At 41.2% G+C, this 60,948-nt stretch overlaps 1 protein-coding gene across 1 annotated transcript; it reads left to right on the forward strand.

Annotated features, from left to right (window-relative positions):
• Positions 1-8,694: 8,694 nt before the first annotated feature.
• Positions 8,695-56,694, forward strand: PAQR8 (progestin and adipoQ receptor family member 8). Its single transcript, XM_063097628.1, has 2 exons — positions 8,695-8,752; positions 53,570-56,694. The coding sequence occupies exon 2, from the start codon at positions 53,620-53,622 to the stop codon at positions 54,682-54,684; it is 1,065 nt and encodes a 354-aa protein (XP_062953698.1). The 5' UTR covers positions 8,695-8,752; positions 53,570-53,619; the 3' UTR covers positions 54,685-56,694.
• Positions 56,695-60,948: the final 4,254 nt, after the last annotated feature.

Consider the following 60,948-nt stretch of genomic DNA (forward strand, 5'->3'; position numbering starts at 1 on the left):
AAAGAGAAGAGATGACTCTCCTGCCCTTGCTGATACAACAAGGTGCTGACCACATGGCAAGAGCTGATACTAAACCTCAGTGCTAGTTAGAGGAACTGGTGGGGTGAGTGGATTAGAGAAAAAGAGCTGTTGCTGGATATCTATTCTTCTGAGGATTTTATATGAGTCAGAACATGCCAGTGGAACACAAAGTGAAGGACTGTGTTTACTTTCTTTTATATTCTGTGTGTGTGGTTAAGTGACTAAGAGTAAAACTATTTGCTTACGTACTGTACCATCTCTTCCTTCCATGCTGAGGGGTGTGAGCAGGGTGGCACTCATATGTGCCCTACACACTAGCCATGGTCTTTCCCTGCAAGTGTTATTTGGTATGCACCTCTGTGTTTGCACCTGCTGTTGCCTCAGCCTGAAATGCTTTCCTCCCTTCTTGTCTCTTATTAGACTCATCCTTCATGACACCCCTTGGAGATTTGGCTGACACTCCCAACACTAAAAACCTTGCTGACTAGAGAGCTAGGTACCCCTCCTGTTTTCCCATAACATTCAGGGTATCTCTACTACAGCCCTTGTAACACTGTGTTGTATTGTAACTATTTGTTTAAATATCTCCTCTCCACTAGAAGGGGCCTGGGGGGGGGGGGGGGGCTGTGAGGACTGCATCATGTTCTTCTCCTTATCCTCAGGTCTTAGCAAAGTGCTCTTAGCATCTTGGTGGTTTTCAATAAATATTTTCTGAAGAGATGAAAGAATCAATAACAGAATATTGCATACTGAATAATAGCCATGTGTCCCTTTGTCTCCAGACTAAATCTTATTTAGTGTCTTCATGGCATCTTACTAAGGTGCTTCTCTTCTGACCTAAACAATTTGCTGACCTCCTTGTCAGAAATATAGAGGGATCGGGGCTAACTGAATTTGTCTAAAGAGGAAGAGAGGGAGATTTAAAGCAGACAGGCCCCATTCTGCTGCAAAGTTTGCTAGACTCAATCTCAATAAAATTAGATCAGCTGGCACAATTCACTTAATAGAGGGGACAAGGGATGTCTAATGTGCCATTAAAGAGGAGCGTGGGTGGAAGGGAGACTGCCCAGATCCGAAGGAGCCAGATGTGCCCATTAGTGGCTGTGAGGAGAGGGGGAACATTGCCTATTACACTCAGTGTTCTCTCCAAGAACCTCAGGTCCCTGGAAGTCTGGGCACGCTGAGTCTGACCTTGCTGCCACCCACTCCCCCTGTACCACCAATGGTGGAGTGACTCTGACAGTTTATGGTTGCCTTTAGCAGGTTACCTCTTTCAACTTCTAATTTAAAAAGAATAAAGATTCTTATTTGTTGCTGTTATGAGCTCAGAAGCACAGGGTGTTCACAAAGTACCCCACATATCACCATCGCAATTGCTATAATTAACTTTGTTATATTTTTGCCCCATAAATAATCTACAATTAATTACAGCCCACTAGATTATACTTAGGTACAAAGCAATGAACAACAGCCATTCATTTATGTATTTATTTTATTAAGAATATTTTGAAAAATATTGAAAATTATAAAAAAGAAAATTAAGTTCTGCTAGAAATATCATTATAAACGTACAGCTTTCTTTTTCTTTTCTTTTCTTTCTTTGTTGCAATGCATATAGTACATTTTTTTTTGAAAATTGGATTACACTACACTATAACCTGCTCTGTTTTACTAAACTGTAGAACTGCAGAATGCATATTTCTCTGTGCCATGCAGATTTATGTGCGTTTTGGAAGACTGTACAGTATTCCATCTCATGCATGGACCCTAGTTAATTAGTCCTCAGTCATTATATCTTGTTGCAAGGACTACTTGCTTGTAAGCTTCCTCCTGGAACTTCCCTTTGGCACTGCCAGGATTTTAAGGCTCTGGTCAAACCCTCCAGGCTGTTAGTTGATTCTTGGAGAGTCTCAGGAACATTTGTGGAGAAAGACCTAATAAAATCGGGTCTCCACACCCAGACTGGCTTCCAGGATCTGCAAGAATGTTCTTAGAGCTGTAGGATCCCAGGCTGGTGGGAGAGTAATCAGAGACATTTAACTTAATTTGCAGGAAAAATGGAGGAGAATTTTACCCGAGTTTGAATTATCCCAGACGCTCCTTCAGTAGAGGCCAAATTCTTGCAACTCAGTTTATTTCAGTTTAATTCAATTTAACACTTTTAAAAATTGAGTGGTCTATTACTGTAGCACATCATGCTAGGGGTCCAGAATTACCCCTGCTCATTCTTTTTCCTTCCCTTTCCCACTCTCTCAGATGCCTCCCCATAACTGCTTTTTTCTTATCCTCATTGTTTCCACCCCTGGGGCATATTCTCTTCTTTTCTAGATCATTCTAGCATCCTCTAAGGATTCTGGAGTAAATAATCATGAACTCTTGGGCCAAGTGAATTCCAAATTCACATTATTTGATTAATACATTCAACAGGTATTTTTGAACACATACTATGTGCTATGTCATAAGAGTATGACAATGAATATCATGTACACAAACTTCACTCTGTAGCAGCTTGCAGTCTAGTGGAGGAGCCAAAGAAGTAAAAAGAGAGTAACAAAATGATGGATAAGTACTGCACAAGAGGTCAGCTCAAGATATTATGTCTCATTAGACTGAAGGTGACCCTTGACCAAACCCACGAGTTTTTAAACCTGGCCCAAGATCCAGGTTCCTGAGGAATTTAAATATAAACTGGAGAAGACCCAATTTATCTGCCCCATCCTAAGGTCTGGGCTGGATTATAGCCCAGGTCTCATCTATCCGAGAAGCCTTCCAGATTACCAAATGGACAGGCCAGTTCTGGCCCCCGTGCTTACCCCTCCACAGTGAAAACAGACTCAGTAAACATGAGCTATATTAAACTGGTCAATTGTTGCATTGATTTTTTTTTTTTTTTTTTTAGATCATTAAAACTCTGAAACCAAGCCAGAATCAAACATAATTAATGCAATTTTTACTCATCTTGTCCAAGATTGCCATTTTCATCTTTCCATCCTATTTAAAGAACCGAGAGCCAAGATAAGTCTCTCTGAGACAGGCTTCAGCTAAAGATCTATGGGCAAAACACTGTCACTTCAAGGGACAACAGAGGATGGTCTCTGCCTATGCTCATCAGCCCAACTTAGATAATAGATGATAGACTGAAATGAGCTCTAGAGAGTTGTGCACTTCCAGGCAGCTATCAACATACCACAGGGGTGTGGCAAAGTTCAAAGTTTCAGGCCTCAGTTTCCATCCTGGGTGAGTTCACAGTGGTTCCACTTCTTTAGTCCTAAATTTGAGAATTTTCCCTCCAAAATCTTTTTTAGAACACAGTCCAGATTGAATTGGAGTTGGGGAGAGTGAAAAACATTTACATCTCAAAACTCTTGGCATCAGTGTGAAGTTCAATTTTTCTGATTTTCTGGATGCTCCGGGATTGCCTACCTCCCTCCCTCCCCAGAGATATGACTAAGAGTCAGGAGCAAAGTGAATGGAAGTAACAAAATTGTTAGGACCTTTGAAGAGGAGGGCAACTAGGATCATTTAGCCTGAGGCTTTTTGGTTGCAAATTTCTGCTAAAGAATAAGGAAAGGCCTCCTATTTTAATATTCGCATTTTTATTTGCCATTAAATTAGTATGATCCAATTATACACTGTATTAATAATAAATTTAGGTTTTGTTTAGGAACAAGTGTTAAAATTAACATATAATCTTATCAATAATTTTTAGTTTCCTGGTTGGTCATTTTATCCTTCATCCTTACAGTTTGCCATCTGAAACTCTTCAACCAGGAACAAGTTACATCAGAGAGTGGGAGATCAGATGAAAGGCCTCACAACTTCAAATGTGCCCAGACTTACTGAGGGCCTAGGAGCAATTTCTGCATCTTCTCTCTGGTTAACATGCCTTAATTGATTTGCTCCCTGTATTGTTCATTAATTGTTGATTATTAAGAAATAAAGGGAAGGGGAAGGAGTGAACAACTCCAGATGAAAATCAAATCAGCTTTCATAAGCCCCTACCATGAAATGAAATAAAATTGACACACAATACAAGAAAGCTATTATTCTTTTTATTTTTAATCTGATTCAACCACAGTTCTTTAGCATCCTGTATGTGAAATCGGTATAACTACTATCATGGTTGCTTTCCCCAGTTGACCAGCTAGCAGGGGGTCTTAATAGAAAAGCTAAGTATGAATGGCTATCTGATGATGGAATGTCAAAGAATGGATAGATTTGACTTTAGGGTTAAAAATAAGATATTTAAGTTTCCCCAAATTTCTCCCATGCAGTCCATTGGGATAGTATATTTTTTCTTCAGGTAGAAAGTACTGGAACAACGATTCTATAAGTAACCACTTAAATCAAGCCATTGCCTTTTTACCCACACTTATTAAGCCCTTATTAGAGGGTGGGCACAATACTAAGTGTGTTATTTCATTTAATTCTAGCAATAACTAGACGAAGTGGGTACAATTATTATTTCCATGTTACAAATAAGGATCCTGAAGCACAGAAAGGTTAAGATACTTAGCAAAGCCTCTAAGTGGTGGTACTGGGTCTCAGACTCAGGATAGCCTGACTTCCAAGCCCACACTTTTAACCATGATGTAAAGTGCCTCTCCTTTCCTCTGCCAAGATAGTGAAGAAATTAATGGATCTCAGTCCTTCCACAAGTTGTAAAAAGAAAATAATAACTAGAGCTTTTAAACAACTCTATTTATTATATGAGTTTTCACAAGTAGGTCTTGCAGTAGGTTTTCTTTTAATATAGGCTATTATAAACCAATACACAGTCTTCCCTCGGCATCCTCAGGGTATTGGTTCCAGGATACCAAAATTCATGTATGCTCAAGTTCCTGGTATAAACTGGCATATTTGCATATAACATGCACATCCTCCCATATACTTTATCTCTAGATTACTTATAACACCTAATACAATATAAATGTTATGTAAGTAGTTGTTATACTGTATTTTATATTTGCATTATTTTGCATTGTTGTATTTTTATTTTGTTTGTTTATTTATTTATTTTGGCACCTGGCCAGTCCAGGGATCTGAACTCTTGACCTTGATGTTATCAGCACCACACTCTAACCAACTGAGCTAACCAGTCAGCCCTATTTTTTATTTTTTGTGTATTTTCTATCTGAGATTGGTTGATTTACAAGGATGCAGAACCTGAGGATACCAAGTACTGACTGTAGGAGTATGTACCAGGTTGTTCCAGAAAAATGGTTTAACTACATCACGTTTCCATTTCTCCATGTTACAGTAAAGCTAACAATTCCTACCCCTTTCCTACTTCACATAAATGTATGAAGTTTAGTAAAAGCTCATGTACTTTGAGCTTATTGGAAAAGTGATGTTATGTAAATACAAAGCAGAAGTTTTATAAGAAGTGTCAGTGTGGTAGGTATACAACATAAAATAGACCAAATTATTTCCTTACACATTGGGACAAAAATAGCTCCTTAATCTTACATACCTATTTTTTAATCGTTTTGCATATTGCCTGTGCCTGTGACTTTCAAGGGTAATCTGAAAAGGAAATGGTTTCTGATAGACTGTTGATAAGATGAGCAATTTAGTATTCTCCTTATTGAGGAAATACTGCAATTTCCAAGTCTTGCCTGTTTCCCACTTTTGAAAAACCTCAGGTCAAAATTTTGTTGCCAGATGGAAGTGTTACATGGACAAAAGTTATCTGTGAATTTCTTTATACCAAAGGCCATACTGACTGTCCCTTCTTAAGGATCCAACAGACTTTTATTATGCTTCAAAAATAGCAAGGTCACTCTAGGACGTTTTTCCCCCCAATGTTACCAAAACTGCCCAAACTGAAGTAGGCCATCACCTCACAGTAGAAAATGGAAGAAGCTAGTGTAAGACCAGAGTAGTTTTAAAGGGTTTTGAAGAATGAGAAAGCACCATTCTTATCCAGTAGCTCTGGATGGTGTCACTGATAAGCAAGATCTCCTCAAGCACAGGTAACAGTTACATTTACACTTTATATGCATGTTCACATACATCCTTTAGATAAAGGGTGGGAGAAAAGAACATTTACCACTGAGAAGGGATTAGAGGACTTGTTAGTTTCCTGTTAAGACTTCTCCACACTCCACAGAAAGGAACTCTCAGGGAGAAAAAAGCTGCAAGAATAATCAGCAACGCGTTTCACAGTCTCTCCAGCTCTCAGCAGACAGTTCAGTTCAACTGGATTGAGCCTGTGGGTGGGCCTTCGGATTTGCTGACCTGCAATCTTGTTTCTAGAGTGGCCCAGAGCAGAAGAACAGGGAGTTTTCACTTCCTCTCAATCAGCTCTATTGTACAATTGTGATCTCTGGCTAAAAGATGAATGCCTTTAATATTGAGCCGTTAATATTGGCGGCTCAATTTTTTGAGGATGCAGGAGAGTTCCCTGACACCTTTGGGATGAAGCAGAGATGGTGGGGGGCGAGGCAGAGGGCTGCGAAAGTTTTCAGAATCAAGATGGAGTCACTTGTGTTAAAAACAAAAACAAAATAACACTGATAAATAGAACTGGGGAAAAGCCTTGAAGGTGGTGTAGAAAAAAATATAACTTTAACATGCTTAATTTGCTTCTGTATTTAATGCTTGCTAAAGATGGGAAAACATAACTAACACCATTTTAAGTAAGGCAGGCCCAGACACATTAAATTCCAGGAAGGGAGTAAAACACCACCTGGTTCCAGGAACTGACTGACCAGTTCTTTATCTAAAAGCCACCTGGAAGATAAATGATTGGGAAGTGCACTGTTCCTTATCAGGGTACCAGCTCGCTAAAGCCCACCAATAAATCCAAAGGTCACCTCTGATAACCTGTAAACAGTAAACAACTCATCCTATTGTGAAAGTCTGTCTAAAAAACTATAAAAAGCTCTTGTGTTTAAGGCTCGTGGTCGCTTTTGTCTTGAATGCTGAGTGACCGCAGCATGCTGGAAATAAACTCCTCTTGCTTGATTGCATCGGTCTCTGTCTCATGGTCTCTGTGAGGTGAGCCATCCTGACGTGTGGGGTTTGTGCACGGTGCACAGATCTTACAGTGGGAGTTCTCATGCACTTATGCCTGATACCAAGATCTGCCACAAAGGATCCTGCAAAGCTACATCTTGTATAGAGGCCATTGCAACCTTAATAAAAAATGTTTCTGCAAGGACATCTGCCCAGCAACTGCCTATCCAAACTCAGACTGGCGTCACTTTTGTTATTGATCCCTGTAGCCAAGAGCAATAATCCCAAAACAGTTATGTAATTCTCCATCATTTTTGCTTTAAAATCCTTCGTCTTCCTTTACCTCCCCTGATACCATAGTTTACTATGGCATGTCTATTCCTACTGCAATGTTCCATTGCCAGTTAAATTTATTATTCTTTTAGACAGCCTCTCTCTGTAATTTAGTTTGACAGGGCAAAGCTGCCAAAAGACTACTGTGACATTTTCACTAGTGTCTATGTGCGCTGGACTGTGATTCTGGGGGCAGAGCAGTGGCCCTGAAGACAGGCTCCTGAGCTTTCTCCTGATACTCTATCTGCTTCAAAGATGCCAGGTGACTGCTTCATTTATGGAATTGACATAACCCCTGTAGAAAACGTACTTTGCTTTGCTTCGTGATGTTTTGCTGAGGATAAATAAAATAATGGATTATAAAATGTTGTGAAAAATAAAAGCATTGTACACATGTGAGATATTGTTAGACGTGTCACTGCCACAGGGTGGAATAAGGGAAGAGTGCTGGGAATCAACAGACCAGAATTAGGCCTGAGTGTCTCAGAAAAATAATAAGAGGTAAACAAATCTCTTTACAGAAACATTGCTTCAGGCCATCTCCCCAGGATCTGATCGCTTTCTCTTTTCTCCAGATGACGAAGACAACTTATTAATAGCAAAGCCAATTTGATTTGTTAATTGATGGTCCTACTTCTTAAGTGTATTTTTCTTAAGGTAAAATAAAGAGCATTGTGGGGGCGAAGAATGACCAACCCGTCTTGCCCCTCCCCACCCCCACAATATGTGGGCTAGGACCTACTACTGTGCTGTGGGTTGAGGATATACGGGTAGAAGTGGGTTCCTTGGCATGACCGTGTAAGATGTGTGTTTGTGCGACACAAAGTCATGGGAGAGGTGAGTCTTGTACCTCCTATGAGTGAATCTCAAGGGTATGAAGAGGTGTGTGTGTGCAAGGGCCTTCGTGGTATTTTATAACATGATTTATTGCATGGGCTTGATCTTGAATATTCACATGAGGGTGGTGAGAGAAAGAAGGCCAGGATTTGAATCAGTCTTGAGATCGCAGATGAAGTTTGTTGTTTTTCCCCCTCCCGAGGGACTTGGGAAATGGCCTCCAGGAACGGGTTCTTGTAAAGAATTCGAGAGCGGTTAACGCGTCTCTTTCTCCCAGCTCCTCTGGTGAAAGGGGGTCGCGAGGGTCTGCGCCCCGGTGGAAGGAAGCAGCGTCAGGCAACTTCCTCGGCAGCGGCGGCGGCCGCCGCTCGGGCGGTTACCGGGTGTGTGCGCTTCTGCGCATCCCGCCCTCGGCCGGGAAGGGGCGGAGCCGGGCGTCACCCGCCCCCGGCGGTCCCCTCCTCCCGGCCGCTCCCCAGTGTCCAGCCCGCCGGGTCACAGCGGCCCGAGGCCAGCTCTTAGCCGGGAGCCCGAGCCGGGAGTGCGGTGCGGGCTGGGCCGGGCTGGGCTGCGCGCACGGGCTCGGCCGCCGCCCCTGCCGGTGAGTCCCGCCGCGGGAGGCGCGGAGCGGGTCGGGCTGGGGACCTGGACCACGATGTTGGGGAGCCCCGGGCCCGACCTCCGGAGCGGGGGATGGCAGGATCGCGACTTTGGCGAGCCCCAGAACCCGAGCCCGGAGGGGCTGGAGGAGTCCAGAACCACAGTGTTGGGGAACCCGAGCCCGGGAGCTGGAGGTCAGGGCCACGATGTTGGGAGTCTCAGAACCCGAGCTGGAAGGCGGACGGCGAGTCAGGACCGTAGCGTTGGGGAGCCCCGGAGCCCTAAAGGGCTAGGGGAGTGTCAGGATTACAATACTGGGGAGCCCCGGAGCCTGAGCCTGGAAAGCTGGGGAGGGGTGCAGTACCGCGATGTTGGGGAGACTGAGGCCGGAGGGCGGGAGACTCAGGATCGCAATGTGGGGAGCCCGAGAGGGCAGAACGAGGGGCGCCCGGTCCGCATTCTTGGGACGCCCTCCACAGGGCGAAGGGAACGGAACCCTGCAGGGGAGTGCGAAGGAGAGGAAGCCCGGGGCGGGAGGGGGAGCCCGAAGGAGGGGAGCCCCGGAAAGAGTGGGTGGAACGAGGCATGTGGCTTCTCTCGGGAAGGACGGAGAGGTCTTCTCTGAGAGGGTGGACGCCAGGAGCGGAGTTGTGCTGAGAATGTGGGGGTGAGGGGAGGTGTGTTGGAGGGAAAGGAACGCCGCGGCGAGGGTCGGAGAAGGATGGTAGAGTAGGGACACAGGGAAAGTGTCAGCCATGTAGACGCATCCCCCTTGGTGGAATGGGGTCGTGGACACCTCTAGAGAGCATTCACTCAATAGAGCAAGACCGGGCATACCCAGGCCGGGATGGGTGGGAACCCCACACTCAGTGGGCTCGAGGAGTATTGGGAACCTGGGGGCGGGGGGGGACACTTGGCTGACCCGGTGCGGGGACCTGGAGGTAGCTAACCAAAGCTTCCAGTGCAGCTGTGGGCGCTCCAGGCACCATAGAAAAGCGGGAGGTCCGCGGGCCCGGGCGGGCTCTTTGTCTTGCCGTAAGTTGTATCCCATATTTCTGAGCTGGGTTAAAAGTGATTTTTCCCAGGGACTCGATGAGAGGAGGCTGGGGTAAAAAGAATAGTTACGGAGTGAAATTTCTAAATGTACAAGTAATATCTCGTATGTTAGGCATCGCTCAGATAATAAAGGTGTATATTATTTGTAGATCCACATGTAGTATTTGCATCTGACCTCTGTTGTTTTTGAGTAAAAACTGGAGGAAAATCAGCAACACATACACTCACAAAAACGCCCATAAATGCAGTGCATTCCACAGTCGAGTAAATTCGAGGAGTACTGTACAGTTTGGGATTGTTTGTCATTGAAGGCTCCCTTGCTGAAGTTAACAGGAAGTTATCTGCATGGAAGGTGGAGTGCACTTGACTGCCCTGTTGAGATCATCCAAGCCTGTACACACACCTGAGCTGCTGCATCCTTGACCGGGTCAACTGGAAGGGAGCCAGATGGCTTAGGACCTCAGTGGATGGGTATCAAGGGCGTATCTAAAAACAAATGACCAGGGCATGGTCTGATTTTTTTTGTTTGTTTTATTTTCCTGTTGTTCATTAACAACAATTAGTTAAATAATGTTGACTATCATATATTATCCTGTATTGTTAAGTATGGTAATTAGCTTAATTATTTGGTGTAACAGCTAAATCAGGAAAACACAGGGCCTGGGAATCTTATTAAGTGAATTTTTCCATTGGAACATACCTCGGCTTTGGGGAGGAAGGGGAGGCCTGTATGCACACACTGAGATTTGAGCTTCCTGGAAGGACCAAGGATTATTTCGGTGTTTTGTTTGTTTGGGGGCAGCGGACTGATAGGGAGATGCGCACCACTGACCTTGGTGTTAATAACACCGTGCACTAACCGAGTTAACCGACTGCCCCCACGTACTATTTTGGCATACTAGCATTTGTTGGGTCTGTTTTTTTCTTCATGAAAAAGAAATCTCTTCAAGAACTATGCGAGTTAACGGGAAAGCGATTTATTCATTTTACAAGTATCTTTTCAGTACGGGCTTTTGTTTTGTTTTGTTTTCCCATTAAGCGGGTGTATATACCTTATCAAATGGTCAGAACCTTGCACCGAGATCTGCGTTATCATTATTATTATTGCAGAAGCATATTTATTCACTTGGACATCAAGCTAGCTGATGCTTCTGATTCTTTATCCAAATTTTAAAGTAAATATGGCAGTATTTATGCATTCGGATGAGTATTTCTCCCCTTCAGAAGCCTCCTCTTGGCAAGCTGTGTACTAATTCTAGTGATGCTGTCAGTGCTGAGAATAATTTTGTAGCTCCTGCTTTGGAGTTGCCTTCAGAGTTTGCAACACATTTACTGAATTGCCTCAGTGATGGCAAAACTTACTCAGTTGGGAAAGAGCCAAACACTGCATGGCACCAACTTGGGTTTCTGAGGTGGGGAATCAAAATTGTAATACTAAATATGCCCATTAAAGTAATGAAAATTCTCCTGAAGGACTGGCAGTTCTACAAGGGGCATCCAGTAAAGGTATGGTGTATGTGTTTAGAACTGAAAGGTAATTACTTTGAAGTACAATCCTCGTTTTGTTGTTTATGCTCTGGTATGTGGATACAATAATTAGTCCTATCATTTTATTGTTATATCTATGGCATATTGGACTGGAGAAAATAAGCCTTTCTTTTTCCCTTCCTGATACTCTTTACTAGGTAGTTTTCATCACTGGATTTTTACAGAAAGCAAAACAAACAAAAAGATGAAGGTTTGTTTTCTCACAAAATAAAAAAAGGTACTCAGAAAGCCATTTACCCCATATGTAGGCAATACCTGGTGCTTGACTTTAATGTGAAAAGATCTACAGAAGCAAGGGGAGGAGAATGATTTCTGAAAATCCATTTCAACTTTGGGATTCCATGGCACATAGTGGGAAAAATTAACTGAACATATCCCCTTCTCAATTCCCAATTTGTTTCAGGTTTTGTAGCATAAAGCTTCCTATAGCCATGGCTTGAATCTCGATTTAGCTGTGGTCTTTGGCAAGTTGTTTCACCTCTTCAGCCTCGGTTTCTTATCTTAAAATGAAGATACTAATGGGTATGTACTTCATGAGGCTGTGATGGAGATTAAATAAGATTTATGCACATAGAACAGAGTTCAGTGCCCAACACATATTGAGTGCTGGGTAGAGTTTAGCTATTTCTATGGATAGTTTCATGTTAAAATTACTTTGAAGTCACATGGAAATTTATCATTTCCCAGGTAATGATATTTCATTCTTCTGGGCTTTGCAACTGAACATGTGAATGAGACATTTTGTTTTTTACCCTCCTGGCCTCTTTAGGGTTTTTAAAGGGTGACCTTAAAAGCAATCACAATTAGTTATTATATTTTGAATTTAGATTTTTAAATGAACATTCCTGTTATAATTTTTTATTAGGTATAACAGTTCAGTGTGGTAGTGAAAATCTGGGGGGAAAAAGAGCTTAAAAGCCTCTCCTATACATTTTTTTCGTTGATTCAATGAAAATATTATTCTAATGAAATAGCTACAGTTCTCTTGGCATGTATTGAAAGGGATGATTCTGGTAAGCATTCCTTTCAGTTCAAACTTGAGTTTTGCTCTGCTTTGTTTTGTAAACCATTGGGGAGAATGAGTAGCCTGGCACTAAGTCCTCAGCTGTTCTGTAAATGTCAACATTATTTTTTTTCAAATTTATTAATGTTATTTAACATATATATAAATTAGGGAGATGGGAAAATAACTTTGTCTTAATTTTAATCGAGGTTGTTATGAAATAGATAATATTTCATGAAATGTTCAACATTTAGTGTGAGTTCTCTGTGTTTTAGACAAGCAAGTTCTAGAAACAGAGAGGTACAAGACACAGGCTTTGCCCTCCAGAAGTTCACGTAATGTGCTCACTTATAATTAGGCATTAGCAAAATTTCTTCTCGTAATGGCTTACGGGGCTAAGGAATAATATGGATTTCACTACATGTTCTTTTCCCTCAGTTTCTTGGAGAAGGCTAAACAGGTGGACCACTCAATAGTGTTCATATTTTTGAGGTGGATTAACTCTTTCACGATTACATACCACTGTGCCCTCAGATGCCATGAAAGGAGATAATGGATAGGAAAGTACTTTGTGAATTGTAAGGTAATATATAACTGCAGGATGGGGGCTATTATTGTTGTACCATACCTTTTCTGGAGTGTTGTGTTTTTTCTCTTGCACTGTCTCTTTTTTGAGTAGTGATTTATGTACTCGTAAAGAACCAAGAAACAATATACCGTCATCCCTTGGTATCCATGGGGGATTGGGTCCAGGACCTCTCATGGATACCAGCATTCATGGATGCTTATGTCCCTGATATAAAGGGAGAAAGAGTCAGGCCAGGAAGCCCCCTCCGACTGAGCTTATCTCCCACACTTCAAAGGCTCTTCTCAGGTCCCTTTCTACACAAGGTCAAAGCTTCCTGTGCTGTGTGAGGGGGCAAGGTCTGGCAGTTTCTGTTTGGTTTTCCTTAGCCCCTCCTATTGGAGGAAAGAATTCTTGCAGGGGTCCCTTCGCTTTTAACAAAATACCCCTAATCCTCTCTAGTTTTTGCTCTGTGTGGGTTTTCCCGGCCATCTGAGTGGGGAAAGCCCAGGCTCCACTTTGATCTGCATTCCTTTCTGTGTCTTCCTCACACACACTGTAGCCATATGAGTAGAGTAATCAACTCAGTAACAAGGCAGAGCTTCAGCAGGGGGAGGGGGAAGGTGGGGAAAATTCTGGGCACAGAGAATGTGTAGCAGACAGGGATGTAAATAACACTGGCTTTTTAGCTACAAGCTAGAAACCATCAGTACTGTGGTTCTCAGTCCTGACTGTACAATAGAATCACCTGGCCTGTCTAAGAATACTGATGCCCCAGCCTCTCCCATTGATTTGGTGGGTAAGGCCTGGGTATCTGATTTTTTAAATGCTCCTCAGATGATTCTGCTGCACAGTAAGTTGAAGGTCAAGGACCACTGCTTTGTGAAATTAATGACCTGCATTAAAATCAGAAAGAAAATGAAGAAAACTGAATTAAAAATACAACTCATGCAGCACTTAACAAAAGGTATGTTCTGAGAAATGCATCATTAGGCAATTTCATAATGTGTAAATATCATAGAGTGCACTTACAAAAACCTAGATGATATAGCCTACTGCGCACGTCCAGATCCATTATAATCTTATGGGACCACAGTGGAATATAAGGTCTGTTTTTAACTCAAACATCATTATGCAGCACATGACTATATCAAAGTATTGTTTTGTTAAGTTTTTATTTTATTGATGAGTATATGCTGCCTTGTGATATAAAATATGTTTCTTCTAATGAGTTGTGGTCGAAAAAGTTTGAAAAACATTGTTTTAGAACCTTAGAGGTGTTTAATATTGGTGAATTTATCTCATTCATTATTTCTTTCTTTTTTTTTTTTAAACATCATTCATTGCTTCTGTATGTACATTTGCTGGACAGTTTTCAAAGTGCTTTTATATACCTTGTCAAATATGACTTTTGCTCAACATAGAAAGCATTGGATGGACTTAATGATTCTGCTGATTTAGAACAGCAAAATGAAGAAAGGCATTTATAATTTTGTTGGTTTAGAAATAAATATTTTAAAAGCATGAAATAAGTTATAATCAAGTTCTGAGATACAGTATATTGCTTAAGTCAGACAAAATCCACTCACACCTTCTGATAGAACTTTTTCATTTAGACTTTTTTTTTTAGATTAATAAACTTTTCAAATTTTACCAATAAGAAAAAAATATATAACTTTTGCTACTGTGCTATGAGGCTAGAGAGCAGATATCAGCATACTGATTTTTTTTTTTACAGATGAAGAGTTTACAACTTAGAGTTGGAGAGGGTAAGAAATTTGTCAAAGTCACAATAAGAAAATGGCAAAAACAGGGACTCAAACCTAGGGTTTCTGATTTCTACTACAGGGCTCTGTACATTGTACCTCTCTGCCTCTTCCGATTTAGCAGATCCTGTGAGAAGAAAGAGAACTGCAAGTGGGGCATAAGTCTGACTTTTCAGCATTGTAAAAATAATAACTATTGACTGAGCACTTACTACTATCAGGAAATGTATTTACATTACTTCATTTAATTCTCAGAACAGGCCTGTGTGATGGATACTGTTATTAGTCCCGTTCCACAGATGAGGAAACTGAGATACAGAGAGGTTGTGACTTGCCCAAGGAGCAGAGCTGGGCTCTGTCGGCAAGTCCAAATTCTTTATTTGTGCTCTCTATTGCCCCAGTACTAGTTGCATGGCATTTCTCTAGTTTCTAGACTTCTGTCTCTAGGGTCAGTTTAAGTGTAAATGGCCCTAGTACCTGTAGCTTTCATTCAGCTTTTATTGTGTGTGTGGCTGGAACCTTCTGTCCCCCAGTGATTGAGGGAGGAAAGTCCTCTGCTGCCCAGACCTACTTTATGGAACCTTGTCCAGGTTGTTTGTCATACCTAATACCACAAATTGCTGAGATTTGTAATGTGGCTTGGGTAGTTCTGACTAAGAAGGAACCTGAACACTAACCTTTATGGAGTGAGATCTTGATGGACTTCCCAGTGGTCTGGGACCCAAAGCGTATGTTGTTCGTTTGTTCGTTCATTCATTCATTCATTTATTCATTCATTCATCAAATATTAAGGGCCTACCAGATGCCAGGGTCTATGTTAAAGACTGGGGATAGAATGATGAGCAAAAATGCAATCACTGCCTTTATGCAGGTTACAGTTTGCAAGTAAGTTTTAGAGATGACACTTGGCTTTAAATATGGATGGAGAAAGTAATTATCATGGCTTTCTAATGCCTGTGCACAGGACAAAATTACCATGCCCAAAGCAAGGCTCAGGCCACATGTAAATAGGAGGATACTAGTTAATTACCTACTCAAAAGCTTAGAATGGAGAAATTAGACTTCATATTCTTTCATATGACTAAAAAATGACACTTTCCCAAAGGTGGGAGACCTGCTATCTGCACTAAGTCAACTGAGTTGGATGATCAGGTTGAGATAAGCCTTTAGCTCAAGGAAGATTTTTCTTTTCTGCATGTCCAGGAGGGTACAAACTTCTGAGCCATCTAGGTAGCTAATAAACTATCCCTATTTTCCTATATGAGGAAGAGTCAATATCATATTAAAGCAATATTTGTTGAATGAGTGAACTAATAATAGTTATGATGAATGTTAATATACAATGGAAGCTGTTTCAAGATTTTGAGAAGAGGACACCTTGAGAAGAGTACACCTACAGAAGAACCAAGAATAGCTCACCTCCCTCTCCAGGCTGACCTGGTTCCTAACTTTAATCAACCAGTTCTTTGGGATATGAGAATTTGAGGGAGACCAGAGCTAGGGTTACTAATTTAAGAGTTTTTTATTGGTCTTGAGACACAGATAGCAGTAGGGGTGGTGACATTTATCCTTCTAGAGTGATGTAGTCCAAGACTAAAAAGAGCAAAAAAGAAGAGAAAAAAAAAATCTCTATTTTCAAAGAATAGAGAATTTGGTGTTTTTCATCAATATCTTAAACCTATGTATTTCCCTTATCCTTAACTCTTGCTCTTTTGAGTCCAAAAGAATATCCAGGAGGTTCAAGATATGTCTACAATCAGGTAGCTGGAAGAGGGCCACACTTAACCCAACCAGCTGAAGATGAAAATAAAATACACATACTCTGCTGAATATTGCCAATAGACCATAGTTTTGTGAGAAATGAAACTTTTTGTTGATGAAAGATATCTTCTCATGTTCTTTTTAGACTCATTCTAAAGAGAATTGGTAAAGCTGTATAAAATGTGGAAGAAAGGGGAGGATAATGTAAAGTCAATGATGAAGCGTAATGGCTCTATTTTTTGGGTTTTTGGGTTTTTTTTGGCTGGTGGCCAGTACAGGGATCCAAATGTAATAGCTCTTGAATTAGAAAATGTATATTCTCTGTGGTGAATTAATTTCAGAAACCCCATCTAAGTTTTTCTATTCCTGCACTTAAGTAAGGTAAAGGCATTGATATTATTCCCTTGAGTTACTAGGAAACCTAGCATTTGGAGAAGCGGAATTAGTTTCATGAATGGGCTAATACTAAATTGGCTGCAGTACAAAAATGTCACCCAGACAGGTTCAAGAATGTCACTAAAACTGGGTGGCATTTCAGAAAGGTAGAAACTGATTCACCAAATCTTGGTTTGGTGTGTAGGTTCAAGTCAATTCACAAAGTGCGATAGGTGTTTCTTGGATTACATGGTGAGGAGATTAGTCTCTTTCTGCTCCCCTATTTCTGCCATGTGAGACCCCAGGGTCACTGTTGCCACCACCAAGACCTTTACCAAATGTGTTCTCTGGCCTTTGGACTCCCCAGCCTCTGAAACTGTAAGGAATAAATTTCATTTTCTTTACAAATCACCAAGTTCCAGGTATTTTGTTATAAGCAACAGAAACTGCTCATACAGAAAACTGGTACCAGAGAAGTAGAGTGATGCTTATAACAAATACCTGAAAATGAGGAAACAGGTTTAGAATGGGATGTTGAGGAGAGGCTGGAAGAATTTGGAGGAAAAGGCTAGAAAAAGCCGAGATGCTGGTGAAAGTTTAGAAGACAAGAAAATCAGGGAGAGTTTAGAATGTTTTATAGACTGGTTAAATTATGGTGAGCAGAATGCTGATAGAAATATGGACAGTAAAGGCCATTCTAGAAGATCTCAGATGTAAAGGAGAAGGGACTTATTGGAAACTGGGGCAAAGATCACCCTTGCTATGAACTGGCAAGGAACTTGGCTGCATTCTGTTCATGCCCAAAAGTTTTTTGGAAGGTGGACTTAAAAAAGGTGTTGACCCAGGGTATGTGGCGGGTGAAATTTCTAAGCAGCAGAACATTCAGTAAGCTGCATACCAGAATATAAAAAGAAAGCAGAGCATAAAGATTTGGAAAATTGGCATCCTGTCTGTGTGGCAGAGAAACAGAGAGCATTTTCAGGAAAAAAAAATCAATGGTACAACAAAAGGGACTGGTTGCTAAAGACATTAGTTTCAGAGATGTTGGAGGCTGAGTTTTCCATTACAGGCTCAGAGGCCTAGGGAGACAGAATGGTTTGGTGAACAGGCATGAGGCAGCCTCCATGGGCTGGCTGTCCAGAGCCACCTAGGGACACTGCTTCTAGCACCAGCACCTGCACCCCAGCTGCTTTGGCTGCTCCACGTGTGGCTAAATTGGCCCCAGATGTGGCTGGACCTGCAGCTTTGAAAAATACATGCCAGAATCCTTGGTGGCATCCACGTGGTGTTAAGTTTCCAGACTCTCAGAATGCCAGAACTGTGGAGGCTAGGGAGCCTCCACCTCAATTTCAAAGGATGTATGGAAAAGCCCAGGGGCCCAGGAAGAGATCTGTCACAGGGGCAGATTCACCACATAGAGTTTTCTCTAGTGCAATGCCGAGAGGAAATGTGGGGTTGGAGTTGCAGCAGAAAAACCCCATCAGCGGCATGCCTATTGGAACCATGAAAGTGGGACTGCCACAGAGACCCCAAATTGTAGAGCTACCAGCGTGCAATGCCATCCTGCAAGAGCTAAAAGCATCACCTGAGACTAGGAAAGTCATAGAAGCGGAGCTGCCCAAGGACATGGGGACCCAAACCCCGCACCAGTGTGCAGAGGACACCCAACCACAGAGTCACGGTACATTATTAGCCGGCTTTAAGATGTGATGCCTGCCCTGCTGGGTTTTGGACTTACTTAGGACTGGTTACCCCTTTCTTTTGGCCTATTTCTCCCTTTTTGAATGGGAATATGTACCCTATGTTTTTCCCACCATTGTATCTTGGAAGATAACTTATTTTGACTTCACAGATGCGATTTTGAACTTTGGACTTTTAAGTTGAAACAAGTTAAGATTTTGGGGATGGAATGAATATATTTGTATGTGAAAAGGACATGAGTTTTGGGGAGCCAGGGACAGAATGCCTTGGACTGTGTGTACCCCAAAACTTGACCCCCACTGTGACACTGTTAAGAATGTGAGAAATCCTATTATGATAATTGAAAGTTGGGGCATAGAAGAGGTGATTAGATTATAGGACTATGCCATAGTGAATAGATTAAAAATAGTGGTCATGGGTGTGTTTTGGAGGTTTTTAAAAGTAGAGTAAATGAAGAGATTAGTCTCTCTGCTCCACCACTTTCTGCCATGTGAGAACCCTGCATGGCTGTAAAACCACCACCAAAGAAGATTCACCAAATGTGTTCCCTGGACTTTGGACTTCCTAGCCTCCGAAACTGTAAGCAATAAATTTCACCTTCTTATAAATCACCCAGTTCAAATATTCCTGTTATGAGCAACAGAAATGGACTAATACACATAGCTTTTTCCCCCTTTGTTTAAAACATCCTTAATGATGATTTGTTATGACTTCTATCCCCAGAAGTATTGCCACCTTCTGAGATGCTGCTATGTGTTCACAGGGTCTCTAACAATTTTTTGTCTCATCTGGGATGTTACTATTTTATTTTACTTTATTTATTTATTTTGTAAGTGTTTCTTTTATTTTCTTTTATTTTTTTATTTTTATTATTATTATTTTTTTAATTTTTAATTTTTTATTTATTATTAATTTTTTTTATTAAGTTTTATTTTGTTGATATACATTGTGGCTGATTATTGCTCCCCATCACCAAAACCTCCCTCCCTTCTCCCCCCCCCAACAATGTCCTTTCTGTTTGCTTGTCTATCAACTTCAAGTAGTTGTGGTTGTTATATCTTCTTCCCCCCACCACCGGTTTGTGTGTGTGTGTGTGTGTGTGTGTGTGTGTGTGTGTGTGTGTGTGTGTGTGTGTGTGTGTGTGTGTGTGTGTGTGTGAATTTATATATTAATTTTTAGCTCCCACCAATAAGTGAGAACATGTGGTATTTCTCTTTCTGTGCCTGACTTGTTTCACTTAATATAATTCTCTCAAGGTCCATCCATGTTGTTGCAAATGGCAGTATTTCATTCGTTTTTATAGCTGAGTAGTATTCCATTGTGTAGATGTACCACGTTTTCCGTATCCACTCATCTGATGATGGACATTTGGGCTGGTTCCAACTCTTGGCTATTGTAAAGAGTGCTGCGATGAACATTGGGGAACAGGTATACCTTCGACTTGATGATTTCCATTCCTCTGGGTATATTCCCAACAGTGGGATAGCTGGGTCATATGGTATATCTATCTGCAATTGTTTGAGGAACCTCCATACCATTTTCCATAGAGGCTGCGCCATTTTGCAGTCCCACCAACAATGTATGAGAGTTCCTTTTTCTCCGCAACCTCGCCAGCATTTATCGTTCAGAGTCTTTTGGATTTTAGCCATCCTAACTGGGGTTAGATGGTATCTCAATGTGGTTTTGATTTGCATTTCCCGGATGCTGAGTGATGTTGAGCATTTTTTCATATGTCTGTTGGCCATTTGTATATCTTCCTTAGAGAAATGCCTACTTAGCTCTTTTGCCCAGTTTTTAATTGGGTTGCTTGTTTTTTTCTTGTAAAGTTGTGTGAGTTCCTTGTATATTCTGGATATTAATCCTTTGTCAGATGTATATTTTGCAAATATTTTCTCCCACTCTGTTGGTTGTCTTTTAACTCTGTTAATTGTTTCTTTTGCTGTGCCGAAGCTCTTTAGTTTGATATAATCCCATTTGTTTATTTTTCCTTTGGTTGCCCGTGCTTTTGGGGTCGTATTCATGAAGTCTGTGTCCAGTCCTATTTCCTGAAGTGTTTCTCCTATGTTTTCTTTAAGAAGTTTTATTGTTTCAGGGTGTATATTTAATTCTTTAATCCATTTTGAGTTGACTTTAGTGCATGGTGAAAGGTATGGGTCTAGTTTCATTCTCCTGCATATTGATATCCAGTTCTCCCAGCACCATTTGCTGAAGAGGCAGTCTCTTCCCCAATGTATAGGCTTGGTGCCTTTTTCAAAAATCAGATGGCTGTAGGTGTGTGGGTTGATTTCTGGATTCTCTATTCTATTCCATTGATCAGTGTGTCTGTCTTTATGCCAGTAGCATACTGTTTTGGTTAATATAGCTTTGTAGTATAGTTTAAAGTCAGGTAGTGTTATGCCTCCAGCTTTATTTTTTTTGCTCAGCGTTGCTTTGGCTATGCATGGTCTTTTGTTATTCCATATAAATGTCTGGATAGTTCTTTCCATTTCTGAGAAAAATGTCTTTGGAATTTTGATGGGGATTGCATTGAATTTGTATATCACTTTGGGTAGTATGGACATTTTCACTATGTTGATTCTTCCAATCCAAGAGCATGGGATATCTTTCTATCTTCTATCCTCTCTAATTTCTCTCAGCAGTGGTTTAGTTCTCATTATAGAGATTTTTCACATCCTTGGTTAACTCAATTCCTAAGTGTTTTATTTTTTCGGTGGCTATTGTAAATGGGCAGGCTTTCTTGATTTCTCTTTCTGCATCTTCACTATTGGAGAATAGAAATGCTACTGATTTTTGTGTGTTGATTTTGTATCATGCTACTGTGCTGAAATCATTTATCATCTCCAGGAGGTTTTTGTAGAGGCTTTAGGCTGTTCGATATATAGGATCACGTCATCTGCAAACAAGGACAGTTTGACTTCATCTTTTCCAATCTGGATGCCCTTTATTTCCTTCTCTTCTCTGATTGCTCTGGCTAGTACTTCCAACACATTGTTGAATAGGAGTGGTGAGAGTGGGCATCCTTGTCTAGTTCCTGTTCTTAAAGGAAAAGCTTTCAGCTTTTCCCCATTCAGGATGATATTGGCAGTGGGTTTGGCATATACAGCTTTAATTATGTTGAGATACTTTCCATCTATACCTAACTTATAGAGGGTCATTGTCATGAATGAGTGTTGAATTTTATCAGATGCTTTTTCAGCATCTATAGAGATGATCATATGGTCCTTGTGTTTGATTTTATTAATATGCTGTTTCACATTTATTGATTTGCATATGTTGAACCAACCTTGCATCCCTGGGATGAATCCCACTTGATCATGGTGAATAATTTTATGTATGTGTTGCTGTATTCTGTTTGCTAGTATTTTATTGAGGATTTTTGCATCTATATTCATCAAGGATATCGGCCTCTAGTTTTCTTTTTTGGTTATATCTTTACCTGGTTTTGGTATCAGGATGATGTTTGCTTCAAAGAATGAGTTTGGGAGATTTGTGTCTGTTTCAGTTTTTTGGAGTAGTTTGTACAGAATCGGTGTCATTTGCTCTTTCAATGTTTGGTAATATTCTGCTGTGAATCCATCTCGTCCTGGGCTTTTCTTTGTTGGGAGCCTTCTGGTAACAGCTTCAATCTCCTTTATTGTTATTGGTATGTTCAGATTTTCTACATCTTCATGGCTCAGTTTTGGGAGCTTGTGTGTGTCCAGAAATTTATCCCTTTCCTCCAGATTTTCAAATTTGTTGGCGTATAGTCGTTTATAGTAGTCTCAAATGATTCCTTGTATTTCAGATGAATCAGTTGAAATATCACCTTTTTCATTTCTAATTTTTGTTATTTGAATCTTCTCTCTTCTTTTTTTTATTAGCCATGCTAATGGTTTGTCAATTTTATTTATCTTTTCAAAAAACCAACTTTTTGATTCATTGATCTTTTGTATTGTTGTTTGGGTTTCAATTTCATTCAGTTCTGCTCTGATCTTAATGATTTCTTTCCATCTGCTAACTTCAGGTTTGGATTGTTCTTGTTTTTCTAGTTCTTTAAGGTGAAGTGTTAGGTTGTTCACTTGCCATCTTTCCATTCTTCTGAGGTGCGCATTTAATGCAATAAATTTCCCCCTTAATACTGCTTTTGCAGTATCCCACAGGTTTTGGTATGATTTATCATTATTTTCATTAGTTTCAATAAATTTTTTAATTTCCTGCTTGATTTCTTCTTGGACCCATATGTCATTAAGTAGAATGCTGTTTAATTTCCATGTGTTTGTATAGTTTCCAGAATTTCGTTTGTTATTGATTTCTAATTTTAATCCATTGTAGTCTGAGAAAATACATGGGATAATTCCAATTTTTTTGAATTTGTTGAGACTTGATTTGTGACCTGATATGTGATCTATCCTGGAGAATGATCCATGTGCTGATGAGAAGAATGAATATTCTGAGGTTGTTGGATGGAATGTTCTGTAGATATCTGCCAATTCCAATTGGTCTAGAGTATTGTCTAGATCTTGTGTTTCTCTGCTGATTCTTTGCCTAGATGATCTGTCCAATATTGACAGTGGGGTGTTTAGGTCCCCTGCTCTTATGGTATTAGTGTCTATTTCCTTCTTTAGGTCTAATAGAGTTTGTTTTATAAATCTGGCTGCTCCAACAGTGGGTGTGTACATATTTATGATTGTTATGTCTTCTTGATGGATCAGTCCTTTTATCATTACGTAGTGTCCCTCATTGTCTCTTTTTATGGTTTTTAGTTTAAAGTCTATTTTGTCAGGTATAAGAATAGCTACTACAGCTCGTTTTTCTTTTCTGTTTGCATGGTAAATCTTTTTCCATCCTTTCACTCTTAGTCTATGTGAGTCTTTATGGGTGAGGTGGGTCTCTTGTAGGCAGCATATAGTTGGGTCCTCCTTTTTGATCCAGTCAGCCAGTCTGTGTCTTTTGATTGGGGAATTTAAGCCTTTTACATTAAGAGTTGTTATTGAAAAGTGTTGATTTATTCCTAGCATTTTATTGATTATTATTTAGTTGTCTTAGGTGTCTTTAGTTCCTTGTTTTCTGATTTACTGTTTGGTTTCTGTGTTTGTTGGTTCCTTATGTTGTAGATAGCCTTTTTGTTTGTTTTCTTTTCATGAATGCCATTTTTATTATACTAGTGGGTTTTGATTTTTCTTGGGTTTTTATGGCAGTGGTAGTTATTTTTCAGGAACCAAACCCAGTACTCCCTTGAGAATTTCTTGTAAGGGTGGTCGTGTGGTGGTGAACTCCCGCAGTTCTTGTCTGTCTGAGAAATATACTATTTTCCCCTCATTTCAGAAGGATAGCCTTGCAGGTAGAGTATTCTTGGCTGACAATCTCTGTCTTTTAGTATTTTGAATATATCATCCCATTCCTTTCTTAGGGTTTGTGATGAAAAGTCTGATGTTAGCCTGATTGGGGCTCCCTTACAGGTGATTTGATGCTTCTCTCTTGCAGCTTTTAAGATTCTCACTTTGTCTTTGAGTTTTGCCAATTTGACTATAACATGTCTTGGAGAAGACCTTTTTGGGTTGAATACATTTGGAGATCATGGAGCTTCCTGGACCTGAAGATCTGTGATTTTTCCTATACCTGGGAAGTTTCTGCCACTATTTTGTTGAATATGTTTTCAGTGCAATCTCCTTTTTCCTCCCCTTCTGGAATACCCTTGATTTGGATATTTGAGTGCTTAAGGTTGTCTGATATCTCTTTCAGATTTTCTTCAATACCTTTGATTCTTTTTTTTCTTTTCTTTTCTTTTTTTTTTTTTGTCTGCTTGTGTTATTTCAAACAGCCCATCTTTAAGTTCAGAGGTTCTCTCTTCAACTTCCGCAAGCCTGCTGGTTAAACTCTCCATTGTGTTTTTTATTTCACTGAATAACTTCTTCAGCTCAGCAAGTTCTGCTACATTTTTTTCAGGACATTGAGTTCCTTGTACATTTCCTCTTTCAGGTTCTGTATACTTTTCCTCATTTCATCATGATGTCTAGCTGAGTTTTCTTGTATCTCATTCAGTTTCCTTAGAATTATCACTCGAAATTCCTTGTCAGTCATTTCAAGGGCTTTTTGTTATATAGGATCTAGAGCTTGAGAGTTATTATCCTTTGGTGGTGTACTTTCTTGGTTTTTCGTATTTCTGGTATCTTTTCTTTGATGTTTATTCAGTGTGGCAGGGGTTTCACAGTCCACAGGTTTGACACTATTGACTGACTAAGATGTTGCTGTGGTTGCCAATTTGGTAGGGCTACCTCAGTGACTGCTCAGTTGGCCACTAGTGCCTTATGTGTGTGGTTGCCTCGGGTCCTGGGTTTCCCCGGGGAACCACTTCTCTGCTCAGCTTGGACTCTGCCAGGCTGCTGGATCATGGGGCAGTACCGCAGGGTGTGTGGTCTCTGCTGAGCTTCCACCTCTTGTGCTGGACTTCTCCCTGTTCTGTGCGCTCTGGCCTGGGCTGCTGGTATGTGCCGAGGCACCGCAGAGCGTGTGGTCTCTGAAGAGCTTCCCCTTCCCTTGCAGGATGTCTCCCTGCTCTGTGTGCACTAGGCCGGGCTTGGGATCGGGCTGGGTGGCGGTGGTGAAGCCTACCTGCTGCTGGATCATGGGCGGCAGCCCCCCCACAGGGTGTGTGGACTCTACGGAGCTTCTCTCTCCCTTGCTGGACATCTCTGTGCTCCATACGCATTGGGCAGGGCTGCTGGATCACACGGCAGCGGTGTGGTCCCTGTGGAGTTCCCGCCTCCCCTGCCTGACGTCTCCCTGCTCCAAGCACACTAGACCAGGCTGGGAATGGAGCCGGGTGCCTGCGGTGAAGCCTACCTGATGGATCACGCAGTGGCGGCCCCACAGGGTGTGTGGTTTCTGCAGAGCCTCCTCCTCCCCTGCCAGACATCTCCCCACTCTGTGCGCACTGGGCTGGGCTGGGAATGGAGCTGGGTGGCGGCGGTAAAGCCTATCTGCTGGATCGTGCAATGGTGGCCCCACAGGGCATGTGGTCTCTGTGGGGATTCTGCCTCCCCCGCTGGACGTCTCCCTGTTCCATATGCACTTGATGTTATGTTTTTATAGTTTAAATCGGTTGATTTGTGGGAGAGAGTGACGCTAGGGACCTTGAGGCCGAGGGCTGGGCCGGGATGTTACTATTTTAGATCTTTGCAGCTGAAAGGTCATCAACAAAGAGGGGCACTTGGAAGAAAAACAGAGGAAAAGGAAATCTTGTAGATGTTGTTGGGGTATAAATGGAATGAGGCCAGAGCAGTAGAGGTGAGGTTCAAATAGGGAATCTGCATTCATCTATAGGGACTTTCTCACCACTTAATAAGTACCTAACACTGTGCTAGGTACTTTGAGGGATACAAGAGAAGTATAAAGCCTGTTTTGTGTGTGCGTAAGGACCTTATAATACATTTGGAGCATGCAGTTTTTTCCTAAGAAAGAGAAAGAAAGAGAAAGAAAACTTGAGACCATTTATTATTGTATGTTGGACTGTTAAGAAGTACTGGTCATAGGTGCAGTGCCACTCAGTGCAATACAGGATGAAGTCAATGTGAGCTCCTGTAGTTGGAGTGTAGTTCAGGAGAAACAACCTGAGGAATATCTTGAAATAGGTGTAACATTTAGAGAGGTGGACATTTCTGATGGGAGACATAGTGACAGCACAGGGGCAAAAATCAGAATGATGCATCATGTGTTGGAGCCTGAAGAAATAGTGTTGTTTTGCTTCATTTTTCTTCACATCACTTGGCACCACTTCACATGTTATATGTGTATTTGTTTACACTCTGTCTTCACTGAATCACAGTGGTCAGCTACGAAAGGAATACATCAAGTAGGATCTCAGATCTAGATTCCCTTTTGTATTGGGGTGTTTGGAGAAAGAAAAGGAAATTAAATCATTAAAAAATATGTTCAAGGGCTTGCTATGTGCTTGGTACAGTTCTAGGTGCTGGAGATACAGAGTTTAACAAGATCTCTGCCTTCATGTACCATGTATTCTCTTGGGAGGAGACAGACAATAAGCAAATAAATCAGAAAATAAATATATGATTTTAAGTAGTGAAAAATGCTGTGAAGAAAAATATGTCAGGATAATACATCAGGATAAGGGGAAAGAGAGTGCCAGTTTTAGGTAAGGGTAAGGATTAGGATAAGATAAGGATTTTCGATTAGCTCTAGGCTTCCCTAGAGTAGCTGAAGACCACTAAAGTCTTTGCTAATGGAGTTTCAGCTTTTTATCTACACTTGTCTCATCCATTAACCCACTCAGCAATGACATTCAGCAAACATTTCATGATAGTAATAACAGTAGTCCTGCTAGACTTTACTTGTACCACACTTTTTCTTCTTGCTTTTTACTTTTTATAATTTTTTTTTTAAATTTAAAAGATGCTGTCACAAGACATTTACGAATCACAGAAGAGAAGACGTATAGGTACCAGTGACAGTAACAGAGTCAGGATGCAAACCCAGGATGCTTGACTCCAGAGCCCGTCCTGTTAACTAACCACCATGCTATAAAGGTAGCCACTAGATCCCTCTCCTGTAGCTAATCTTTAACTACAGAATTGGATCCTGGGACTAGAAGAGCAAACTCCAGGGACATGACTATTAATCTCCACACATTCAACAACCTCACCACTGCTGCAAATTGGGTCTATTTTAGTGCACAGGGACAGAATGGCTATAAAAGGCCTGGAGTTGTCATCTCCAGGAATTAAAGAACCAGCCTGAAATATTAATGGATTCTATTGGGTCAGCAAAACTGACAAAGCAGTCAAACCATTATTGTGATAGCTTTTGAAATGTTGGAGAAATCCACAATGAAAAGGACTTAACAGAAATTATGACTGTCATTGGGCTGTGGCTGCCAAAGAAACTGAAAGGTTTCTTTTAAAATGGATTTTCCTTTGGTTTTCTTTCCTAGCAGAAGGAATCAGTCTTCCCACTGAGTCTTTTCAGTTTGTTTCTAGGATAGCTAATTGTGTTTGTCTCCAGAATCACATGCCTACCTCCTCTCCCTTGCCTTTTCTTAAGGTCTCTTGCCTGCTGTGTACTGCTTTTATTGCTAGAAATGTTCTCCTCACCTGGGAGCCAGTTGGCTGACAACACAGATTAGATGTTGATAGGCCAACTCTGCCTCTCCAGATATCTGACCTGGCTCCTGACATCCAAGCCTGTCTTAGAGGAGAGTGAGAGAGATTAGATAAACTGGCTGTGAAAGGACCATCTCTTTTGTCTTATATGCTTCTATTTGGTTCATCACAGTGTTAAGAACATAGCAGAAAGCAAGTAAATACTATTGATAATTAATCAGGAGAGCTTTGCTAGTTCAAATTTGTTGAGAAAATAGAATAATCAGGCCCCCTTGCCTGCCCATCCGGTTGGGGGTGGTGTGGCGCATTCTTTGTAAGTAAATTGTGTGTGTGGGTGGGGTTAGTGTGCATGTGCGGCGCCAACATCTTAGCTGGAATCTGCCTTGGACGTCTGCTCCGCGTGGCCATGCTCTCCAACCTAGGGCTCTAAGGACCTTTTGGCTGGTTACCTAGCTCATAGACCTGTGTGTGAGGGGTCTGGTGACCCAGCCTAGCATGTGAGGGGTCTGGTGACCCAGCCTGGCATGTGAGGGGTCTGGTGACCCAGCCTGGAGTGTGAAGGGTTTGTGACCCAGTCTGTGAACGGGCTTGAGGGGTCAGTAAGCTCCAGACCCAGCCCTAGCTCGACAGTTGGCCCAGTCAGCAGGATTATGGGCAGGTAAAAGAGCTCGACAAAGTTCAAGAAATTGAGTCTCCATTTTTCCTATCAAAACAAGCATCACACTGACTTTTCTCCTTAATACCTTCCTCTGTCATTAGGATCACCGACATTTGCTTGATTCTTAAACCTGTTTCATTTCCTTACCCGTTCCTGGTGCAATCCCATCACAGAAGCCATATAACTGCTGGAAAACTATGCAGTTCCTTCTTAACCTCTCACCAGTCAAGCACTAAAAGGTGGTTATTATCAGGTGCAGTTGAGGAAGAGCCTAGAAATTTCACCTTTGGCCCTCTATGGAACATGCCAGCGAGAACCTCAGTCAGTGCTTGCTGTGAACTGATTGAATTGTGTCCCCAAAGTTCATATATTAGAAGCTTAATTCCCACTGTAACTGTTGGGGGTGGGAAATCCCATTATGGTAATTAAAAGGTGTGGTCTTGAAGAGATGATTAGATTAGAGTATGATGCCACAGTGAATGCATTAATATTAGTGGTCAGGGGTGTGGTTCTGAGGGCTCTAAAAGAAGAGCACATGCGAGGTTAGACTCTCTCTGCTCTGCCATTTCCTGCCATGTGAGATTCCTGCATTGCTGTAAGGCCACCACCAAAGACCCTCTCCAGGTGTGTTCCCTGGACTTTGGACTTCCCAGCCTATGAAATTGTTAGCAATAAATTTCATTTTCTTATAAATTACCCAGTTCCAGATAATTTTGTTAAAAGCAACAGAAATGGACTAATACAGAAAATTGGTACCAGAGAAGCAGGGTGCTGCTTATAACAGATATTTGAAAATGTAGAAGCAGCTTTGGAACTGGGTGTTGAGGAGAGGCTGGAAGAATTTGGAGGAGCAGGCTAGGAAAAGCCTAGTTGCTGGTGGGAGTTTAGAAGACAAGAAAACCAGGGAAAGTTTGGAACTTCTTAGAAACTGGTTAAATTCTGGTGGTGAGAAGAATGCTGGTAGAAATATGGACAGTAAAGGCCATTCTGAGAAGATCTCAGATGTAAATGAGAAGGGACTTATTGGAAACTGGGGCAGAGATCACTCTTGGTATGAACTGGCAAGGAACTTGGCTGTATTCTGTTTACATCCAAAAGCTTTACGGAATGTGGAACGTCAAAGTGCTGACCCAGGGATTTTGGTGGAAGAAATTTCTAAGCAGCAAAGCATTAAGGAAGCTGCATGGCTACTTCTAACAGCCTATACTGAGTTAGGGCAACAAAGGCATGACATAAAGCCAGTATTTAAAAGGGAAGCAGAGCATAAAAATTTAGAAAATTTGTAGCCTGACCATGTGGAAGAGAAGCAGAGATTTTCAGGAGAAAAATACCATGGTGCATCAAAGGGACTGGTTGCTAAAGACATTAGCATGTTTATGAGGCAGCCAGGTGCTAATAGCCAAGACAATGGAAGAAAGGAGGTGAAGGCATTTCAGAGATGTTGGAGGCTGAGTTTTCCATTACAGGCCCAGAGGCCTAGGGAGACAGAATGGTCTTGGGGAACAGGCCTGAGGTGCCCTCCACAGGCTTGCTGCCCATGGCCACCTTAGATGCTGCTCCCCATACCAGCACCCCAGCTGCTTTGGCTGCTCCAGCCATGGCTAAATTGGCTCCAGGTGTAGCTGGACCTGCACCTTTGGAAAATACAACCTGGAAGCCTTTGGCTGTGTCCACATGATGTTAGGACTGCAGGCTCACGGAATGCCAGAACTGTGAAGTCTTGGGAGACTCCACACCAATTTCAAAGGATGTATGGAAAAGCCTGGGGGCCCAGGAAGAGATCTGTTGCAGGAGCAGATTCACCATAGACAGCTTTCACTAGAGCAATGCCAACGGGAAACGTGGGGTCGGAGTTGCAGCAGAGAAACCCCATCAGTGCCATACCTAGGGGAGCCATGAGAGCAGGACTGCCGTGGAGACCTCAGAATTGTGGAGCTACCAGAGTGGAACACCAGACTGGGAGAGCTGAAGTGTGGCCTGAGACCAGGCAAGCCTTAGGAACAGAGCTGCCTGAGGACTTGGGGTCCTAATCCCTACACCAACAGGCAGAGGACTCTGAACATGGAGTCAAGGTACCTGATACGCCAGCTTTGAGATTTAATGTCTGTCCTACTGTGTTTCAGACTTGTTTGGGACCTATTACATCCCTCTTTTGGCCTATTTCTCCCTTTTTGAATGGGGATATGTAGCCTGTTTGTCCCACCATTGTATCTTGGAAGTAGATAACTTGTTTTAATTTCACAGATGGGACTTTGGACTTTGGACTTTGGACCTTTGAGTTGAAACAAGTTAAGACTTTGAGGACAAAATGTATTTGCATGTATCTGAATGCATTTGCATGGGGAAAGGACATGAGTTTTGGTGGGTCAGGAGCAGAGTGCTGTAGATTGGATGCCCCCTAAACCTCACTGAAGCTTAAATCCCCACTGTAACTGTTGAGGGTGGAAAATCCTATTATGGTAATTGAAAAGCAGGGTCTTGAAGAGGTGATTAAATTGCAGGACTATGCCTTAGTGAGTGGGTTAATAATGGTGATCAGGGGCTGGTTTTGAGGGCTTTAAAAGGAGAGAGCATGAGGAGCTCTCTCTTTGCTCCACCAGTTTGCAATGTGATACCCTATGTCAATGAAGTCATCACCAAAGAAAGCTCTCACCAGATGTGTTCCCTGGACTTTGAACTCCCCAGCCTCTGAAACTGTATGCCATAAATTTCATTTTCTTACAAATTACCCAGTTCTGTGCATTTTATTATAAGCAACAGAAATGGACTGATACATTGCTCTTTTCAGGGAACATGTATTTTCTTAAAACATTTATTGTTGCAAATATTTTGAAATAGTTTTTTATTATTGATATGACACGTTTTTAAAAAGTCTAGTGGGAAAAACAGTGGACTGCAAGTCACTTAGTGACTCTACTATAGTAGAGTCAGCTCAGGGATGGCAAATATATGGCTCTGTGCCATGGCTCCCTCCTAAGCCTTACCTCCCTCAAGAGCCATGGCAGACATTGTAAATTGATCACAATACCTTTCCTTCCAAGCTCTGATTCAGGCCTGGAATGCTTCTCAATACATTACTCCAGGAAGCCATTACAAGCAATAGGGGTTGGCAAGAAGGGCAGAATCTATTGGCCATTTCCTCAGTATGTAGTCTAAAAGTCCTTCCCAAACTAAAATTCCATGAGCCCATGGTGAGATTAGGTTCCTAACAGCTAGGGATCCATTCTCCTCTTTCACCAAGAATCAGATCAGAGGGAGGGGAACTGTTACCCCCCCCCCCAAGGATGCCAAACTCTTTCTGGAAAGCAGATGACAAGAGAATATGTTTTAAACCTTGATGATACATGAGAATTTGGAGGTTGCAACTCTCCCTTTTGAACTCATAGAAGGTCCTGCAGTGGGTTTGTTGATTGATTGGTAAGACTAAATAAAGTCATTCTCTTTATGGGAGAAATGGAATGCTTAATGCAATGCTCAAGGGGAATAAAAGAAAATCGAAACCTAGAGTCTGTCCTTAAGGAGTTCCTAATCTGGTATAGCAATTGTACTAAGCTACACTTAGATTCAGTGTAGTTTAATGAGATGAGAAAGCAAGAAACTTAGAGCCTAGTTATAACTAACTCATTCCCAGGTGACTAATAATTCTCTTTACTTTTAAAGAAATTGAGAGGGTATTAAAATAGTACTTATGAAGCAACGGGACTTCCTTGACAGAAGGTGTTTCAAGTGTCCATGGCCATATTGTAGATAATGTATTGGGTGGTAGGAATATCCATAGTCACCAGAGATCATTACCAGCTGATAAGCTGTTACCAGCTGACAACACAGGCTGTTCCAGACCTGGCTGTCTCTAGGAAGATTAACAGGATGCCAGGCTGCCTTCTGGGTGGCTAAGATCAGGCTGTGTATGTATGGGTGTGGTTTTCTTTGATTGTTGTTTTAATCAACAGTACATTCTTTTGCAAGAAAAAAAAACAAAGCTCATTTGGAATGCTCTGATTTAACAGCAAGACTGGGCAGAAGTCTCAACTGGATATTAGAGGTTGGGGGAAGAAGGGGGAGGAAAAAAATACTCATATAGGTTAGACAAAGCATTAGACTGGCCAAGTTTTTTAAAGATTTTTTTTAAAACCAGGTAAGATTTAGTGCCCCCCCCCCCATTAATTGTATACGTTTATCTAGGGATGCTTATCTAAAAATCATACTTCAGCTGAAATCACTTCTGGCTTACTATTATTCTTTATTTTCTGCGTCTTTTTGAATGTTATATAAAAAGAGGCAAAAAAAAAAAAAAAATCATTGCTTGTTATTTGGGAATATTGAAGTAATTGGGTTCCCGGGAGGGATGAGTGGCAGGTGAGGCTGAAATAGCAAGTTGAAGAATGAAGGCAACTCTTCAGCAGATACTGCAATCCTTTGTTAAAGGGAGCACTAGGGTGATGGAAATGAAACTGCAAGTGCTGATCTTAAATTTTCTGATAACACTAAGTGCTTGTCTCTTCCCAGCCCATACGATCTGTGGACTTACCCAAATAGCTTCTCGCTGGTACTGTATCCTTTGTTTTCTAAAGGAATCTTGGGGTCTTAAAAATGTATCCTTTTGGCTTGAAAATGTATCTTATTTGAATGTTAATTTGGTGGTGAATGTATATAATATTGGGTTTTAGACACTGGATAAGCTTAAAACTCAAAAGCAAGACTTTCTAGACCTGCAATTATCTTAACGCTTATGATTGCTTTCACTTTTTTCAACTTTAATTCAGAAATCTCAAGTTGTTGGTCTTTTTTATTCTTCTCAGTTTACAGATGGTGCCAGAGTGATTGTGATTTATTTTTAAGTATGTGATTAATTTGATGAGAGTGGGGCTTGTGCTGTCTGACTTCCAGCCCACTGCCTACAATGTCAATACAACCTCAAAGAAGAAAAAGTTGTTCATTTTTTAATGGTGTTTATAATGGATGTACCTTGTTGATATTAGTGACTGTATCTACAATAGAGCTTTGATTAATCACAGTCTCAAACTATCTTTTACAACATATTCCACTTTGAAGAAACAACATCAAAATACAGGAAAATCAAGTGGTATTAGAACTTTTGTTTGCGAGCAACTTCCCAGCAAGGTCCTAAACTCATCTTAGACACAGTCCAAGCTTCCTGACCATTGCTACCTCCATTAGCCCAGCTGCATAATAGAAAGACATGAAGGCCCTGCATAGTTCCGAATTATCAAAATTATATTCACTTACACATTAAGGAAAGTGCACTAATATATTTTAGAATGATTTCCAACAAATGAGCTTGAAACAGAAAGCATTTCTTGAATAACATAAAAGTTCAAGGCATGGGCTCTGGAGCCAGACTACTGGGTACATATTCTGGCTTCACCACTTCCTGTCTAGGCATCTTTGAGCAAGGGAGTTAACCTATTTTCTCATCTATACAATAGATAAAAATAGTAAAACTTATTGAATAGAGTTGTGAGGAATAAATGAGTTAATACATGCAATGAACTTAGAACCATGCCTAGCATAGAGTAAGTGCTCAATATGTGAGAGTCATTATAATAATTATTACTGGCAACTGGATAGAGAGAAGTATGGGGTGATGAAGAGGGAAAATTATATCTCTGGTTTCTGGCTTGAGCACCTGGGTGCAGCCATTTACTGATATAGGAACAAGGAGCACAGGACAAAAGTAGATTTAGTGAGGGAAGCTTGATTGTGTTTTGGCAGTGTTCATTTTGAGGTATCTTTGTTACAGCTGATCAGAGATATCAAGTGGGCATTGGATATACCCTGTTCTTGATAATAACTAAGTTTTCTGTGTACTGCAGCCTCTTTCTTTGGTTTTCCTATGAACTTCTTGTGAGTTCTCCAAAAAACTAAATTCCGTATGCTTCAGAGTTTCCATCTGAATAATAATGAGCATAATAATAGCACATTGTAGACACTCAGCAAATATTTGTTAAAGGGATAAGGTGCTTGTTTGTATAAAGGTAATGTTCAATATAAATATTAACATATTATGATCAAGGCCACATTGAGATTTTGACATAGAAACAAGGAAAGGAAAGGCCAGTATATTTTCAGTGTGTCTTTCTTTTACCCATTTATTAATTCATTCTTACAATGAATATTTACTTAGCACTTAGTATATGCCAAGTATCATTCTAGGTACAGGGGATATAACAGTGAACAAAATAAATAAAGATCCCTCTGCTAATGGGGCTTATATTTTGGGCCAGCAGTGAGGCTAGGAAGAACAGAAAAGAAACATAAGAAATAAAAATGATATATTAACCTCACACCCATTAGGATGGCTGCTATCAAAACAAAAACATAATAACAAGCGTTGGTGAGGATATGGAGAAACTGGAACACTTGTACACTATTGGTGGTAACATAAAAGGGTGCAGCCACTGTGGAAAACAATGCGGTACCTCCCCCCAAAATTAAACATGGAATTACCATATCACCCAGCAATTCCACTTCTGGGCATATACTCAAAAGAATTGAAAGCAGTGTCTTGAAGAAATATGTATACACCATGTTCATAGCAGCATTATTCACAATAGCTAAAAGGTGCAACCCAAGCATCCATGAATGATGAATGGATAAAATGTGGTATATATATATATATATATATATATATATATGCAATGGAATATAATTCATCCTTAAAAGGGAAGGAGATTCTGACACATACCATTATATGGATGAACCTTGAGGATATGCTAAGTGAAATAAGTCATTCAAAAAAAAAGGACAAATATTGTATGACTGATTCCACTTATATAAGGTACCTAGGGTAGTTAAATTTATAGAAACAGAAAGTAGAATTGTGTTTATCAGGGGCTGGGGAGGTGGTGGGGAGTTATTATTTGATGGGTAGAGGGTTTAGTTTTGCAAGATGAAAAGAGTTCTAGAGATTGGTTGCACAAATAGTGTGAAAGTACTCAACGCTACTGTACACTTAACATGGTTAGTATGGTAAATTTTATGTTATGTGCATTTTGCCAAAATAAAAAAAAAAAGTATGAGAAAGAAAATAATATACTGTCACAGAAACAGTAGAGCAGAGTAGGGGGCTCTGGAATGCAAGGGAGGGTACAAATGCAGTATTAAATCAGTAGGGTGGTTGGGAAACCTCCTTGAAAAGGTGAGATTTGAGCAAGGACTGGAAGGAGTTGTTTGTCTGCTGGCAGGTGTTATAATCTGTGTCTAAATCCAGGGCCCACACGTGGTGTGGCAATGCCCAGGTAATGATACAGGTGCGTATCTGTAAAGTATATCTTGGTGGACAGCTGATGCAGAAACTGTGGATGTGGGCATTTCAACTGGATTGGAAAAACTATCCAAGCACTCAGGTAGCACTCGCACAGATTATAATCAGATGTCATCTGAGACTTGAGGTTATGTTACAGTAAAGATAAATCGTTTTTCTTTTACATGGCCCTTTTTAAAATCAAACTAACACAGAAGCAAAAACAAGGAGTTTGGTTTTTTAGTTACTCCTAAGTTTGCATGTAGCCTGAGGAGTCTTAGCTCCTTTGAAGCCAAGAAAACATTCATTTCCAATGAGTTTTAAACTCCTTCATAAGACTAGGATTTTCAAGGCTTCAGCTAACCTTCCTGTCAACTCATAACTAGAGGGGACAGGTCAAAAGTACTTATTTCAGTTATTCTCTACCAGAGAGATCATATGTTATGGAATGGTGAGCTGCTTATAAAAATCCTGTGACCCGGACAGGTTTTATTATCAATTTATGAAGCCGGTATAAACAGGTATCAACTTGCCATCATTTAAGCCAATGCTTTGTGCTCATAAAAAAATTGAAGGCAGTTTGCAGCATTTAATTGATTTTTCCACGTCATTTTTTAACCTCACTTTCCCAGGTCTAATAAAAAAGTATAATGAGTATGAATCTCTACTTTGCAATCAGGAAGCAGTCTCCCTCTCCTTCCCCATCCCCCAACCCCCACCGAAACTGGGGGGAAGATTAACATCTATGGATGGACAGGTGCCTTTGCCCCTCCACAATCTTGGCCCCCTGGCCAAGGATTCTGAAGCCACACAGCAGCCATTCAAAACACACATAGCTGTTTGTGACTCTATTGTCAGGCTAAAGTTGTAGAATAATTGCTACGGTCACAGGGACTAGGTGGGGGAAGGAGGAACTGATTCCCTCTATAAATCCTTTCTAAACTAATGGCAATAAGCATTGGTTAACTGAAAGAGTACAGCACCAATCTCGAAAATTGCCCCCCACACTCCAATTTTTAGTAACATTCTTATCCACCCAATGTTTGATTTATTTTAGTTCTAAAGGAAATTCTTATAAAATTATTGGCATAAATGTAGAATCTTGGGTGCTTCAACAAGGAAGAAAGGAGGAAGAATATTTTCCTTGATCTTCACACATAGGCAGCTGCCTATAGTTATTTAGCCCTAGCTGGTTATTGAGCTCAGATACGGTATCCCCTGTACCTCTAGTTTCTCCCAATGTAGAGTGTTGATGATAGAGAGAGGCTTCTCTTTACCCCTCTGCTGAAATAATAATACATAGGAATGTCGTAGCCATTACGTATATACTATTGCCATTAGATATATATCATTAGATGGTGATAACAGTACTTACTAGCAAAAGAAGGAAAGTTCAGTGGTTTCAACAGACATTCACTGAGAGTCCACTCTGGGCAAACATCCATGCTAGGCTCTAAGTGGGGAGGAGAGGGAATTTAATGCCATGCAACACAGTACTTGCACATAAGAAACTTATGGCCTGCTAGGGACATAGGAAAAGTACCCAGATAACTACAGGACATGGTTGTATGTGATGGTGTCACTTAACTGAAAGTTGCAGGAGAATGGATGGAGGAAGACATTGCTTTCACTGGATGAATTGGAAGATATAGAAGAATAGGCATCTGAGAGGTGCCTTCAAGGATGGATAAGTTTTCTGAGGTAGAGATAGGGATGCAGTGGCTTGAACTGTGTTCCCCCAATTTCACTCCCCGCTGTAACTGTTGAGGGTGGGAAGTCCTACTATGGTTACTGAAAGGCAGGGCCCCAAAGAGGTGATGAGACTATAGGACTACACCATACTGAATGGATTGATAATGGTGGTAAGGGGCGTGGTTCTGAGGGCTTTAAAAGACAAGCACATGACAGTCTCTCTCCCTCTGCTCTGCCGTTTCAAAATGTGATACCCAAAATCGCTGTGTCACCACCAGGACAGAGCTCTCACCAGATGTGTTGCCTGGACTTTGGACTTCCCAGCCTCCAAAATTGTAAGCAATAAATTTTGTTTTCTTATAAATCACCCAATTCCAGGTATTTTGTTATTGTTATAAGCAACAGAACTGGACTACAAGGGAGAAGGTCATACCAGGTAAAGAGAACAGTCTGGGCAAAGACCTGAAGAGAAATCCCCTTCTAGTCATATACCTGAGAAGACACAGATAAGACAACACTACAGCCTTGTTTGTCATGGTAAATAACAAGAAACAACTTCTGTGTCCATCCACAGGAGGAGGGACAAATAAATTGTGGTATATTCACACAATGGAAAATACTCAGCAGAGAGAAGGAAATGACTAGAGAATCATATAGCAATCAATGTGGGAATAACTCAAAATGTATATTAAAGAAAGAAGGCTGCAGAATGTTAGGTACAAAATTTGTATAAAGGTTAAACATTATATATTGCTATGGATCTATAATTTCATGATGTTTTTATTATATCATTACATGTTAGTAGTAACTTTATATCTCCATAATGTTTTCATGTGTAGCTGGGACAGGATACGCATCTGCAGGGGAAGTGAAAAGAAGGAACAGGTTTTAGATATGCTGTGATTTAAAAAAAAAAAAAAGGATTTGATGACTGGGGCTTAAAGGAAGGAAGAGGTAAAGGAGAAAAATTTCACTCTTGATTTCAGGGCTTGGTGACTGGGAGATTGGTCACACAAACAGCAGAACCAGGTATATCAGGAGGTTTGGTTTTAAACACACAATGTTTAAGTGCTGACGGAGATATACAGATGGGTATAGTGAAGTCTTGGTTGAGGTTAAAAGGCATGAATTCATAGTGGTTTCATAATGTGTTATTACCTTCCATAGCAGTACCCAGTACTGGTGAGGAAAAAAATGAAATTATTCTTAATCAAGGTGGGGCTAGGCAGGCAGACCCAGCAAAGGTGTGGGGGATGGAGGGTGAGGAGTGCAGCCAGGGTAAAAAGGAAATGGCTGGCACTGGGTCAGGTTTGTGTTGGGATGGCATGGGGCCAAATGAGGCCGGTGGACTGAGAGAGAAGAGGGGTTGCAAGACTGGAGGTTATGAGCCCAAAGAGCAAACTAAAGAGGTACGAGGAAATATTACAGGTGGAAGTCAGGAGGGTTGTGATCAGGGAGGAGGAAGTCCAGCCCTCTTGGAGCTAAAGTAATTCCGAGTGATAAATAACCACTACCTGCAGAGAAACTGCAGCCTAGGCAGGTGGGTAGTTGTAATACAATGGAGATGAAAGCTGTAGCTGTGTGATAGTTCACAATTATTGATTGATCTCAACTAAGTAGATTGACTTCTCAAATGCAGCTCCTCTATGGAATAACTAATGACTTTAAACCAGACCAGCTACTGACTATGAATTACTACTCCAAATCGTGGAAAAGACCACACCAGGAAGTGGAGCAGGGTCTTCAGGGGTACCCTTAGGACAGCCCTCAAAGAACGTCCTGGGAGAGGAGGCTCCAGATAGCGCTCCTGGGTCATTACAGTGAGACAGGATTCCTACTCCATCATCAGCTCAGAGGCAGGCAGGTACCCTCTTCTTATCTATAGAGCTCTCTTTTTCATTCATGGTTGATAGACTTTGTTTTACTGAGACACAATCAGCTGGACTCTTGGGATACAGGAGTCAGGAACAGTGAGGTCTGCCCATACAGTACAGCTTATTTGGTTTAGGGCTTTGAATAGGTCACCTAAATTCTTTGTGCCTCTATTAGTCTCACAATCAAGTAACACAGACTAAAAATTTTTCAAATGTCTTGAGTAACTTCCTTGAGCAACGCAACAAATTTCACAATTTAATGTAAAGGAAGACACATGTAGAGCAAGTTACAGCATAGACTGAATGTTTGAGTCCTCCCAAAATTCATATGTTGAAATCCTAACTCCCAATGTGAGAGTATTAGAAGTTGGGGCCTTTGGGAGGTGATTAGGTCACCTACGTGAATGGGATTAATGCCCTTATAAAAGAAACTCTGGAGAACTCCTTTGCCTCTATGTCATGTGAGGACACAGTGAGAAGGTGGCCGTGTGTGAACCAGAAGGGGGCCCTCACCAAGCACCAAATCTGCTGGTGCTTTGATCTTGCCCTTCCCAGCCTCCAGAACTGTGAGAAATAAATTTCTCTTGTTTATAAGCCACCTAGTCTATGGTATTTTGTTATAGCACCCTGAACGGACTAAGAGAGTTTAACAGGATATGATTAATTTTGTTTGAGGCTGTTGCTAAACATTACAGAGGAGGTTATATCTAAGCCCAAATTTGAGAGAGAAGCAGGTTTTGCCAGGCACAGCGGGGTACAATAATATTGGCAATGTCAAGTGTGTGGCTTGTTCAGGGAACTAGGACAGTCTGTTCTGCCTTTTTCTATGCAACGAGAATAAAAAATTAAGTTTCCTAACTCTGCTCCAATGTTAATTTACATTATTTTTTCAGCCTGCCTTCTCCATTTCCTGAATCTTTGCTTAGGCATTGGTGGGCACAAAGTACCAATGGTAGGAGGTGAAAGACCAGAAATGAGCTGGTGATTAAACTCAGTTAGCAATTTAAATATTGTTATGGATAGCTACCAAGTAGATGAACCACACATAGATAAACAACATCCAACTCTGTGTTGTTTCCTTTTGAAAAATACCCCACATTTTCATTATCTAAGATCTCACTAGTTTTACCTTTCGAAGCAGTCAGAGAGTAGATTTATTTCACTTTGTCTTTGAACAATTATCTATTGACACATTCTGGGACACCGTTACTCTGATGGTTTACTGCCAGGAGAAATAAAGGATGGGTAGGTAAGTCAGTGTTCCCGCCTCAAGGAGCTTGCAACTCTTAACAGGCAGGAGAGACACAGCTCTCTGCACACACAGCAGCGAAGTAACATGCAAGTCCAAACTTAACAAAATGTGTGCAATAGCTGGATGAATGTTCAGGGAGAAAAGAAATCAAGATGCTCTGGAGAAGGCTTCGTGGAGATCTGAACTGAACTAAAGCCTGGGGAGTATCTAAGGAGAAACTGAGAATGAAGTGTCTTGCTTGACTCTGAATAAATAAAAAGGCTGGGTCTTTGGGCCACCAGAAAAGTGGTGCTTCAGAAAGTTTGTGGGAAAATAGAATTAAAAGATAATACAGTCTTTCCACAAACTTTTTGAAGTACCCTTGTATTAGCCGCAAAAGTGGTAACATTTACATGCTAGGGAACACAGCATTCTTTATGTGGTGCTCCAAACCCCAACTAAATTTCTTGTTATCAGATTCTTCGGCTATGGAAAGGACATTTCTAAGATTGACAACCTGCCAGTGGAAATCGGCAGCTCTATTCAGTGTTCGCCTGGACTGGCCTGTGTCCCAGCAAGTTTGCAGATCAGTGAAGCTTCCTGCCAGTGAGAGGCTAGATCAAGCTGAGAGGCTGTGTGACTAAATAAAGCCAAACCACACCTAATGAAGCCAATAGTTACATTCATATGGAAAGCCCAGGGAGATTCTTGTCCATAGGCTTTAATTAACAGGGATTTTAGAGAGCAGAGTTTACCTTTACCCAAACAAGAAGTCTGGGAAGAAAAATGATCCTCACACCTGTTGATTGGTGTAGTTGACCTGTTGATTGGCCTTAGACTGCTCAATGTGTTCTTCTAAATTGTTCCCAGGTCCCAGGTCCTCTCAATTCTCCCATCTGACGGATTAAACACAGATACTATCCACTCCACTTGGCAGGTACATTCCGTGTCTGTAATGATGCATTTTTTTTTTTTTTGTCCTTTTCGTGACCAGCACTCAGCCAGTGAGTGCACCGGCCATTCCCATATAGGATCCGAACCCGTGGCGGGAGCGTCACTGCGCTCCCAGCGCCGCACTCTCCCAAGTGCGCCACGGGCTCGGCCTGTAATGATGCATTTTGAAAACAGTACCTGTTCAAGTGAGATTAGTTGATAATGTGGAAGGAATGGGAAGTGACAATAAAGAACAATCAGGAATAGAGGGTTCCAGTTGGAGAAAGAGAAAAATGCACTTGGAGGAAATATGCTCAGCTTATCTTCCCCAGGGGCACAGCAACAAATTAAGGCCATGTTTTCTTTATCCTCCTATGAATATTATAGAGAACCATAGAAAGGATTCAGAGGTGGAAAGGTCACGGAGCCCAGAGGGTGACACACATTCCTGCCACATCTGTGACATATGTATGTACCTCACCTTTTTTATAGGCAGGGTTCAGCCATGCCATGAAGCCACATGGTCAGGGATTGAATCGATTATTAAGGCCATTTGGGTTTGAGTCCTGTGGGGAAAGTCCTTTGACAATATTGTATATACTGGCTTTCCCAATCTAGAGAACATGATTGCTGCATTAACAGTAAATGTTTTTCCCCTTTAAACCCCCCATGTATCAGTCTGTTTCTGTTGCTTACAACAGAAATACCTGGAACTGGGTGATTTCTAGGAAAACACAATTTATTGCTTATAGTTTCAGAAGCTGGGAAGTCCAAAGTCCGGGGAATACATCTGGTGAGGGTCGTCTTTGGTGATAGCTTTATAGCAATGCAGGGGTCTCACATGGCAGAGAATGGAGGAGCAGAGAGAGCGAGAAGTAGCTGCTCATGCCCTCTCCTTTTAAAGCCCTCAGAACCATGCCCCTGACCACCATTATTAATCCATTTACTATGGCATGGTCCCACAGTCCAATCTCCTCTTCAAGGCGCACCTTTCAATTACCATAATGGGATTTCTCACCCTCTTTAAACTGTCACAGTGGTGACTGAGTTTTGGGGGGACATCAATCCACAGCACGCCCCATGACCATTGGCTTCCATTATGGCAAGTATTACGTTACTAGGTTAATCCTAATAATTTTATTAGTATAGTATGCAAACTACTTGAATTGAAAATCCAAAGAACAATGCAAGTATGTATGTATTCTTTTATAATGCCTGGGTGTTTTTTGAGAGGAGTCTTACCATCCATTTTGCCAATTAATCATGTATTACCAATTTCTGCATATTTATGACAAATATTTCCATTTGCAGAATGGCAATAACCTTATTTTTTCAATTACAAAAATAGTAAATGTTCATTGTTAAAAAGTACTGTAATGATAGTATCTACCCCTATTGTTTTGGTTATATGCACTTCCATACTTTTTCTGGGCCATATTTGTTCATTTACAAAAATAGGACACATACTTTCAATTTATTTTTCTTGTAACAATGTCTTTTATTTGTTTTTTTTATTCAGCAGATCTTTTTTCAGCTTGTATGATGTTCTAGTCAGTCACTGTTCTAAAGGCAGGGGAGACTACAGTGAAAAACAATGGAGCACACATTTATCAAGTGCATCTTTCTATAACAAATGTAAATATACTACATAGTTATTTTAGTAAGTGTATAGTATTCAATTGCATAGATTTATCATAATTTACTTAATTAAATCTTCTATTTTTGGATGTTGAGATACTAATGTTTGTTAGATTTTGTTAAATACTCATATGGGGGAAATAGGCATTGACCAATTGGTGAGTCTGAATCTATGTTAAAATTATCCCTGCTAATAACAGGAATCTGCTGGTAGTGCTACTCTTTAAAACATGACTTTAGAAACTAATATGATTCTTGGCAGATATGGCTATAAAGATTGGTGTAGGCCCAGTGGTCTCTCACTTGATAGATGATGGTGGAGATCCTGGAGGTGTTTGAGACTATTTCTATTTCCACCTGTCTCAAACGCTGTTCAAGCACAGTTCCAGTCCTTGTAAATGGACACCACGTTGTCATTTGACTGCTGATCCTTCTAAGCCATTTATGCAGTGATGTGTGAGGCTGGGTTTCTGTGGATTCTGGAAGCATTTCTTTTGCTTTCTTTGATAGGAATCATCACTCTTTTGTTCTCTGTCCAACAAGCAGCAGGCCATCTTCCTGCCATCTGTGTAAGTCCTACACACAGTGACATGAGGTGACGTCATGTCACAGGATCTGTTGGTGATTTCATTATATTACTTGATGTTCATTCAGTACCAGCCAAACATAGCCCAGATGAATTACAGAGCTTGTATAGATTATACCCCCATTTTATGGACAAGGACACTGAGGCATAAAGAGATTAAGTGATTTGCCTAAAGTCACAGTTAGTGGTAGAGCTGAAACTAGAAGTCAGAACTAATATCTCCTCTCCAGTGTTCTTCCCAGGGAATCAGCTATTCTAAGTTTGTGGTAGGTTCACACAGGGTCCTTATAAGTCAGGGAGCACCATTGTTTTATAGAGCTTCTATTTGGCCTCCAGATAAAATATCTTCGGTACCAAACTATGACAGTTCCCCAAATATGGAGCTTTTATTTAATTTTCCACTTTGTTTATCTGGGAGAGGCTTAGATAGCATGCTATATGTGTAACAGACTTAAGTGGTTATTCTCAAATGTCAGTGTGCTTTCCACCAGCAGACTGATAAATGACCTCAGTTTTTAGGTTTATGAATGGAACATCTCACTGAACTAGTTCTGCAAAGCCAGTCACTATGAACCATGTCTCTTTTAAGATGAAAGAGTACCATCAGGTTTATGATCACGTTTATCTGGGCTATGGATTTATTTGGATTGTCTGATAGCTTTCACTCAGATTTTGTGGAAATCATGTTTTCTTATCTTGGAAAATATTGGAATCTGATTTACAAATAAACTCAGTGGCAAAGAACTGAGAAACTGTAGTATTGGTTGTTTTTGTAAACCAACTGTAAATTATCTTTGTTAATGGCACAAAGCAATTAATGGCTTTTTTTTGTTAATGGCAAAAAGCAGCAAGTCTGAAGTTGTATATCATCAGAAAATACCGGGATTTAGTCTTAGAGTACATCTTTTGAGGGCATAGTGGTTAAGAGTCCACATTCTAGGTCGAACTACTTAGGTTTACCTCCTGGATCTGCTACATACTGTGTAGCCTTGGGCAAGTTACTTAATCTGTCTGTGCTTCTATTTCCTCATCTGTAAAATGGGGATAATAATGATAGTACCACTGCTAGGTAGCTATTGAGAAGATGAGAAGGTTAAATGAACTAATATTTGCAAAGCACCCAGAACACTGTCTGACATATGATAAACACCATATAAATGCTATTATTCTGACATTTTCATTCCACTCATTAATTTATTCAATAATGATTTATTGGAACATTTCCTAGGTGCTAGGCACAGTGTGCTAGATAAGAAAAAGATTTCAGTCCTCAAAGGATTTTGCAGTTTAACGGGCAGACATATGATGTGAGCCATGACACTGTAGGTGTATAGCCAGGAAAGTGTATAATGGAGGACTATGAGTGCAGTGGCAGTATAAGCAAGGGAGCACCTGAGGGGAAGGCTTCACGGGGGACATTTGAGCTGGGACATAAAGGATGAATAGAAATTGGCCAGAGGGCGGCAGCAGCATGGGCATTCTAGTCATGCAGAGAAGCACAAAGACCTGAGAAGATGGAATGACTGGAATACAAAATAAAGTAGCAGAATGGGGGATGGTTCGAGGACAGTTGAGACACTCAGGTAGGGACCAGAAAGACTTCCTCTGTCCTACAGAGGTTCCTGTGAGAGATGATGACCCGTGCTCAGACAGTGGTCATGCCACCTTGGAGCCCTCACTGTGAGGGAAGCCAGCAGGTGGAGGAGGTGGCAAGAAGCAGCAAGGGCAGTAGGCGTACCTGTCATACACAGTGAAATCTGTTCCTCAGGAGATTGGAGACACTCCCAGGTGCTGTTCTGCTCATCCATGCAGCTCCTGTCTGAAAGTTAAATGGCTATTTAGGAGCACTTGACATATATTTTTACTATATTTTCAGGGAATCACATCCGTCACCAGAAAGATGTCATTTCATTGTTTTATTTAACATTGCTGAAAAGGAAATGCATTCTAGGTAGCTTTCATCAGTCAAATCTAGGTCAATAAAACCAAACATTCAGAATATTTATTTAGTTCTGTGATTTCCTTTTAAAAAGATCACCTAAATGCACAATTTTTGGCTAAAATTTCAAGTTATTGCCATAAACAGGATTTACCCTGTTTCTCTTTCCATTTTTCCTTATCTTTAATTTTTCTAAATAATTTGACATAAAGCCTTAAGACTGGACCTACATAGTTTAAGTCATGGTATAACATATTATAACACTTTTTTATAAATGTTAGATGAATTCATGGTACAGATAACCATATTCAATAAATAGAGTTTTTCATCCCAATTTCATTATAATCTGATTCTACTTAAAAACTATTTAAAGGAGTTGGGGTAGGGAAATTGTGAGGATTTCCAGAAGTGTAACAAAAAATTTCTATTCCTTCTTCATTTTAATTTAAAGTTAATGATAAGGTAGACTGTGTGTGTGTGTGTGTGTGTGTGTGTGTGTGTGTGTGTGTGTGTGTGTGTGTGTGTGTGTGTGTGTGTGTGTGTGTGTGTGTGTGTTAACTAATACCTTTCAATGAGTTCTTTATTCCAAATATTACTAGGACTTTAATGGGCATGTTTTGCCTCTTGAAAGTACTATTCCATTACTGCCTATTTTATTATTATTTATTATCTTTTTTTTTTCCTGAGAAGTAGGCAGACAGGTAATCACCTCCCACCCACCCTATGAGGACAATGACAATATGTAGTTGAATGTCTCAGGCATGGCCACTGAGCTAATGGAGTAGAGCAGATATTAACAGCCAGACTTTCCGACTCCCAACCCATTACTTTTTTTTTTTTCTTTCAACCTTGGAAACAGTTTGGGAATTGAGCAGGAGAAAAATGGTGCCATATGTCTGGGCCCAAAGAAATCTTCATTCGGTACATAATTATTAAGTATCTTCCATATGCTGTATACTATTTTTGACACAGGGACTTCCGCACTATATAGTCCCGGACGCTTAAGGGAGCTTGTGGCTAATGGGGAAGTGAGCAGAGTAAACCAGTGATCGTGGCCCCAGGAAAGAAGCGTGCTGGGGAAAGCAAGGCCGGGGTGTGGTGGGAGCTGGGGAAAGTCCCAACCCAGTTGGGAAAGGCTTCCTGGCAGAGCTGGCTTCTGGGCAGAGTGTTGAAAATAAGCTGGAGTTGCTGGGCTTGAAGATACTAAGGTTGCAAGCACAGAGATAGAGAGTGTGGAACTTTTGAAGAATTCCTAGCATTATGATCCCAGCCCCCAAAGCAGCTTGGGAGATGGGCTCCAGGGGAGGAGACTGGAATAGGAAGGTCAACAGAGAAAGGGGGTGTTTTCATGCTAAAGACTTAAAGTTTGTGTTATAAACAAATAATGGTGAGCTACTGAGGGATTTTGAGGAGAGGAGTGACAGTCAGATTTCTATTTTTAAACTTGCCCTGAAGTGCTTTGGAGAATGAAGTGAGGGTTGGGGATGTGAGGCAGAGGAGCCATCACTTAAGGAAGAAAGGCCAGTTATGAGACTGCTGTTGCCATCATCCACATAAGTTACTTTGAAGGCCTGAATTAAGGGAGAGCAGTAGAAATGGAAAGGGCAAGTAGATTCCAGAAATGCTGAGATAAAATCTGCAGGCCTAGATGGCTGATTAGACAGATGTAGGGAAAGGGTCAAGTCTAAGCTAGAGGAGATGTTTGAAAATGTTGAGTTTGAAGTGCCCTTCGGACATTCAGTTGAACACATCCAGAGCAGTTGGATATTTGAATCCAAACCTCAGGAAAGATCCGGCTGGAGGCATATTTGGGAATTAGCTGATACAGGTATTAACTGAAGCTAGGGGCCTGGGAGAAGTACCTGTGTTAGAGGCACCATGGATGCTGAAAAAGGAGCAGATAGTGGAACCTCTGAACACCACAATTGACAGAGATGCAGCAGAAGAAAATTGAGGCAGGGCCAGAGAGGGTACTGTCATTTAAGCCAAGAGAGGATGCATTGATTAGCAGTGGGAATCCTGCAGAGCTCAAGGGAGGTAAGTATTGAAACAAGCTAAAAGCTTCAGGGAAGAGGTATGATTCCCATCTTTCTAATTCAACATCAAACGTAAACCTTCACTAACACCACTGCACTTACTCCGTTCCCTTCCTCATTATTCCCCATCAGCCCCTCTGCTCACAGACCCACCAAGGCGGCCCAATCCTCACTTGTCTAAGCTGTCTACCCACCCTTCCAGGCCTAACACAAGTCCATTTTTCCCATGGTTGCCCCAGCGTGCCCCAAGCGTGCTCTGCTCTGCGGAGACCTGTTTGTATTTCACTGTACACTTGACTCCGTGCCATCTGGTGATGTTGGCTGTTGACTCACAAAGTTTGACTCTTATAAGGTTCTTGAGGTAAGGGTTCTTATTTTATTCTTCCTCTGTGGCTTTTGTGGCCTGGAATAGTGTTGAGCAGATAATTCTTGCTCTGAAAAAGCTTTCTGGCTGATCAAAATGATTAAGACTTGAACTTATCCATGAAGATTCTTAAGTAAGATTTAAATTTCAATTGTTCAGGAGTTGGAATGAACCCTGTGCAAGGGAGATCATTCTAAGGTACCATGTTGGTCAGCTGACAGCCACATCAGTTTGGGTAGGAGTGCATGGGGACAGAGGCCAGGAGTGAGGGAGTGGACCCTACTCAGAGCCACCACACAGGAAGCCTAGGAGGTGTGTGCCTGTCTCCACATTATGATGCCAATATGTGGTTTCCTCCAAACAGGCTCAAATTTTACAGCTGGCCCTTTTTGAAGCCTGTTTCTGGAAACAGTGCTCACTCTGGCTTGGTCAAAGTAAGGCCTGTCTAAGGGGCTGGTCAGATCCCACCAGACAGTTGCTTCCGAGGTTAAAGATGATAAAATAATTATAACTCATTACCATCACTGTGGCTGTATATGAGAAACGCCCTCACCCATCCAAGGCCAAAGGATGGACACGGAGACATGAGGTACAGCAAAGGGAGACTTTAATTACGGCCTTGCAAGGTTCAGGTGTCTGACGGACAGGCACACGGAAAAAGGCTGTAACAAGAAATTTATTTCCTAGTGTGCAAGTCCCTGCCCCCGCCTCCTCATTGGCTGAGAGTACTAGGGGTGCACAATCTTCCCAGATGTCTAAAAGTACCCCAATTTACTACCCCCTTGTAGGAAATTTCTCTGAGGGCTCAGGACAAGCCCGTGAAAAAGGCCCACCCCAAACCCTGTGAAAAGAGAAACATTAGGAAATGAAGAGAATAATAAAGGGCTATTAACTCATTACCATCTCAAGGACAATTTTATCCATTTGAAGTAAACAATTAAGGGCTGGTAACTCATTACCATCTGAAGGAGAACTTTATCTATTCAGCGACCCCTTTCTGAAAATGAATCACGTAGATTATTTTTTTACACTGTGCTGGCTGCTGTCAGACAAAGGGAGAATTTCACGGCAGGGGAAGAGGTAAAGGACAAAGAAATAACCACCTCTCTTTCTTACCAAAGTTTAGAATTTTTCATGACCCTGCACTTCCAAAGGGAAATTCAAGTCCTTTTCACCCACAGATAGAAGACTTAGATCTCTGCAACACCCTCATTGCTGAGGGAGATAAGGAATCATATTCCTAGTTGGAGGCCATGGGGGTTGGGTCCCTGACTACCATGTCTCTCTGTGGGTATCAGGTTTCACACTCCAGAGGATGGAGTTATTAAGGAGACCCTCAGACTAGTGTGGCTGCATTTTAAAGATCTCATTTGCAACAGAAATGATGATTCTGTCAACTTTTTTTGTGTGTGTGCACCTTTTTCTTGGAAGTTAAAGTTAATATCCTCTTGGTCTTATATCTCTCTACTTCTTAGTTCTGTAAACCTCTTCCTACTTTAAGAGCTAAGTAGAAATAACTTTCTGAAAAGGATTTGTATACATAAAGCTATCAGGGAGGTTGGTGGTATGAGGACTGCAGTAACTATCTTGGTTAGAGCTCTGCAGTCATGGTGTTATGGCCAACATCCAACGGGTAAAAGAAATTTGCCCACGAGAACCGGGTAATAGGAAAAGGAAAAGAGTTTATTTCTGGCAGCCAGGGATACGCAGGCCAATTGAGGAACGCAGCCCCGAGTTGAAACCTCTCGCAGCTTTTATTTTTAGCTAGGCGGGAATTTTTTGCACTTGACACAATCTAGCCAATGCAAGCAAGCCGGCAATACATAAGCTAATTTTGTGGGTAGCCCTGTAGCCCCTCCCCACCCTGGATTCCCCATAGGGACTTTTCAGGCTAAAATGGCAGAGCCGTCTAAAATGGCATTGGCCATGCTACTCTGTTTATTCCCCCATTTATTTTAGCAAGCGACTTGTACAGAAGCAGAATGCATATGTTAAGGTCAGTAGGGGTTGAGGCATCCCTTAACAATGGTTTTCTAGAGACCAATAATAAGGCAGCATTGCACTCTGTCCTTTTTCCCTCAGAACAGACAGATGTCAGTTAGTTCCCAGGTCTGAATCGTGCTGGATTCCATCCACTAAACATCTAAAACCCCAAGTTTCAGTCTTCAGAAATTCAGTTGAGTTGTCAGTTTGTAAGAACCTGCTACGTGATATTTTAAAGGATACAAAGATAATTAGGAATTGTGCAGTTATGTATTATTTAACTCTGGGTGCAGAATTGTCTGATGGTTTGGGTGCCCAAAGATGATGGAAATACCCTGATTTTATGTGGCATGTAGATGGGGCCTACTTGGGAGCATCCTAAGGACTCTTGCTTCCTTATCCCTCGCTTCATATCCCCAGTGACTCACCTCAGTTTCTCCCAAACATAAAATTAGAGTAGTAATTTCACCTGATTTCCCTCTCTGCTTCATAAGAGATAGCAGAAGCCTGTATCTAAAGAATAGAGCACCTTAATTCCATAGAGGTCCAACAAGTCCAGTTCCCCTAGACTGTATGTTGCTAACAGCAACAGAACAACTTGAAAAGTCATTCCATATCCCAGGCTGATTCCTGCAGTTCAGCCACCGAGGTCGGCTGCAGAAGCTTCCATCCAGAACTTAACTCCCAGGCACTCAGATCCCTCTGCTGGCTGATAGCTGAAGCACTGCTTAGCTTTATTTTCCTTTTTTTAAAATCAATTAAGGTGTTTTGATGATCATTTTCTTTTTCACATACTCCCTTTTTGTGTTTCTCTTTCTGGATGACTCCGTAATCCTTAATACATTTCTCTTGGTGTCCTTAATTTCTGTATTGAGCACCACTAGCTTGTAGCCCATTCCTGGTAGGAGGCCACTGTCTGGTAGGTGCAGGCTAAATGAATGCCTCAATATGGGGTTACAGGGCTGCAACAGAAGTAGGTACAAGGTACAGAGGGGGCATTTGGCAATCCACTCATGAACCATTCCTGCGTCTCACACCAGCCATGGTCAAAGTCATAGCAAATGTCTTTGCAGACTCGGAACCAAGCACTTTGTTAAATGCTTTACAGGCATTACATCACATAGTCTTTGCATCAGCCTTGTGAGGCAGCTTCTCTATCATTAATTCTACTTCACAGATGACAAAGCTCAGGCTAGAGTCATGCAGCTTTTTGTGTTGATGATAGGGCTCAGGATTGGAGCTCAGGTTTCTCTGGCATCAATGTCATACTGCAAACTACACTGTTATGACCTTATCAGATGCTCTGGGCTTTCCGTGCCTGTATTAGTGCATTTTCTGTCACCTATAACAGAATACCTGAACTGGGTAATTTTATAAGAAAACAAAATTTATTTCTTACAGTTTTAATAGTTGGGAAGTCAAAAGCCAAGGGGGCACATCTGGAGTGGATCTTCTTCTTATGGGGACTCTCTGCAGAGTCCCAAAGTGGTGCAGGAAATCACATAGCAACAGAGCAAGTCGCCGGTTAATGTGCTCACATGCTCTCCTTATAAAGCCGCCAGTGCCCCTCCTGTGATAGCCCAGTCATCTATTAACCAATTAATCCATTAATCCATGAATAGATTTATCCATTCATCAAAGGCCCCACCTTTCAACATTGCCACATTAGGGATCAAACTTCCACATGAGTTTTGGAGGGGACAAACATTCAGCATAGTGAGGACCATATCTTGAGTAAAGTTAAGTTCTGTCCATCTGGAAGTCTCTTCCCACCTGATCTTCTCTCAGGAATTCTGACTTTTCCTTCAAGACTCAGTTCAGAGGTTACTTAGAGAGCCCTGCCCCCAACCCTGCCTTTTATTTTGGTTGTGTTTTTCAGAGACCCTATAAACCAGTGCTTGCCTCTAGTAGAACATTTAATGTGCACATTTTTGTCGTCACTTCCTGCTTGTTTGTCTTTCCAGTAGATTCTGACCTCCTCAAAGGCAGGGAGCCTATCTTACCAGTCTTTATATCCTTAGTACCTAGTATCTTGAACAGAGCCTAGCTTATAGTAATAAAAATAACAGCAATACTTAACATTTCCTGAGCACGTATCTTGGGCCATGCAAAGTACTATCCACTTCTTTTTTTTGTTTTGACTCTCTCATTTAACCATCACAATGACCCATACAATATGTATAATTATTACCCTCATTCTACAGATGAAAAAACTCAGGCTTACAGTGTTCTATAACTTGCCCAAAGTCACCCAACAAGTAGCAAAATCAGGGCTTGACTCCAGGTGTCCCTGAATTTCTCTTAAATTTTATTTTCATTCCCTACATTTTTTACCTGATTAGGTATTTTTTCTCTTTTTGATATTAAGTGTGAATAGGAAGATTACATTTTCTTCACTAAAATTAGTAGTACCCTGAGCAGCACTTGCTATATTTCTTCCAGGCAAGAGTCTCCAAAGGAAGGGGACCATTTAGATAAATCAGGTATTGAACTTTTCTGAGGAAAAGAGTTTAGGAAATATAGAGTACAGAGAGTAACTGTAGATAGGCTGAAAAATCTATTTCTTTGCCTAGTAACTCCATATGAAAATTTGCAGCCATTTTATGAAATATTTTATTAAATAATTGCTGTGCTCATTTGGCTCATCCGTCACCTAGAAATTCCAAGTGTACATTTAGCATTTCTGAGGCCTGAAATTCACTGAGTACCTAGGACAGGCAAATTCAAAACTACTTGCTTTCCAGAGTGTAATTTAAGAAGAAAATGAACAATCTTTGTAATTAGATTTTATGTTAAATTTAAGCCACATGTTAATTTTAGCTATTAAAATGTCCCAGAATATCATTTTAAAAGGTTTATACATGTCTAATTGGTTAACATGAGGACTTTTGTATTAAAGTTAATCTTTAAAACAAAAACTTCATAAAGCCTGAAAAGTTGAATAATTTCTTGTAATAATAATGTTAATAAACTTTTCAAGAGTCTAAAAAGAAAAAAAAAAATCCCAGAATATGCACTGGTCTTCACCAACCTAACTGATGAATCACTTGCCTGTCCTTACTTTGAGGTTTAGTCAATTGCTTACCTCAGATTTTCAAGTTACCAGTGAAATTACGGGACAGTTTAATAAGAGTGAGTGCTAAAAAAATGTAGGCTAAGGGGCCGGCCCGTGGCTCACTCGGGAGAGTGTGGTGCTGATAACACCAAGGCCACAGGTTCAGATCCCATATAGGGATGGCCGGTTAGCTCACTGGCTGAGTGTGGTGCTGATAAAAAAATGTAGGCTATCATTAGTAACATCAATATTTATAATTCTATTTCAACATAATATTTATAATACTTAATGCTATTAGAGCCTGCCTGATGATTACATTTTAATAACATCTAAAAACCCCATACCCTTAAAGGTAACCTAGATAGCATTAAATCTTCTTTGTCATTAAATCATTGATATCATTAAGTCATGCTAGGTTGGCTAACGTTCCCATTATACAAGACGTGTCTTTGCCTCACAGTGTAGGGTGGGGTAGATACAGAATCAGACTTTGGGGGCAGTAAAGGGATCTTAGTCCAACTCCATCACTGTACAGATTAAGAAAATAAGAGTCAGAACCTACCTACCTATATTTCCCTGCTTCCCCTACTGCACCAGAAAGCCACGTCCCATGAAGAAGAGCCACAGTTGCTTGGCCGTCTTAGCTTCGTTCGTGTCTCACTGCAGTCTTGCCAATTCTCCTTTCTTTTCCTCAGGTTGCGCCCCCTGTGCTGCCCACGCTGCACAGAGGGCCGGCGAGGCCACCATGACGACCGCCATCTTGGAGCGCCTGAGCACGCTGTCGGTGAGCGGGCAGCAGCTGCGTCGCCTGCCCAAGATCCTGGAGGACGGGCTGCCCAAGATGCCTTGCACCGTCCCGGAAACGGATGTGCCCCAGCTCTTCCGGGAGCCTTACATCCGCACCGGCTACCGCCCCACAGGGCACGAGTGGCGCTACTACTTCTTCAGCCTCTTTCAGAAACACAATGAGGTGGTCAACGTGTGGACCCACTTGCTGGCGGCCCTGGCCGTCCTCTTGCGATTCTGGGCCTTCGCGGAGGCTGAGGCCTTGCCATGGGCCTCTACCCACTCCCTGCCCCTGCTCCTCTTTATCCTGTCTTCAATCACTTACCTCACGTGCAGCCTTCTGGCCCACCTGTTGCAGTCCAAGTCGGAGCTCTCCCACTACACCTTCTACTTTGTGGACTACGTTGGCGTGAGCGTCTACCAATATGGCAGTGCCTTGGCCCACTTCTTCTACAGCTCCGACCAGGCCTGGTACGAGCGGTTCTGGCTTTTTTTCTTGCCAGCAGCTGCCTTCTGTGGCTGGTTATCTTGTGCTGGCTGTTGCTATGCCAAGTATCGTTACCGGAGGCCTTACCCTGTCATGAGGAAGATCTGTCAAGTGGTGCCGGCAGGGCTGGCCTTCATCCTAGACATCAGCCCTGTGGCACACCGTGTGGCACTCTGCCACCTGGCTGGCTGCCAGGAGCAGGCCGCCTGGTACCACACCCTCCAGATCCTCTTCTTTTTGGTTAGCGCTTACTTCTTCTCCTGTCCCGTGCCTGAGAAGTACTTTCCGGGTTCTTGTGACATTGTGGGCCACGGGCATCAGATCTTCCATGCCTTTCTGTCAATCTGCACGCTCTCCCAGCTGGAGGCCATACTCCTGGATTACCAGGGGCGGCAGGAGATCTTCCTGCAGCGCCACGGTCCTCTGTCCGTCTACACGGCCTGCCTCTCCTTCTTCTTTTTGGCCGCCTGCAGTGCTGCCACCGCAGGCCTCCTGAGGCACAAGGTCAAGGCCAGACTGACCAAGAAAGATTCCTGAGACTGTCAGGTGGGGCAAGGTGTGGAGGCAGCCCATTCTGATTTGGGGAAAACTTGATACAACAGAAGTTGACTTTTTATTTTTAAGGGTTGGCTTTTAAATTAGTACGTATTTCCAAGGATATGCTATGGCTACAGCATTTGAAAGCCAAAGGATTCAAGAGTTTTGTTATTAATAAAAGGTGTATTCCTTGTCCTTACGGATCATAGTCTTACAAGACACAGGAAGTGAAGGAATCTTGGCTAAGATTAATGGGACACTGAATTAAGGAGAACCATCTTCATGCCTACTTTTAGCAGAATTCTGACTTTGGCCTCCAGGGGCAAGTCCTAGCGCTGAATGGATAATAAAATTGGACTAGAAAGTAAGAAAGTCACTGGTCCTCACCCTATTGGAATGGCCGTCTTACTATGCTGGTCTTTGGTAATCAAATAAATTGACCCAAGGACCCTCTTTAATTTGGATCAGTTGTCTAGGGTGGAAAAATTAGAATCTTTGAGATGATTCAGTGAAACCCTTAGACATAATGAATTATTCAGTTCATCTGATTTCTGCTCCCTTCTGTCTGGTCCACTGTAACACTGTAACAGCCTGGCTGTTTTCTCTGAAGTGCTGTTCACTCCATTCCTACTTTGCACGGTAATATAAAGGACTATGAAGCAGTCTTCTTCCAGGAAATGTTTGGATCCCTGTGGACATTTAGGAAACTTATTCTCATATAATACTAATATAAATGGTACTAGAAAGTACAGTGCCAAGAGCCATCAGGAGGCCCAGCCAATAAGCATGGATACTGTTTGGTGTCATGGGACCCCTTTGTTTTATATTTGTGGACTACGGATTACTTGAGTGCTATTAGGGGCTGCTTTACAGGCCAGGAGATCTGATCTGGGGGTTGCTTCAGGGAATTTTGACAAGCATGTGTAAAAAGCTCTTGCTGGGGTGAATTGATTCTAAGGGTCCTAAAGAGATATGATTATTTCCAGAGGAAACCAAGGTCCAGCCTCCTCCATAGATGCTACCCCATGAAGGGCCTACCACTGTTCAAAGTCCTCAGGCAGGCTGTTCTGCCTCAGCTTAGAGCAGAACCCATAAAATGAACAAGTCCCAGGAGAGCCAAGCATGTGTGCTCACTGTGGGTTGGTCCAAATGCCTCCTTTGGGTGAGAATGTGTGAACCTTGCACCATGTACCCAAAATGCTGTTCAGAACATGGCTGTCCGGCAGCTTCTCAGTGGGCTAGGTGGTGCTTGTGATTGGTGTTCTGGCCACGCAGCCCTCTCTGAGTACTGACTTCTGCACTAATCCAGTGAAGAAGCTGCAGCAAAAGAAGGGCTGAGAAGCCCTTTCCCCAGAGGCTAATTTCCTATCAGTGTAAGTTCTCTTATTTACTAAAAAGGGAAGTGGTTGGTTTTAACTCCAGTTTGATGAACCTCCTCTATTATGTTACTTTGTTGTCTTCACCTCTTTGTCTTCTTCCTTTCTCTGAGAGATTTGTGGGTTTTGTGCCTTATAAATGGAAATGTATGAACACTTAATATATGCCCATGTGAAATTTTCTGTTTGGGGCAATGGGGATAAGAAAAAAAGAATTCATTGCTTTGCAACCAGTGAACGAAAGAAACTTCAGAAAGCTAGGATTCTTTATCAATCAAATGACTCTTTTGATCTGTATTTAAATAGCCAAAAAAAGGACATTCAACTGAAGCTTTCCTATAATCTTTATATGAAGAAGGCGTGTGTCCTGTCGGCCACATTGTTTTCCTAGATAGATTTCTCCTGTTAATTCTCAAATATCTGAACTTCTATGTTACCCAAGTGTCTTACACAAGCTTCTGGTGTGTAGGCCAAACTCACAGCAAATAAAGTTAGCAAAATTGATTGGGTTGAATTGAATGAGGGGATGGGGGAATTAATTGTGCAAACTTGTTGCAAGTCAATTTAAAACTGGGACTAGAGAGTGTTTGAAATTTTTGTTATTATGGATGCAAAGACTATACTATTTTAAAAGTTGAAGGGAGAAGTGAAGAAAGAGGGAAGGGAGGAGGGTATAAGTTAAGCTCTTACATGTAACTGTGGTGGTCCTGGTGGACAGAGATCTTTAGGTCAAATCCAGGTATTTTTTAAAAGAGAACAGGAGGTAGAGCAGTGATCCTCAAGTGCATCCAGAGACCACTGCCATCTGCACACTGTTAACAGCCTGTGGCATGACAAGTACAGAAAGAGGCGCTAAATTTTGAGATATTGCCATACAATTTTTATTTTAATTTAGACAAATATTGGCCCCCCAAGTGGTTAGAAATTAAGAACAAAAAAAAACCCCGCAGTTTTTTATAAAAGGTATTTGAGAGACATTGAAGTAGGGGACTATGATATGCTCAGAAAATACCAATATCTCATTGGAAATATGTAAACACAAGAAGTACAGATGTTTTTAACTACTCATATTTTTGAGGAGTTAAATACTCCTTTTAAAACATTTTCATTAAAATGAGTGTGTCAATAAGGAACAGACCTAGTTTGTTTAAAAGAATAATTAAGAATTTGTTAAAGGAGATGGCTATCTTACTCCATTTTGCCCCTCCAACAGTTGACATCTGCTGGGAATTCTACTGGTTATATCTCTATCTCTCTCTCTCTCCTCTCTCTCCTCTCTCTCTCCCCCCCCCTCTTCCCTCTCTCTCCCCTCTCTTTTAATCAAGACTTTCAAACTATTAAAATGTAAATGGCTCTGAAGAAACTGAGCTATCAGTCATTTACATATTCTTGTGAGTGAAAATTCTGATGGATTTGTATAAGGCCCTACTCAAGGCAGGGAGGGGGATAGCAGGACACAGCAAGCTCGGGACACATTTACCTGTTTCCCTCTTGCTTATTTCTTCCTGACACTTACTTACTGATGCGCTAATGTTAATATTCTTAACATGTTAGGGTTTCATTTCCAATTTTGGCTGAAGGTACTTAACTAGTTAACAATATTCTTAAGAATCTTCTACTGGAAACTTGAAATATTAGGACTGCAAGGCCATGGAATGAAGGTAATTTATTTCTGCCTCTGTTGCCCACCTGTTGACAAATTATACCTTAATATGTGAAAACATTAGGTTCTTTAGTTACTGCATTGTACTTTCAAATTGATCCTCCAGATGGCGCTCATGTCCTTTTCAGAGAGGGCACAGCCATTGTCCCCAAGGCTTCTGCCTACTAATTGTATTGGTCTTGTGTTTTGCTTGATTGCTTGGCAAAGAAAAAAATGGAACTATTTTCTGTCTATATAAATCTACTTACACGAATAACCATTAAACAGATTTTGTATATGGATTGTTGTGGTGTCAACAGTTTAAAGAAACAGTTACTTTATTTCTTTGACAAGGCCCTTGGCAAGGGCAACCTTGACAAGGTTCACCCTAAAGAAAAGTTTTCTTTAGACAAACATTGCCAGGAGAAGCATGTCAGGACACGTTACATCCATGTAGAAGTAGGAAATTATAAACGCTTAAAAAAAAGTCTCCATACAAAACCCCCAAAATACACATATGCACATACATACTCTCACACACACACCTCTAATCTCTACTTGTAAGTAGAACAAATTGCCCCCCAAAAAGCTATGGAGTTTATTTTTCTGAAGATTTCAATCTAATCGATTAAATACTCTTAGTTTCACAGACAGTAGTTTAAAAGATTTAAACATTTTGAATTGATGGACTACGTTTTTTGAAACCTAAAAATTATGAATTATAATTCTACTATAACATAATTTATGTGTTGTGCAATGTGGCATCTATCAACCAAATGATTTTGTAGCCTTCACTGTTGTATTTAAATAGCTGCATGTAAGATGATTCTCTAGACTACTGCAGCTTCAGACTCAGTATCATCAATAACAGTAAGAAAACAGCATTTCTATGGCTACAGGCTCCATTGGTAGAATTATGGATGTCGCTCTTGTTCAAACCATTATCACCAGCAGGGGCCCTAGGCAGCTTGCAAATGCTTTTCTTTTCACTGTTCCTAGTTTAACCAATAGTTAGTGATTTAGTGATAATTTATTGAGCACTTATTAGTGGCAGGTGCCATGTTGGCTCTGGAGATAACCACAGTGAGGAAAGACACAGACTCTGTAAGCAGAAAGTCTGCAGTCTGCTGGATGAGGACCAGCATCTTCCACTTGGTCCATGACAGGATCCCTCTCTTCAGATCTTGGTTCTAGTCACAGCCTGCAGGCCAGACAGCCTGGGGAGGCTGGGTCTTGCTTTGGGCCAGAACATTTTCAGAAGAATTGAGCTCTCTTTCCCCATTCCCACCAGAGGCTGGAAACATCTTTTCCACCAGCAATGTAGTCACCTTAAAGCTACCTCAACCTCGTTACTCTTGCTGCTTCTCCAATCTTTCTCATTGCCATCCAGTTGTTTTAATTCTGTCCAGGGAATCCTTGACACATCCAGATCCAGAGAGGAGCCCTAAATTTCCACAAACACTGTAGACTTCCCAGGTATATAAAGTCCCATCCTTCAGGGAAGGACATGTGTGGTTCCAACCTGAGTACATGTTCCTGATTTGGTAAGAAAACAGCAATGCTGCACCCTGCCGCCTCCTTTTAAAGAAATAACAACCAATCTCTTGTGGAATTTTAATGGACATAATTTATTATGGAAGTAAAATCATTGCATTAAAAAGAGAATTCATTTAAATATTAACTTTGGGAGCATAGGGTAAGGGCTATTCTTACATAACATGATTCTCATAGGAAGAGGTGTGCACTGTATTTTAAGACTCCAGGAAGCCTTGACAACATTGAAGGCCACAGAATAACACCTCAAATTTTATTGTGCCCTGTGCTTTCCAAAACATTTTCACATTCATTTCAGCTTCTAAATAACTGTATGAGGTAAGTAAGGCCTGAAAAGTCTCCACTGAATTAGGAAACACTAGAGAAGTGTCATACAACTATTTGTAATGTTTAAACTCATTTTTCCGTCAGATAAATTTGGGGCTGAGCTAATCAGAAACATCACCAAATATTTGTAGACCCCTTTACAGCATGTGAAGCACTTTACCATGTTATGTGTACTTTAACATCATCGCATTTTAAGTTTTGATCCTAAATACCTCGTCCATAGCTAGGGTTGTGTCATTTCTTTTTGAGTTAAAGTGACTTCAATCCACACCATATCCTTGGATGCCAAATAAAGCATTCTTTGCACCATAGAGACTTCTCAGAAGCCCCAAAGATCCTTTGCCCACAGGCCCTTGGTGGCCTAGATTATAAAGTCAAATCCCACTCTCCAGTCACAGTTTCTTGAAAATACCTTCCAATGCTTGGATGAGAAACTCATCTAGTCTTGATAATCTTGCCTAATCCCAAATCCTCTCATTTTTCACTAGGAGCATCAGTTCCTCAAATAATTGGCTCTCCCAGGGATTTTGACAAGAGAGATGAATTTCAATATTGTATTTAAAAAATGTTTCTCTGCCTTATAAAAGAGTTATGCAGACTTAATAGAAAGCAAAGAAAGTCATTATTTCCCATTTTAAAGTAATACATGCTTATTCAAGAAAATGCAGAAAAGTAAGAAAAAAAGATAATCCATGGGTCCATTACTAAAATTTTTAGGGAAAAAATAAGGCTTATGTCAAAATACTGTCCGTGATAAAAGGTAAATTAGCAGTGTCATGGAAAGCTTTCTGAAAAAGCAGAAATTGGGAACCAGAAATTTTAAGCAACCTAGTACTTTCATTCTATAAAGTACAGAATCAATAGTCTGGCTCAGTTTACAGGAATACTGAGAGAGTTATATTATACTCCCTTCTGACATTACATTATGTAGGTAATTTGATGATGCTGTGGCTGAGATATTGGCTCATGAAACAAAACCAATGATACATTATCTCTCATGTTCAAAGAATTGTGTGAAAAGCCTCTCCTAAATTAGTTCCTCAGTACTGGAGGCAAGGCTCAGCCTGTTGAACTGCTAAATATGTGGATTCACTGACATTCCATGAGCAGAGAGCATCACTAGGTACCAGGCTCTGTTCTAGGCACCTGGGATATGAGAATGAAGAAAACACACAAATCCCTGCCCTTAAGCAGAAACAATGAGCCAAATAAATTTTATAGTGTTTAGAAGGTGATGGTGCCAAGGAGAAATAGAGAGCAAGGAAAAGGGATAGGCTGGAGGAGTGGGGTGAGTGTACAATTTTCAATAGGATCAGAGAAGACCACCTAAGGAGAGGTGAGGGAGTCAGCTATGTTGCCCAAGAC

This window comes from Cynocephalus volans, chromosome 5 (genome assembly GCF_027409185.1).
Source record: "Cynocephalus volans isolate mCynVol1 chromosome 5, mCynVol1.pri, whole genome shotgun sequence".
Lineage (NCBI taxonomy): Eukaryota > Metazoa > Chordata > Mammalia > Dermoptera > Cynocephalidae > Cynocephalus > Cynocephalus volans.

Bases quoted from the DNA above. Each gene is read 5' to 3' on its own strand.
- PAQR8 (XM_063097628.1), top strand. From the start codon at position 53,620: ATGACGACCGCCATCTTGGAGCGCCTGAGCACGCTGTCGGTGAGCGGG.